Source organism: Sceloporus occidentalis, unplaced genomic scaffold, assembly GCF_023333645.1.
Source record: "Sceloporus occidentalis isolate IW3139 unplaced genomic scaffold, rSceOcc1.0.p SCAF_57, whole genome shotgun sequence".
Classification (NCBI taxonomy): domain Eukaryota; kingdom Metazoa; phylum Chordata; class Lepidosauria; order Squamata; family Phrynosomatidae; genus Sceloporus; species Sceloporus occidentalis.
This window is the reverse complement of record NW_028317037.1, coordinates 5,175,723-5,247,811: the sequence shown is the minus strand read 5'-3', so window position 1 is coordinate 5,247,811 and position 72,089 is coordinate 5,175,723. Positions and strand designations below refer to the sequence as shown.

General features: G+C 42.4%; 1 protein-coding gene across 1 annotated transcript; it reads left to right on the top strand.

Moving 5' to 3' along the window:
* The first annotated feature begins 46,711 nt into the window (after window positions 1-46,711).
* On the top strand, window positions 46,712-51,754 carry LOC149287768 (uncharacterized). The gene is made up of 3 exons (XM_089492477.1): window positions 46,712-47,027; window positions 47,850-47,970; window positions 50,440-51,754. The coding sequence occupies exons 1-3, from the start codon at window positions 46,953-46,955 to the stop codon at window positions 51,156-51,158; spliced, it is 915 nt and encodes a 304-aa protein (XP_089348603.1). The 5' UTR covers window positions 46,712-46,952; the 3' UTR covers window positions 51,159-51,754.
* The last annotated feature ends 20,335 nt before the right edge of the window (window positions 51,755-72,089 follow it).

The window sequence follows — 72,089 nt, the reverse complement described above, 5'->3', positions numbered from 1 at the left end:
TGCAGGAATATATATTCCAAGCACCATCCAGCCTATTTTTAAAGACCTCAACAGAAGAGGACTCCACCAAACTCTAAGGCAGTATATTCCACTGTCGAAGAGCTCTTACTGTCCCAAAGTTCCTCCTAATGTTTAGGTGAAACCTCTTTCCCTGTGGCTTAAATCCACTGTGGAGTCTCCTTTTTTCTGTAGTAGCAGAAAGCAAGCTTGCTCCATCCTCAATACGACGACCCTTTCCAATATTTAAACATGGATATCATATCCACTCTTAAATTTCTTTTCTCCAGGGTAAACATACCCAGCTCTCTAAGCTGCTCCTCATAGGGCTTGATGGTTTCCAGATCCTTCACCATTTTGGTTGCCCTCCTCTGGGCATGTTCCAACTGAATTGTGGAGCCCAGAACCAGACACAGGATTATTCCAAGTGAGGCCTGACCAAAGCAGAACAGAGTGGCACTATTACTTCCCTTGATCTAGAAACTATACTCGTATTGATGCAGCCTAGAATCACATTGGCCTTTAGGAGTCCTTGATCCCTTTCAAGCGCAATTTGATTGTGATAGCAGCATCCTGTAGAATATTTTAATTTGTAGTTTAGTGAGGCACTATTGGAGAGAGACCAAAGGAGAGGGGCCTTGGGGATTGGGAGGCAGCCATGAACCTGACAGATTTTAAGAACTGGTTTGAGAGAACTTCTGAGAATCAGCTCAAATCCTTGTTTGTAGATATATTTAGGGGTTCCATTAAGCAATTATGAGTAATATCTATGAAGGGAGAAAAGGGGGACACAAATCTGCTTTTCCTCTAATGTTTCTTTTCCAATGTGAGCTTGCTTAGTTCCATGGTTGATTCCAGAGGCCCTTTGTTACCCAAAATGCTGGAGTCTGGGAAGGACACTCCCAAGTGCTATGCTTTTAGGGGAATGTGGTACTTAGCTGAAAGCAGACATATAGTTTGGTTGGGGCAAAAGCAACCTTGGGAATCAGCTCAACTATACCAGGCCTGGAAGCACAGAGAACTCCAAATGCATTTGAAATAGGTTTTTATGTTTTATTTAGGGGAAAAGCAATATATACGTATATACACGTATATACAGATATAGGTGTTCTCACACACACACACACACACACACACACACACAAAAGAACTAGTAACAAAGGTGGGAGTGGTGAATAGTGTGAGGCTTTGCTAATGGTAAAACTTTACCTACGTGGATCTTGATTGCAATTGTTGAGGGTCCAGAATGGTGAGAGAAGTCAGTAACTTCCATGGCAAGTGGAGCTGGTGAGTGTAATGAGGTGTTTAGCAATGTAAACCGACAGACTGTCTGTCTGTAATTGGACTGACATCGAAGAACAGTCAGTCAGGGCAGATATTTATACTGTAATTGTTTCTTGGGGTCAGAAACCGAGTGTTCAAAAAGGTTTATATCATTTTAGAAAGATTCCTGGGGGAGAGAATGGTTTGAAACTAAATTGAATGCAATGGGTGCTTGTTGGAAATATCTCAGAAAAAAAGGATTAGCACACTGGCTCTTGGTCCTTCTTGGCTCTGAATTCCTATTGCGTTCACAAGCCAATATACAGCGCAATCTGAGGGTGACACTCCCAGATGCAGCTCAAGAATAACACAGCAGAGTATGGAAACAAATATCCAGATATTGGCAATACACTGGCCATTTTTCATTTAAAAATAAATCAGAAACAAATTCGTTTCATTTAAATCCTTCGAGATTCTCTCTCTTGATTCACAAAACAATACAAATATATGCAAGCTCTCCTCTCTGACTTCTATCAACTTCACCATCCCTTGTACACACAACTACAATCCAATGCACACCAATCCGCATGTGAGCTGTATACTGTATTGATTGTGAGTCATCTCCTGGAGCCAAACAGCATGAAGCATTCTCTGCAGTTAGCTTGCATCATGCCTTGGGCTCTGACTCAAGACTCTATGGCAGTCTCATGGGATATGATGCCAGCTGTCAATCAAAGTATATTTGCAAATGGTTAATGGAATACTTTTTCAACAGTCCTTTGACTATCTGCTTCCACTGATTCCCTCATCAAAGTTCCCTCAGTCTCTTCTTTGGTAGCTCCTAGGAGTAAGGATACAATCATTATATGAATTTGGGGGCATCCAGAACAGGGTCATGCTCAGGTCACTCACATCAACTTTATTAATTTAATCTCAAATAGGGAGGGGTGAATCTGGGGCTAAATCTTGGGGTAACATCGTCTTCTCTTAATGCTGAGATTGTCTTGTGTGTCATTTTCCTTGTTTACAGAATCACTTGTCAGTCATGAGAGAATCCACACAAGAAAGAAGTCACATAAATGTCAGCATTGTGGGAAAAAATTTGCTTACAAGTCAATCCTAGTGGTACATCAGAGAGTCCACACAGGAGAGAAGCCACACAAATGCCACCATTGTGGAAAATGTTTTGCCTACAAGTCAGTCCTTGTCATGCATCGAAAAGTCCACACCGGGGAGAAACCATACAAATGCCAGCATTGTGGGAAATGTTTTCCTCAGAAGTCAAGCCTAGTGATACATCAGAGAATCCACACAGGAGAGAAACCATACAAATGCCAGCATTGTGGGAAAGGTTTTTCTTCAAAGTCAGACCTAGTGAGACATCAGAGAGTCCACACAGGAGAGAAGCCATACAAATGCCAGCATTGTGGGAAAGGTTTTTCTTCAAAGTCACACCTAGTGATACATCAGAGAGTCCACACAGGAGAGAATCCATACAAATGCCAGCATTGTGGGAAAGGTTTTTCTCGGCAGTCACACCTAGTAACACACAAGAGAATCCACACAGGAGAGAAGCCATACAAATGCCAGCATTGTGGGAACTATTATTCTCAGAGGTCAAACCTAGTGACACACAAGAGAATCCACACTGGAGAGAAGCCATACAAATGCCAGCATTGTGGGAAAGGTTTTTCTTCAAAGTCAATCCTAGAGAGACATCAGAGAGTCCACACAGGAGAGAAACCATACAAATGCCGGCGATGTGGGAAATGTTTTTCTTCAAAGTCAAACTTAGTGAGACATCAGAGATTCCACACTGGAGAGAAGCCACACAAATCCCAGTAGTGAATTAACATTATTTTTCTCAATAATGAATACAAAAAATATATTTTCAATCCAGTGGTGCTAAGAAAAGGCCCTTGTGGTTTTGTTTGTAAGCTTTGTGTGTCGATATGTCTGTTTGTGTTTTAAAGTCGTATTTTGTTATTTTAAAGTTTTAATTGCTAATAGTATAGATAATTACTTTGGGATGTAAATTTGGCTGGAGATTGTGGGTTGTAGTATAGGTTAGGTAGTTCGAGGGCTGGGATTTGTTAAGATGTGTAGAATAGTTATGGGAATGATAACTTTTGCAATGTGTGGGATGTTGGGGGCAGGTATTGACATAAAGGGCTAGTTTGTGGGAATGGCAATGGTGGCCTTGTTACCTGTGGGGCATAGACTGTGGGAACTGGAGGTGGGGCTAGGTTTGGAAGAGGGTGATGTTTTAATTTTGGGGTTTTAATGTATTGTTTGGATTGGAGTGCGCAGTACTGTCTTAAACACTGAATTTCTATGTGTTCTCAATAAATTTCTTTGCTATTTCAACACACTGGACTCTTTGATGCACAGAAGTTCTGAATTTGCCCAAAACTGACTCTTTATTCTCTCCTCAGTCCTCAGCTCCATTCCCAGCCATAAGAACAGCAGAGGCAAACACACACACACAAACATACAAGAAACACAGAGAGAGCCTTCCTTTCCTGCCTTTCCCTCCTGAGTCCAGCTCTGCACTTTGGGCTCCATTGCAGTCTCCTCAAAGGAAGAAAAGAGGGAAGGAAGGGGAGGCCGCTGAACCCGCAGAGCATACCTTCCTTTCCCGCAAAGGCCGCCAGCGGAATAAGCAGCAGCATCTAGGCCCTGGCAATCCCTGTGAAAGCTGAGAAGAGGCATCGAGGGGGATGTTGCGGACACCCAAGACTTAAAGCCTAGGTGAATCCAGCAGCAGCTCAAAGACCGGATGTCAGCTCCGCTAGGGAGTCTGTTAAGGAACGGGGCGGATGGTAAACCAACAAAATCCCCAGACTTTTCCTAGTCTTTAAGCTGAAATAAATACATTCAATGTCGTCCATCTTACGGATATGTATCCTGGGCAAAGCAGGATTGTCTTTATGGACCAACGCGACATCCCTTTACCTGCTCTCTGACGGAGAACCCGGCTGGTAAGGCCCGATCCCAGGTGGCTGAGCTCTCATCACCCAGCAAGGTCTCCGTGAAACAAGCCAGGTCAGCCTCTTCGTCCAGAAGGAGATCCTGGACTATCTGCGTTGTATTTTTGACTGATCTGGTATAACACAAGAGCAAGGGAAGGTTCTGTGGTTGGTTGGGTATACTCTCCAGCTCTTTTGGGATAGCAGGCTGAATGGAAGGGGAGAGAAATATCTGTCAGGGTCCTAATTGCAGCCCCTCTTGCAACACAACAGGCAGTACTTTGAAAAAGGAACAGCTTTCATTGAAGGAGATATATGCAATAGAAGTGACTTTTTTGTCAGGAATGAAAGAAAGTATAGATATATTACTTTTATAACCATATGAATTAACCTCACCCCATTAACCAATAAAGCTAATTAATTGGATAGCCCTTTCCCACAGAGCATTCTCCCGCCCTTTTCTGCGCAATGTCTTCCCATCCAGGATTCTGGCAGTGTTTCTAAAGACAATTAAGTTCTCATATGCCTTGCACCACAGAACTCAGCCACACAACAGTTTAATTAACATTATGGCTTGTGTATATATATATATATATATATATATATATATATATATATATAGAAACCCCATCAATCCCAATCTAATATGATACCGTATAAAAATATAATAAGCATAAACACATAACAACATAATACAATATAAAAAAACCAATAACTTTCTATGTTCCCCCTCCTTTTACAGAGACCAGTCTTTTAAACCCAAGCCTCTGTCAGAAGGATGATTCCCACACTTTCCAATCCTAGCAAACAATCACATTCTTTAGCCATGATCTCTCTCCCTCTTTCTAGTGTCTTCTATTATAGCACATATTAAAACATATTATTTTAACCCACCATAAATCCCATCTATCTTAACTCTAACCTAAACCTATAACCTTTATGGCATGAATCCCAAATGAATAAATGCATGAATAAAGGTATTCATGACATATTGTGATTTTAGGCTGGTGCTCCTTACCTGAATGAGACTGGCCCATTGTGACTTCAGACTGATGCTCCTTGGATGAAGGACTGAGACGGTACTATTGTGACTTCAGGGTGGTGCTCTTTACCTGAAGGATTGAGACTGGCCCATTCATTGCGTGTCAGAAACAGTGTATAAGGGTTCTGTCATAAAGAGTAAAATATTAGGGTTTGGTTATTAAAGTAGGAGTTATAGTTGTAGTTCATAGTAGGTAGTGTAGAGTGATGGGTTATAGAAAGCACGTAGTGGGAAATTAGAAGGACAGACAGAGTGGCTTTTAGACGAAGGAGGGCATTTGGAGAGGGGCTGGAGTTGCAGCTGTAGATGGTTATCAAGGAGGAGTGAAGCTGGCTTGGGAACACCGCTCTTCAAGGTGAGGCTGTCTGGGAGAAGGGAAGGGGACGTATACACAACCTTGGTATCTATGCAACCTCCACTTGTGTTGCTTTAGGTTGGGAATTGGGGGCTCGATTAAAGAAGGTTGAGCAAGTTCCTTCGGACTTCAGACTTTGCAAAAAGGTGTTAATGGATGTTTCTGCCTGGATTCATCAATAAAGCTTCTTTTGTTTCAAATGAGTTTTATTTTTTGAGCGTAGGACTGACTCCAGATCTCGCAGTTTGCAAAGTCTCACAGTTTTAACTCCAATGGAGACCCAGGAACAAGAAGAGTTCTTGGGGAACCCGGTGGTTCTGAAGATCCCGGTGGTGGAGGAGCAGGTGCCTTCTTCAGAGGAACTAGGGGCCAAGCCCAATGCTGGGAAACCTCGTGACACTCACACCATCCAGGCCACCACTGGAGGAATTGGGTTTCTGGCCCCAGACTGGGGAAAGGAAGGCCGTTGGGGGGCAGAGTGACAGCCTGGGACCTGGCAGTGGGGGAGTCACTTGATAGCTGCCCCAGCAAAGAAGAACCCCAGGTAGACATTTATCGAATGGAGGAAGACATACAGGAATTAAAGGACCTTATAAAGTGGATGGTGGCCAAGTTAAAGATGTAAGACAAAAGATGTAAGACAAAGCTAAAGAACCAAGGAATGGTGTTTTAAAACAAGCTAAAGAACTAAACAAGATGGTTCCGCGCAGAGCATTGATGTGAAGGAGGGATTTGGCAACTGAGACGAGGAAAGGCTGAGGAATTTGGAAGCTGAAGCTGGGAGATGTTCAGGTGTGTCGAACTATGACTGTGAAGGTGCTTTTTCTCCTGAGTGGCAATAAAGAGGAACTGACAGGACAACGGACTAATTTGAACAGAACGACCTGCCTTTGAACATTGTGGACTGTTTGAACAGCTGTCTCCTCCCGAAAAGAAGAACTTGAGTAATGGGCTGCAATATTGCAAGATTTCAACAGCCAAAAGCCAGAAAGAATAAAAGTATAAGGATCCTTGGCTTTCACCCTAATTTTGTTGGCACCAACCGTGAGGCAACGATGTCATCCCCAGCCTTTGAGGACAAATGATCAATGTCCGGTGGAAGGAAAGTGTGTGTGAGTATTGTATGAATGTGTGAGTGAATGAAAGAGCTCTTAATAATCAATGTTTGTATTATTTTTGTGATTTAATAAATGTTGCATGTGTAGTGTTTAAACCCAAATTTGGTGTCTCACTATCTGTGTTAGTCCTGCTCTGAATAAGTCCACAGAAAGAGAAATTTTCATTACAAGTTCTCAGGCTAAACAGGTTGCCCTTACAAACTTGGGCATAACAAAGATGTGGAGGAGGAAGATGTCAGAGGCGAAGTGAGGGCAGCTGATGCTCCTTGCCTGAAGCATTGAGACTGTCCCATTGTGACTTCAGTCTGATGCTCCTTGCCTGAAGCATTGAGACTGTCCCATTGTGACTTCAGTCTGATGCGCTTTGCCTGAAGCATTGAGACTGTCCCATTGTGACTTCAGTCTGATGCTCCTTGCCTCAAGCATTGAGACTGTCCCATTGTGACTTCAGTCTGATGCTCCTTGCCTGAAGCATTGAGACTGTCCCATTGTGACTTCAGTCTGATGCTCCTTGCCTGAAGCATTGAGACTGTCCCATTGTGACTTCAGTCTGATGCGCTTTGCCTGAAGCATTGAGACTGTCCCATTGTGACTTCAGTCTGATGCTCCTTGCCTCAAGCATTGAGACTGTCCCATTGTGACTTCAGTCTGATGCTCTTTGCCTGAAGCATTGAGACTGTCCCATTGTGACTTCAGTCTGATGCTCCTTGCCTGAAGCATTGAGACTGCCCCATTGTGACTTCAGTCTGATGCTCTTTGCCTGAAGCTTTGAGACTGTCCCATTGCGGTTTCCAAATCCTTCACCATTTTAGTCACTCTCCTTTGGACGTGCACCAATTCATCAACATCCTTTTTGAATTATGACGCCCAGAACTGGACACAATATTCCAGGTGGGGCCTGACCAGAGCAGGAAAGAGTGGCACTATTACTTCCCTTGATCTAGACACTATACTTCTATTGATGTAGCCTTAAATCACATTGGCCTTTTTAGCTGACGCATCACACTGTTGACTCATGTTCAGCTTGTGTCTACTTCATTCTTAGATCCCTTTCACACGTAGTTTCATTCACCCAGGTGTCCCCCATCCTACATCTGTGCATTTCATTTTTCCACCCTTACATTTCTCCTTGTTGAAATTCAATTTGTTAGCTTTGGACCAGCTTTCTAGTCTATTCAGGTCATTTTGAATCTTGATCCTGTCCTCTGGGGTATTAGCTACTCCTCCTAATTTGGTGTTATCTGCAAATCTGATAAGTATGCCCCCAATTCTGTCATCCAAGTCATTGATAAAGATGTTGAATAGCACTGGGCCCCAGACAGAACCCCACTGGACACCCCACTGGTCACTTCTCACCAGGATGAAAAGAACCATTGTTGAGTACCCTTTCAGTTCAGCCAGTCAACCAATTACAAATCCATGTAACAGTTTCCTTGTCTAGCTTGTTTCATGTTTTTGTTTTATATACTGTTTAATTTGGTTAACTGCTATTAGTGAATTGCCCAGAGTGGCCACCAGATGGCGCTCCAGGATAGAACTTGGTGAGAAGCCCAAAGAGGCTGCAGTGCCCTGAGTATCCACAAGAGGGCGGCGCTGTATTAGGAATGTTCTTTATGGATAAAACCGAAGTCTATGGGGACTAATGTGATTTTCCATTGGCTCCCCTTTCCTGAGGGGGCGTGGCCTCCTTCCCTTTACCTGGACCTTCCTCCGCTCCCATTGGCTGCCTATTCCCCCCCCCCAGTTGCCCTGAAAGCAAATGGACCACCGGAAGGAAATGGGGGGAATGGACCGTTGCATCATGGGAAATTTGCAACCGGGGGTTTGCGGTTGTGAAACAGAGCAGAAGCAAAGCTGCGTTCCACACCAGACCAATTTGGAGTGGAATCGGAGTGAGCTGGGAAGCGATTATTGTGAATTCGCTTGTTACCAATTTCACCAAAAATTGAGGGGTCACTTTGGAATCACTGCGGAAGCCCCACGGAAGGAGCCCCATAGAAAGGAACTGCGTGAGATAACACTCACGTTGTTGCCTGAATTCACATCGTTGGACCCGCAGTGGCTTCGGATATGAGCTGCAAAGAGCTGCAAAAACCTCCGTGTGATAAACACAGTCTTTGATATTTCACAAGGCTCTGTGTTTTTGGGAACAAGAAAGTAATTACTTTGTTGTTGATAATAATAGTAATAATATCCCATTCTCCCTCATAAAGGGACACAACTGGAATTACAAGTTTAAGAAAATAAACTCTCTTTCCCTGGAGTTTGCACCCATTGCTCCGTCTCCTGGTCTCCTCCGCTGGGAGGAGGGAGAGTGTGGAATTCTGGGAAAGGCTGGCAGTTGGCTTGGAGCCTGAATAGGGTTCTAGAAGGCTGGTGGCTTTGACCGTTGGCTGCTTAGGAAGAAGAAGGGCTACTTCTGGGTTTCCTTGGCAGGAAAGGGAAGGTGGGTGCCTCGAGATGGCGATGGGGGACCCCCAAATTTGGTTCCTCTGTGAGAAGGATGGCTGAGGGGGAAGAGCCCCCATTTTGGAGCCAAGGATGGGGGTCTGGAGGGTCTTCTGAAGGGAGGCAGCTTTGGGGGCTGGAAGCAAGGAAGCCCCCCTCCTCCTCCCCTCTTCTCCGGGTGCCAGGCCTCTTCTCCTCTCTTGGGAGTCTCTGTGTGGCCATGAGATTTTGGAGAGGGATCCAAGAGAATCAAAGGGAGGCTGGGACCAAATAACCTCAGAATATGATCAAGACTGCAAGGTTCTTTCTGAGGAAGGAGAGGCAAACTAGGGCGGGATACAGACCGCCGCTTTGCGGCGGTCTCCCGCCGGCGCCATTTGCTCCGCGAGGGAGCCGCAGCAGCCAAACCGCGCGGCTCCCGCGCGGAGCAAAAAAGAAGCTCCATTTCGGAGCTTCTTTTTGCGGCGCCTTTATGACGTCGCGAGGCGCCTGGCGCGGACTCGCGACGTCATAGGCGCCGCGACACGTACGGACGCTCAGCGTCCGATACGTAAACATGGCGGCGCCCATGTGGAAGGGGCGCCGCCATGTTGTACGTATTCTATACGTACTAGGGTTAGGGGGGTGCGGAAGCACCGCACCTTCCTAACCCTAGTACGTATAGAAGACGTACTTTATGGCGGTCTGTATCCCGCCTAGGAGAGGCTGCAGCTGCTTGCTTTTGCCTGAGCCTCTGGGAAGGGCCCCTCTTCTCCTTTCTCCTTGGCTGTCTTCATGGAGGGCAGACTCCTTTTGCCCTTTGGACTCAGTTTGCAGCAATGGCAGTGAGCTCAAGAGAAGGGGAGAAATGGCAGGAGGAGGAGGAAACTGTGGCCTTTGAAGAGCAGCTGAAAAGGTGGGAGGGCAGAGGATGAACCAGGGGAGGGTCCCTGCAAACTGGGAGAGTTGAAGGGCATGCAGAAGGAGCTGGGCCTGGAAATGGAGGAGGAGAAGGGGGCTTGCAAAATAACCTCCATGGATGAGGAAGCTGGGCCAAGTCCATGACATACAATGGCCCAGTGAAACGATGTCCATGTTGTAGGAGCCAGTGTGGCCTAGTGGTTTGAGCATAGTGGAACTATGACTTTGGAGATAAGGGTTTGAATCCCAGCTACAACACAGAAAGTCTCTGGGTGACTGGGCAAGTCACACTCCCTCAGCTTTAGGAGAAGGCAATGGGAAACATTAAATACAGACATTTAAATATTGCAATTGCTATGGTTGTTGTTATTGGGTTGTTGTTGTTGTTATTGCTGTCTATCTATACATTATAATTTTATGTAGATTATTGAAATAAAAAAATTAAAAATATACCCATTAAAATCAACCAGATACATGAGTCCTAACCAGTCCTCCTCCTATTGACATCTTTGGGAGTGATGAAGGCTGGGGCCAACCTAGGACTCCAATCCTAGCCCCAGTTTCTGGAAATTACGGGGATTTACAAGCCGCTCCTTTTAACGCCAGATCAGGGCCATGTCAAATACACTGCTTTTTGCAGCTCTTTTTTGCACTATGATAAGGCTACGCCGTGGCCTTGATATGGCCTTTCCGTGGGGCAAAAAGGAGCCCCTTTCTGCGCTGCGGAAAAAGTGCCATATCTGCCAATGGTGTGGCTTTTCTGCATTCCTTTGGCACTGCGTCATCTGGATGTAGTGCCAGAGGAACGCCGTGACGTCACCTGCGATGTGGTGCAGTCTGCAGCGTCACACCAGCATGCGGGAAGAGTCAGGGAGTGCGCTGTGCAGACGCCATCTTTGCCCTCATGCTGGCTAACGATGCTGGTCTGTACGCCCCGAAAGGCCCAGTCTTAGTCTTTCAGTATTAACAAGATTCTCTCTCTGAGGGTTTGGAGGCGAGACTAATAATAATAGTAATAATAATAATAATATCATCACTAATTTATATCCTGCTTTTCAATGGATTTATTTTGTATTTTAGAGATGGTTCAGGATTGATTTGCCCTTAGTGCTGTTGAATTGTATTTTCGGTGATCTGTGAAAGATTGCATAAATGTGTGCACATAAAAACACTTTGTATTTTCTGCAGGTGTGGAAAGAACCAAGATGCTTCCAAAGGAAGGAAGAGAAGAGAAACGACCCTCAATTCCTCCTTTGTGGAAGAAACTGGAAGAAAGAAGACCTCCGGACAGGATAGTGTCCAGACCTCCTTTTTTGTGGTGGAGCCATTGGGAATTTGACTGACTAGGACGCGATGGGGGTGTTATTTACAATCCTCTGTCTTTCAGCAAAGGCTATTTTCTATTACAGATTACCTTTTGAGATGTGGCAGTGTTCTTCACAGAGGAGGAATGGCCACTCTTGAGTCCAAAGCAGGAATTTCTGTACAAAGAGGTGATGATGGAAACCTATGAAAATAAGTCCTCTGTGGGTAGAGTGGGGGCAAGTGCTCTAGAACGCTACATTGCATGCAACACTGGTTCCAATTTAATTTTTATAGCAACATCCAGTGAAATCATGGAATTTGTAGTTTCTAGAACTGCCCAGATTACACCAGTTCTTCAATCCCTCCACTGGCTGCCCATTAGTGTCTGAGCAAGATACAAGATGTTGGTTGTAACCTTTAAAGCCCTACATGGCTTGGGTCCAGACTAATTGCGGGAGTGCCTTCTTCCACACAATCCTCCCTGAACTGGAAAAAGTCTCCTAAAACCTAAGAAGACTAGATTGGCTACAACAACCCAGAGGACCTTTAATTCTGCCACTCCTAGGATTTGGAATGACCTGTCAGAAGAGATCCATCACATCACCACCTTAGAAGACTTTAAAAAGGCTGTAAAGACGGAGCTCTTTCAGCAGGCCTTTCCAGATTAGGGCTTTTCACTGTCACTGACACTGTTATTGATACTGATACCCAGGCTACCCTGCATAGATAGAAGTTCTCCCCTCAGCCTCTCCACCCTAATTTTAGCCCATTTTTCCTTTTTCTTATCGGTATTGTAATTTATCTTACTTAGAGCCCAGACAGACAGGCCAAAATAAAGCTGCTTCTGGTCACTTTGGAGGTATGCTATTTAAATGATGCATGTGGACTAAGAGGCCAGAAGCCATGCCAAAGCCATGCTCCAGTCCTAAGGACTGGAGCACAGCTTTGGTGCAGCTGTGTAGTAGTAAAGTAAATATGAAATAGACAAAGAAAGGAAAGTTATGATACATGGTAAAGTATAGAATAAATTAGAAGTGAGGAAGCTGAAATAAGATCTTTTCTCTATTCTTCTAGAAGTGAGAAAGAAAGGGAGAAAGAAGATAGAGGTGGTAAAAAGAGACTTAGGTATGTAGTTGAAGGTAGTTGTAAGTGTAGAAGGAAGATATTACAGTTGGGTAGAGTGGAATGATGAGAAAGAGAGTGGTACAGTTGTGAAGGAGAGAGAGAGAAAGGAGGAGAGAGATGGAAAGCATGAGAAAGAAGGTAGTAGGAAGGTAAGATGACATGCAGTTTAAACAACAGAGGAGGTAGGAAGGAGAAAGATGTAGATGGAAGAATAATAATGACAAAAATAAGAACAAGTGTGATGTATGTTAGAATCGTAATTTTATTGATTATATAGTTGTTTATTCTGAAAATAAAAGGAATTTGAACATTATTTCCAGTTTGACCTCAGTATCTGCTGAGGTTTGGTTTCAGGACCCCACTTAGTAACCAAAATCCCTGGATGTTCAAGTCCTATTACAAACAATGGGGTTGTAGTATGATGTGCCTTACATAAAATGGCAAAATCAAGGTTGGTTTTTTGGGGATATATTGAGATGCAGAATCTGTGGATACTGAGAGCTGACTGTGAAATGTTAAAAAGCAGTAGAAATCATCCTATTAAGAGAAATGTAACCCACGTAACTGGACTCATGGAGAAGTGGTCAGATGGAACCAAGGAGAATGTGTTTCTTTGGTTGCTTTCCCTGGAAAGAACTGAGAATCTTGGCCAAGGTGGGAGTTGAGTCAGTTGAGGCTGAGAGAAGGAGGAGAGACCTCAGGACAAGAGCATTTCTCTGGGTTAGTTTGCCTGTTTCCTATTTTATGTCAGTGTTTTGAGTACTGTCTTTCTTACAGTGGAACCTACTTCTGCTTTGTGAAGGCATCACAAGTTGGACTGGTTGATCTCACCTGAAAGCATCCTTCTTATTCATTCATTCCTATTGTACTTTCTTTGGACTGTATGGTTGTGTTATTTATTACATTTCCTCCCACTTTTCTCCCATGGGTGGGTCTCAAGGTGGCTTAGAATACAAAATAAAGAATAAACACAAACATTGTTTAAAAAAAGAACACATGCTAGTAAAATAAGGATACTGCTATTCCTTCGGTTGGAAGTTCGTTCTCCAAGATCTGCAAGGGATAATCTACAAATGTTAACTGGGAGGGAAAGAGGACATTGGAGGACAATGGCTTGGAGTTATATCACATAGAGAGTAGTGAATGGAGACTTCCATGTTAGTGGGTTGGTGAATCTGCTCTGTCTTTTAGTCTGAGCTCTCTCTGGTGCTGACTCTATTTTGGAAATGGGCTCCAGCCCCATGGATGAAAACCTGGAGGAAATTCAATGCCCCAATAATATGGAAGTCACAGTCTGTCAAAGTTTACATGAACTGTGTGAAATGTGGTTTTTGTTTTGCTGTTGTCTGTCCTGAATTTCCCATCTCCACTAAATGACCCCAAGATCAAGCAAGAAGAGAGAAGGAGAAAACTGTGTCTCCTTCCACTTTCTCAACCTCTTTTAGAAATGTATGAACCTCTTCCATGGCCACGCTTAGTCACAGTTTTGCTCCTTAAGAAACACAAGGCTTGTAATCTTTCACAGAAGACATATTATTTGGGAGGCGGTTAAGAAAAATCCTACCAGGAAGGTGCCCTCAATTTCTTTTCTAGGCATATAGGCTGATGGGCTTTTTCATCCACAGTTAAACGGTGGAGGTGGCCTATGACAAACCTCCTTTGAACACAGACAAATGAATAACTGCCTTCATCTTGACCACTAGTGAACCTGTTAAAAGTTTACATGATGAAGAGAGTTCTGCCTGATATATCCTATGATGCTTCTTCTGAGTTTCACTTAATTTGCTGAGGTTAAATTGTATTTATTTGTTAAGACTGTTCTCATACTTTAAAAAAAATCTTCTCCAGACAAAGGACTTGGAAAGAAGAAAGGTCCCTCCACAAAATTGTTTGGCCTTAAGATGAATGACAAAGGCATCATGCGAAATGAAGAAGAGACGGCGATCGTGAACCAGACAGTTCTTTCTGACCCAGAGGAAGGGAGCCAAGTGAGTCTGGGACACTTTTATGCAATAGGTTCTTGGCCTTAGGAGAAAAGCCGCAATATGGAAAAGGGCACCACCTCATCTTTCTACTGTTTGTTCAAATGGACAGGTTTTCTCTGACCTACGGAGTCAAAGCAGCCATTTGGATATTGAATGCGGATTGGAGGATGACTCACATTTGCCGCTGGGATCTTTCTGGCATGGCTACAGAAACATGGATCTCATAGAATCAGAGGACGACCTGGAACTAACTGACAAGGTACAGAAGAAGCCTATGCACTTTCCATGGGGTTTTAGAGTTGGGCAGAAGGTTCGCATCTGGCTGTCTTGCAAAGAGAGTTAGTTATTCCTCCCCACTGAGAATTTATTCTTTAAGTAATGGAGGTCAGGGCAGGGGAGAATTAAATCCACCCCAAACTTTTTACTGAACTCTCTTCCCCCCAATAAATTCAATGCCTTGGACAGTCAAATTAAAACCAACATGGATTCACTGTCCCATTAAGGTGGAAGCCACTAAGGGGCTTAGACATAAAGGGAGACAGACCTTTGTCTTTAGTGAGAGCCGTTCAATGAATTTTATGAGGCAAGTCAGGTTTATTTACATACCACCTTTCTACTGTAACAGTGAAGAGTGACTAAATTATCAATGGGGAATTTAATTAGCTCAGGGTCACAAGAGGAGGCCTGTTGCTACACCTCAGGGATCGGCCCTTCGATCTGGATACCAGGAACTAGAAATCCAGAAACGAGGCAGAGGCTCTAAGTACAATGAATGTCTCTTTTATTGGAAACAGGGGTCCAAACACACACAGGCACATACGCACATGCATTCATACAAGGCTCAGGAAATAACTTGGTAGATGTGGGATAGATAATAGGCTTTTCTCATGGTAATACTCACCTGATGTAGAGGTTCTATCTTGGGAAGTCCAATTTGTGTGAGGGTTTGTAAGTCTGCTTAATATTTAAGGCTTAGCAGACCAGGTCAGAGCGACTCTGATTTTAGTCTGACATAGATGTTGGCTGCAAAATGACCAGAGACAGGCGGTGACTGACCTGGGTGAGGGAGGCAGCTGAGAGTGGCTGGCAGCAGCACATCCCTAAATTTAGGAGACCTTTTAAGGGTTTAACAGGGTCTCTAGACAAAGGGCAATCAGTCTGAAACTGTTTGAAGTGTATTTCACATCTTAGGTCCATGTGTTGATCTCACCAAATGTTTCTGCTAGAGTAGGGACCCAAATTGCTATGCAAATGCCATTCCTTTGATTCGAATGGCTCCCCCTCAATAGCAAGAGAGAAACACTTCCTTAAGACATCTGCCTGATAGCAGCTAAGCAGCTCCTCTTCAGAGCTGGGAAAGGAAATTCATTTACATATCAAAGTCCATGGCTTCCCCTTGCTTCAGTGGGAACCTGTTATTTAGATCCCATGCTAGGGCCATACAGCTACTCAGGTCAAGATGCACTTTTGATATCAAGGTGCAGGTCAGAGCCTATCATTTAGATATATTAAAAGGTGTAGATCAATGCCTATTGCTACTGGGGGGGAAGTATATAAAGTGAATTCCTTACCAAAATAAACACACAAATAATAATAATAATAATCATTTACTTATACCCCGCTCTTCAACCAAGGCTATCAGAGTGGCTTACAAATTGTTAATTAGACATTTCCCAGATACAAGAGAATATTTGATTATACAACATTTTTGTTGGAGATTTGGGATATCTGCATTGCATATGTAAACAAAAATAGACACATCTCCCTTTAAACCTCCTGCATCTGTTTGTAGAAAGGTACACAGGTCCAAATGATTTGTCTTGCTGGGTTTTCCTATCTGGCATGATTTGGAAATCGTTGTCGAAACTCATTTGTTTGTTTATTGCATCATTACCTTTACGTGTCTGTTATTTCTCAGTGTTATGTTTATTAATACAGAATGAGAAGGAGAAAAACTGCAATCAAAGAGCATGCATTGTTGTTTTCCAATTACAAAACAACAACCAGTCATACCATGATGACCATGTGAACCAGATGTGCCACTTACAACCTGCCCCCAGAAAACAATGTTCACATCAGGTTCACAATCTCGCCTTCCAACTCTTGTTTCTCCTGCTCCGTCAGGCAATTTTAATTAAAAACTAGGTGAGATTTTCTTTTCTTTTTGTTCTTTATTTTCCCATCCAAAGGTCATGTTAGTTGAGAGATACAAAAGGCCACAGGAGAAGCAGCTCCAAGCCCAAGTTGACTACCTGCTGAATTTAGTCCAGAAATGGAGGAGAAAAAGGACTGTGTGAAAGATAAAAGTAAGGCCAGTTGTGCCAAAAACCCAGTGGAGAAGCCAAGAGGAGCTCTACCAGGTCTTTTGCCTTCGAAAGATGTTTTAGCATCAGCTTTTGCAGACTTGATCTCCTTCGGCAGATGCAAGGAGTGAGAGGGTGCTGAGGAAGGATCTAAGGTCTTTCTTGGGCACCTGTTGACTCCATGCATCTGAGGATGGAGATCAAGTCTACAGAAGTTTATGCTTCAACTTCTTTTGCTCAGTTAGTCTCACAGGTGCCACAAGATGGCAATGCAATTTAAGACAAGAGTGATTTAAGAGGGTTAATCTGTATTTTAAAATATGGCAAATTAAAAGAGAAGAACCAACAGCTTTCTAAAACAATTTGAAGTGAAACACATGCAGAAATTTGAATCAAATCCAATGGTCCCTGGAAGTAGACCTCAGGACTGGCAAAGCCTCGCGGAGAGCAGCAGAGGCGCGGGCCCATTGCTCCTCCCCACCACGGGCCCCTACTCTCCCCCAGCTGAGAGACAGCTGGAGGCAGGGGAAGGGCAGGAGGAGCAGGAGCAACAGCATGTGCCCATCACCCCCCTAATTTCCACTGGCTTCTAGCTGTCTCTTCCTGCCCTGGAAGCCCCGCCTCCGATGGTGGAAGCCCTGCCCATGGATGGCAGAAGTCCCACCCACAGAGGGCAGAAGCCCCACCCCCAGCACGCGGACCTAGAAATGTTCGCCATCACCGCAGAGGAGGCCAAGGCAATGCAAAATGCAGGATGTCATGGTGACCCCAAGTTGAGCCTATCATGGGGTTTTCTTGTAAGATTTGTTCAGAGGAAGTTTGCCATGGCTTTCCCTTGAGGCTGAGAGCGTATGACTTGCCCAAGATCACCCAGTGGGTTTACATAGCCGAACGGGGATTTGAACCCTGGTCTCCAGATCCATCGTCCACAACTGGAGGCCAGGGGAAGGGCAGGAGGAATCCACTACTCCACCCTGGCTTCCATGGTCTACCTTGCCAAGCTTTATTGTCTTTGTCTAGTGATTCAGGTCTTCTCGTGGCATGTCCAAAGTATGACAGGCTCAGCTTAGGATGGGTGACACCTTGCTTGAAAGGAGCACTTGTGAAACGGATCTTGGGGTCTTAGTAGACACCAGGCTAAACGTGTCAACAGTGTGGAGCAGCAGCCAGAAGAGCTAGTATGATTCCAATATGAATCAGCAGGACTCTAGATCATAGGAAGTAATAGTGCCACTGTATTCTACTCTGGTCAAGCCTCTGCTGAAATCCTGTGTCCAGTTCTGGGCACCAAGATTCAAGAGGATGTGGACAAGCTGGAATGATGTCTCCAGAGAAGGATGAGTAAAGATGATTAAAGATTTGGAAACCAAGACTTGTCCACAATACAAAATATATACCTTTATTGGCCTCCCAAAATGGGAAAAAAGTTGCATCGTGCAAACTTTCAAAGCTTCACTGGCTTCTTCGTCCGGCAGAGATGCTAAAATATTGAGTTATGTGACATTGGTAGCCAGAATCTTAATAGCATCGAAATGGAAAGAGAGTTCAATCCTTTTGGTGCAAGATTGGTCATTAAAACTATTGGAAATGGCTGAAATAGACAAATGGATATGTCTCATGCATTTGTTTATTTATTTATACACCGCCTTTCTCCCAAGGCGGCTCTCAAGATAAAACGCCTTTAAAACAATTTTAAAAAACCTATTCAAAATAAGACCATTAAAACAGTATAAAATTAAGGTTAAAAGCATACAGAAGTGAAAACGCATTATCTAATACATCTACCCCATATAAAAGCCATGAAACCCGAAAGCCTAGGGAAACTTGTCAGTATTTGGGAAATGGTAATGAAATATTTAAGGAACATGTTGGGAGAAATGTCAACTGTTGGTTTTCAGGATTAAGTAAGAGAAGCTGTTTTGTATAGTTATTCAGAATTTGGGATGATCCATATATTTAAGATAGATCCAAAAATCATTTGTATATAAGTAACAGCATTGATTCTACATTGTAGGTGCAGCCTTTATGATTATCTATTATCATGTGTATATAAGGAAGGAACATTACCAAAAATATGTATAAACACCAAGCATAGATCTCTTAGGAAGGAGAGAAAGAGAATGAAAGGAATTCTTATATATTTTATGTCATTTTGTATGTCATGTCATGTTTATGTTATGTTTTAGGTTACAATAAACGAATAAATAACTGTTGTTGTGTGCCTTCAAGTCATTTCTGACTTATGGCGATCCTATCAGGAGGTTTCTTGTCACATTTCTTCAGAGGGGCTTTGCCTTGATCATCCTCTGAGGCTGAGAGAGTGTAGCCTGACTACGGTCACTTAGTGGCTTTCTTGGTTGGGCTACAATTCGAACCCTGGTCTCCAGAGTCATAAACTTGTGCTCAACAACTACAGGCCTACATGCTGCCTCTGATGCTACTCAGGCCCTGTACACAACGGCCATTAAGGCCGGCATAGGGGCGGTGTCAGGGCATAGTGTCCTCACAATGCATGCCCAACTCTGCCTCCCAGGACGCCCTGATGCCATGTGCTGCTCCACATGACGCAGCCCCAAACGAGTGCTGCATAGCTGTGGCAATGCAGCTATGGTGCCCTTTTGAGGGCGCAAAAAGGAGCTGCTTTTTGTGGCTCCTTTTCTCACCCTTGAAAGGCCAGATCAGGGCCACAGGGTGAGCCTGCTGTAGCCCTGATCCATCAGAAAAAGGGGCGACTGCAGGCCGTCCCTTAGGGGTGGTCTGTAGAGCTTCTCAGTTAAGATGATAGTGAAGGATCTCAATGCAGGCAGAGGCCATTCCCCTTCTTGCTTTTATGGACAAAGGGCAATAAAAGACAGATAATAAAGGCTGCACCTACACTGTAGGATTAATGCAGATTGACAGATCCATGCTTTGGAATTCTGGGGGCTATACTGTATATACTCATGGATTCATAGAATCAAAGAGTTGGAAGAGACCACAACGGCCATCCAGTTCAACCCTATTATGCCAAAGCATCCCCGACAGATGGCCATCCAGCCTCTGTTTAAAGACCTCTGAGGAAGGAGACTCGACTGCGCTCTGAGGAAGGAGTGTGTTCCAGTGTTGTACAGCTCTTACTGTCAGTTCCTTCTTCCTAACTTTGAGGTGAAATCTCTTTTCTTGGAGCTTGTCGAAGTCTCTGGAGCATTAGAAAACAAGTTTCCTCCCTCCTCAAGATTACATCCCTTCAAGTATTTAAACAGGGCTATCATATCACCTCTTAACCGTCTCTTCTCTAGGCTGAACACCCCCAGTTCGCTAAGGTGTTCTTCATAGGGCATGGTTTCAGACCCTTCACCATTTTATTCACACTCCTTTGGACATGCTCCACTTTCTCCACATCCTTTTTAAATTATGGTGCCCAGAACTGGACACATTATTCCAGGGTCTTTCCTCTGCTCCACTTTCCAGGAGGGAGGGGGCTCCTCAAAGACCTTTGTATATTTGGATAATGATCCCCTCCATGGCCATGTCTCTCTCTAAGGGACCCCCGCCCTCTTTTCTCATAATAACCCCCTAAGTACCTGGGCCCCAAGGAGTCCTCCTCCGAGGAGGCAGGGATGGAAAGAGAGAGAGTAGGCCTGGCACCCCCGCTGCCTTTCTGTGAGGAAAAAGGGGCTTCCTTCCTTCTTGTTATCCCCAAGCCCCCCCCCCCCAGAAGATCCTCAAGCCATTGTTCTAAAGGAACGAGGGTTGTCCCCCATTTCCATCCCTCAGATTGTGAGGGCAGCAGTGGCTTCAGGTCTGAGACTGCACATGCGCACATACATCCAAAGGCCCCTTCTGATCATGTGCAGGGATCACCAGGGCCTTACTGCTGGTACTGTTTATTTCACGGGCAGCCTTTGAGGGAAGTGCGCCAAAGGTTCAGCAGCCTCCCCTCCCTCCCTCCCTCCTTTTGTTCCTTCCTTCTTTTGAGGAGATTTTGAAGAGGCTGCAATGGAGCCCAGGAAAGGCAGGAAAGGAAGGCTTTGCTTTGGAAATAGTCTCTCTGTGTATACTGTATATACACACATAGATAGATAGATAGATAGATAGATAGATAGATAGATAGGTGTTTCTCTCTGCTGTTCTTACAGCTAAGAATGGAGCTGATTGAGGAGAGAAGAAAGTGTCAGTTTTGTGCATATTCACAATTTCTGTGCATCAAAGAATCCAGTGTGTTGAAACAGCAAAGACCTTTATTGAAAACACATATCAGAAATATGTTTAAGCCAGAACTGCCAGAATATATTGAAACCTCAAAACCTAAAACTCCACCTTCTACCAAACCTAGCCCCCACCTACAATTCCCATCATCTATCCCCCACTATTAACCAGCCCCACTTTGCCATCCTTCTCACACACACAATCTCTCCCTGCCCCAGACATTTGAAGAAACTAGCTCCCTTTCTGTTACTACCGGTCCCCAACTGTCTTTGGCTAAAATCCCACAAATTCCAAATGCTATCATTGCTATTCTAGATAGCTGCAACAAATCCCAGCCCCCCTCTAACTAACCTAAACCACAGTCCATAATCCCCAGCCAAATTAATAACCCAAAACAATTGTCTATACTAGTAGCAATTAAAACCTAAACTTAACAAACCATAACTTTAAAACTTTATTTGAAATTTTGTCAATCTTCCTGATTTCTGTACTTTTTATTGTAAAATTTAATAAAGATTATTAAAAAACAAAAATAATGTTCCTTCACTGCTTGGATGTGTGTGGCTCCTCTCCTGTGTAGCCTCTCTGGTGATTGAATAGGCCTGACCTCCAAGAAAAACATTTCCCACAATGCTGGCATTTGTATGGCTTCTCTCCTATGCGGACTCTCTGGTGTGTCAGTAGGCTTGGCTGCCGAGAAAAACAGTTCCCACAATGCTGGCATTTGTATGGCTTCTCTCCTGTGTGGATTCTCTGGTGTGTCACTAGGTTTGACTGCTGAGAAAAACATTTCCCACAATGCTGGCATTTGTATGGCTTCTCTCCTGTGTGGATTCTCTGGTGTGTCATTAGGCTTGACTTACAATAAAAATATTTCCCACAATGCTGGCATTTGTATGGCTTCTCTCCTGTGTGGATTCTCTGGTGTGTCACTAGGTTTGACTTACAATAAAAATATTTCCCACAATGCTGGCATTTGGATGGCTTCTCTCCTGTGTGGATTCTCTGGTGTGTCATTAGGCTTGACTGCCGAGAAAAACATTTCCCACAATGCTGGCATTTGTATGGCTTCTCTCCTGTGTGGACTCTCTGGTGTGTCACTAGGTTTGACTTACAATAAAAATATTTCCCACAATGCTGGCATTTGGATGGCTTCTCTCCTGTGTGGATTCTCTGGTGTGTCATTAGGCTTGACTGCCGAGAAAAACATTTCCCACAATGCTGGCATTTGTATGGCTTCTCTCCTGTGTGGATGCTCTGGTGTGTCACTAGGTTTGACTGCCGAGAAAAACATTTCCCACAATGCTGGCATTTGTATGGCTTCTCTCCTGTGTGGACTCTCTGATGTCTCACTATGTTTGACTTGAAAGAAAAACATTTCGCACAATGCTGACATTTGTATGGCTTCTCTCCTGTGTGGATTCTCTGATGTTTCAATAGGTCTGACTTCCAAGAAAAACCTTTCCCACAATGCTGGCATTTGTATGGCTTCTCTCCTGTATGGACTCTCTCATGACTGACAAGTTCTTCTGTAAAGAAGGATAATGACAGATAGTACTGAATATCAAAGAGAGGAAAGTGTTAGCCCAAGATTTAGCCCTATGTTTACTCCCCCCTATTTGATATTAAATTAAGTTGGAGTCAGATCCCAATAACTCATTGCCAAAGGCAGAATAATGGGGCTGGGACCTGGACTCCAATTTTGATGAGGGTCAAGTGCCAGGGAGCAACCTTAAAACATCTATAAGACAGGCATGGAGTACTGATGGGGTTTGGAGGAGATCTCAGGGGCAACCCCCCATTGTATTGCCTGGAAGGGGGGGGGGGGGAGAAATGAAATAATATTTTGCCCCCAATATCCAACAGCATCTCTTTGGGGAAGTGGAGGCCATTTTGCCACTGTTGGGCCCTCTCTGTGCCATTGCAGGGCCAAGGGAGGTCTTTCCCCCTTAAAAGGATTGAAGAGGGGCCAAAAAAGGTAGGAAACCTGCTCAGGAATGTGCTGAGTACCATTTGGGTGTGAAATGCATTAATCTCCATGGCTTCTTTCCACAAAATCCTAGAATTGGCAGTTTAGGATCCTTAGACACTAGAGAGCTATAGTGCCTCACTGAAGTACAGATTCAAATATTCTACAGGATGTTGCTATCACAATTAAACTAGGCTTGAAAGGGATCTAGGACTCCTAGTAGACCGCAAGTTGAACATGGGCCAACAGTGTGATGCGGCAGCTAAAAAGGCCAATGTGATTCTAGGCTGCATCAATACAAGAATAGTTTCTAGATCAAGGGAAGTAATAGTGCCACTCTATTCTGCTTTGGTCAGGCCTCACTTGGAATACTCCTGGGTCCAGTTCTGGGCCCCACAATTCAAAAAGGATGTTGACAAATTGGAGCATGTGCAAAGGAGGGCAACCAAAGTGGTAAAGGGTATGGAAACCATCAAGCTCTATGAGGAGCAGCTTAGAGAGGTGGTTATGTTTAGCCTGGAGAAAAGAAGATAAAGAGTGGATATGATATCCATGTTTAAATATTTGAAAGGGTGTCATGTTGTACAAGGAGCAGCCTTGCTTTTTGTTGCTACAGAGAAAAGGAGACACCACAATGGATGCAAGCCACAGGGAGAGAGGTTCCACCTAAACATTAGGAGGAACTTCATGACAGTGAGAGCTCTTTGACAGTGGAATATACTCCCTTAGAGTTTGGTGGAGGTCTTTAAAGAGAGGCTGGGTGGCCATCTCTTGTGGGTGATTTGAATGTGTATTCCTGCATGGCAGTAGGGGTTGAATTAGATGGCCCTTGTGGTCTATTCCAACTCTATGATTCTATAATTCTAGTGGAACCATAGTGACATGATAATATAGTATGAAAGGGACCTCAGTCTTTGTAGAAAGAGCAATGGATTCAGGTTCCTTACCTACAGAAGCCACATTCTCATAATTGTCCATCATTAAATAATTGTACAAATGTTTCTGTTTCTTCGTCAACAGATTCCATTCATCCTCAGAGAAATATACTGCCACATCTGCAAAGGTCACCTGAAATAGAAAATAGTCCTCATCCAGAGAGTGACTAAACGAAAGGGGAGGAAAGCACATGATGTATCCCAAATATTATTTCATCACTTCAGAATTCAGTCCAGGAAATAAACTTTAAATTCTGTTAGCAAACAAAAAGCTACTACCTTTGAGATCAGATTGTCTTGAATACTTTCAATATAATATACAATATAATAAAAAATATAATTTAGGCCATGGCTGGGATACAGTTCTGGGGAGCACTCTGGACTTGAGGGACACTGGGCCCACCCCCAATTTAGATCCAGAGGTGGTGTCCCATATCCTCTACATTTCACAGATGGAAAAGCAAGGCACATGTGGACAAGCAACACCAGAAGGTGGTGAGTATGGCCAAGGTTGTTTAGGAGGAAGATCACACTAATAATAATAATAATAATAATAATAATAATAATAATAGTTTTTATTTATATACCGCCCAATCACTGGGAATCCGAGCGGTTTACAATAGAGGGGAAGGGCACAGCAGTTTGGTTTTGCCTCAGCCTCCTGGCAAGGGAAGACCCTGGCAACTTCTCTCCTCTCCCCCTTTTTGAGTTGATGAGGTGCAAACCCCTTGGAAGTCACTTTGCAGCAACTCAAAAGAGATGAGGAGAAGGGGTAAAGTGGGAGGAGGAGAGAGAAACCAGGACATTTTTGAAAGCCACTGAAAAAGTGGGGTGACAGAGGATTAACCAGGACTTTCTCTGCCAAAGTGGGACAAGATGTTCTCCACTTGCTTTCATGAGCTGCCCCAGCAGTGAACAAATGAAACTAATAGTCAGGATGGTGACTCACCAAAGAGTTGTACTTCGACAGCCTCTTTCTCTTGGAGCCCAACTTTCTCTGCTTGGCCTCTGTGTTGGCCATTAGGTGGAAAGGGGTCCTGGTGGTCTTGCACTTGGGTCACTTCCAGCAAAATATGGCCCAAAACTGTGTAGAAGGAGGCCAAGATGAAGTCCCTGAGAAAAGAGACTAGGGTTAGGCTTGATTTGTCAAGAAATCCTGCATCACTCATAGACACAGAGAACAGCATGCTGCTAGTGAGATACGCAGGTGACATATGCCTCCTTTGGGCGAATGCAGAGGTGGGTATCCCCTTCCTCCCTCTTCACCAAACAAAGCCCCATGGAGCTAGCATAGATTCACTGCAACTCCCTTACACAACAGATACTCCATGTTAAAATGCTTTTGATGTTGCTATATTGTGCAGCACGTGAGGCAACATGTTAACGTATGGCATCAGATTCTCCACCTTGACTGTAGTCAGTATCTTGTGAGCTGAAGAAACACCTGTCGCTTTCCCAATGAGCAAAGAGACACTGTAATCTTCTCTCAGATGAGGCTTGTATTCCTATAAGAAGTCCCACTGTGTACAACACTATATACATCGACACCCTCCACCATCCACGCCAGAAACAACCCACTCTGAGGCACACACTGTCTGACTCTTCCTCACTGACAGTTGAGAATGACAGTTGACCGTTGCATCAACATTCCAATGATGCTCTGTTTAAATGCTGACACATCTAACTGCCACTAGAGCTGTCAATGACTTCCACAACAGCTCCATCTAGTGGCCACATGCCTGTCATTTCCTCAGACCTGTTCACCATGGTCCTGACACTCCATGCCTTGTGAGAGTGGAGGGGGGTCAGGGGATGGGGAATTGGGGAGGACCCTGGCTATGTCCCTGTAGCTAGATGTGAAATGAGCGCATCATCTGCTGAAACCTCCTGACCTCCCCAGTGGCCCTCAGAGGAGAAGGCCTTCCTTTGGCTTCTGGCTAGAGAAACACAGCTGGAGGCTTCTCCAATGCCTCGCACCCAACACTCTCATCAGGCATGGAATGACCATGGAGCATGGCTTCCACAATTCCACTTTTCATTCTGTATTCCTTCTAATTTCACATCTATTTTAAACCTCTCCCTCATTTGACGATGAAGATACCAGTGACAATCTAGGCCAGATTCTTTAGGTTCTTCTTGTGTTTTGATCTCTAGTTTTCCTTGCGATTCTTTCAGTACATCCTTGTATCTTAACCATTTAGTTTTCTGGATACTTTTCCTCCCGAAAAGAGCCTCATGTGGCAAACACCATAAAGGTATTTTTGGACATATTCTACACTTGTTTTTCCTCAGATCTTCAATAGAGCTTTTCTTACAAAATGATTTGTGCTTTCTTTATGAACTTTCTCTTTTCTGTAAATCAGGTATCCATTCCACCCAAATCTTAAATGTTCACCCTCCAGACATAACAATTGTTCATTCTCTAACATAAACCATTCTCTAATCCAAACTAAACAACAAGCAGCATCATAAAGTCCTCTTGTACTTTTCTCATCACAAAGTATTTTCGTTTTTATCCTGGGTCTTTTTTTATTCCAAATAAATTTTGATGTTTCCTTTTGCCATAGATTCAAGGGTTTTTCATTCTGGATGAAGGGTATCGCTTGGAACAGAAACAGTATTTCAGGAAGGAAACTCACTTGGATCAGTGATATTTTTCCTAATAGCGATAAGTGTAATTTCCCCCATTTTTCTAGGTCTTTTCTGATTTGCTTCCATGTGTCTCATAGTTATTGTGAAGTGGATCTGAGTTTGTATTTCTTAAATTGATTCCTAGATATTTAACTTTATTTCCCACTTTAAATCCACTAATTTCTTCCAGGATTTATTCTTCCTTTTCCCCATATTTTTTGTTATTAATATTGCTTTGTCTCTCTTTACTTTTAGTCCTGAAACATATTCCAATTCCACTATTACATCCATCAATTATCTTGTGCTCTTTTCTGGGTTCTCCAGGGAATACAAATGTTGTCTGAGAAGACTCTCATTTTAAACTCAGTTGTTTTTAATTTTTATCCCATTGATCTTATTGTCTAATCCTATCCTATTATTCAGTGCTTCTAGGATCAGAATGAAGAAAAAGGGTGATAGTGGGAAAGCTTGCCATTTACCTTTAAAAATCTTAAATTCCTCTGTTTCTTTATAGTTAACAATTAGTTTGGCTCTTTGATCTTTATACATTGCCTTTATCCATCTTACATAAGAAGCTCCTATTTCCATTTTTCAAATGTCACAAATAACATATCCCATCCTATGTCATCAAAGGCTTTTTCTAAATCACCAAAGTACAAGTTTTTTTCCGTTGTGTCTTTCAAAATATTCAATTATATTTAAGATGTTTCGTATCTAATCACTGAGTTGTCTGTGAGGGAGAAATCTCGACTGGTCCTTTTGAATCCAGTCTTTAAGAACTTTTTTGAGGCCAAAATCATAGAAAATCATAGAAAATCATAGAAAAATAATTTATAATCCATATTTAATAAGGAAATTAGCCTATAGATCTTTACCTCAGTTGCATCTCTATCTTCTTTTAACAGCAAAGTTAAATTTGCTTGTTTCCATGTTTCACGATAATGGTTTTCTTTGATGGCATTTATCATTAAGTTGTCTTTTTGAGGCCTTCAAGGGAGAGAAAGAGACTGAGGGAAGAGTGGAAGGGGTCCTGGAGGGAGGGGGCCTTGGGAGATAAAGGGCCTTCCTGAGATATTCGGGGTTCGCTTCCTAACAAAGGGGTTTCTGGCCTCATAAATGATTTGGGGCAAACTGGATCTGAAAGGCAGTAGTAGCCTTTTCTCTTGCCATTGGGATTTACAGTGTATTCCCTGGACTAAAAACTAAAAAGGACTGGTCATGCTTTGATTTATTTTGTAATACTAATTATTAATTTACGATCCCAGATATCATATGGAAAGTCTACTTGAACATTAGAGGTTTAACACGTTTCGATACCTTGTAGGAATTTAAGTAAATTAAATAAAAGGGTCATCTTAGCTTAACTTGGAAGTAACTTAATAGTACATTTCTGACAGTTTTGTATATCAGGATGTTATTTATTGCATATTGTATGTGTATCATATAGGTATTTGTACTTTTTTGTTGTTGTAGCTTTAATAGTTATGCAAATGTCTTGGTATGTTTTTTTATTTTTGTTTGTAAAGGATTGTTTATAAATAAATTACAAAAGAAAAAAAAGTGGTTTCCATCCGGATTATTTCTGCAGTGCAGATACAGCCTCAGTCGGTTATAAAGGATAGAAGAACCAAATTCATACTTTTCTCCTGTTAAAAATGGTTTTGCTTTTTTAAATAAAAGCAGTTTGCTTTTCTGTCTAATCTTTATTTTTGTTGTTCTTGTTTGTTTGTATGTTTGTTTGTTTCACTCTTGGTAAAATGAGTTATTCTGGTCTGTCTCTTTCCTTCTTCCCTGAAAATCTATTAATAAGGAAACTGGGGAGACTTTTAAAACCTCCCAAAGGAACCACTTTTGGCCTTTTTGGGGGGACTAGCCTCCTCTTAGAAGCCAAAACCCAATGTTTGTGAAGAAGAAGAATAAGGCTTGTATTAAAACTATCCTCCCCATTTCTGATCCCTTTTAAAACCCATGTTCCCCAGAAGGAGCAGAGCTGTGTAATAAGAAAACCCTCTCAGAAAAGAGACACAAAAGACACAGAAAGAGACACACTTCCTTCCTTTTGGCCCAAGAAGCCTGGCCTCCTTCTCTCTTTGGAGCCTCAGGAGAGAAATAGAAGCCTCTGTTCAACTGAGGAGGCCTCAGAGAAGGTTCTGGAACATTATTCCCCACAGTCACAAGCAGCAGAACATGGTCGCTGGAACACAAAATGGCTGCCAGAATACAAAATGGCCGCCTCTCAGCCCTTGGCAGTTGGCAGTTTGAGGCCTTCATTGAACCCAAAATGGAGGATGAAAGGGCTCCAAAGTCAGAAGGGATCCCAAATAGCATTTCCAAGCCTTAACAACACCCAAAATCTTTCCTGATGTTATAATATAGAGACTCACTGAGATACTCTTTATAAATACGTCTTTCCATGTCTTTATAAATAAATAAAATTTAATAATACTAATGCTACTACTACTAATAGTAATAACAAGTTACAACCAGAGATTTTTCTCCCGGTGGCTTCTCCCCCAGAGGCCTCTGCGTATGCTCAGGAGCCCCTTCTTCTTCCCCTTCTTCTTCCTCTGCAGAATCCTCCAGAGGTCTCTGCTCCTCCTCCTCCGCCTTACGCTCTTCCTCTAAGCCTTTCTCTTCCTCCTCCTCCTCCTCAGGCCCTTCCTATAAGCCCTTCCTCTTCCTCCTCCTCCTCAGGTCCTTCTTCTAAGCCTTCCTCCTCCTCTTCCTCAGGCCCTTCCTGTAAGCCCTTCCTCTTTCTCCTCCTCCTCAGGTCCTTCTTCTAAGCCTTCCTCCTCCTCTTCCTCAGGCCCTTCCTATAAGCCCTTCCTCTTCCTCCTCTTCCTCAGGTCCTTCTTCTAAGCCTTCCTCCTCCTCTTCCTCAGGCCCTTCCTATAAGCCCTTCCTCTTTCTCCTCCTCCTCCTCCTCTTCCTCATCCTCATCCTCTTCCTCTAAGCCTTCCTCCTCCTCCAGCCCTTCCTCTAAGCCCTCCTCCTCCTCCTGTTCCTCCTCCTCCTCTTCCTCAGGCCCTTCCACTAAGCTTTCCTCCTCCTTTTCCTCCCAGACTTTGGGGGAGAATTGTGTGCCTTCAATTCCTTCCTGAGCATCCTAAGGCAAAACTGTCACAGGAGTCTCTTTGTAGGTTTAGTCGAAGGGGGTTTGCCATTGCCATCCTTTGAGGCTGAGAGAGTGTGCCTTGGGGGCTGGGGGTGTGCTGTGTGTCTTGAACTCGTGTCTAGTGACCCTATTCCCAGGGTTTCCTTGCCTTCAGGTTTGCCTTCCATTTTGCCCTTTGTCTTCCTCTGAGGCTGAGAGAGTGTCTGCTCCCCAAGGTTCCCCTGCAGTGGGTTTCATGGCCCAGAATGAATGCCATTTCCATCATGTAGGGGTGTGTGTGTGTGTGTGTGTGTGTGTGTGTGTTGTATGCCTTCTAACTAGCCATTGGTCTTCCTCTGAGGCTGAGAGAGTGTGACATACCCAAGGTCACCCATTTTATATAATGGGACTTGCGCACCCATGGATTTTGCTATCCAAACCAAATCCCAAAAGATACCAAGGGCCCATTGTTTTTCCATCTTTTTTTTGCAAACAGCAAAGCAGATCTTGCTTGCCTGATCTTTGCATGTTCAAGAACAGTGTTGGGCAAATGCTAAGAGCTGCCTTGTGAGGTTAGGAAGAGGGTCCTGGAAAACAGTCCTCTTCTTCTGGACCCACAGACTCAGAAAGACATGGGCCCCCCCATTCAATGGGACCCCTTTCTTTGATGCTGCTCTAGGTCCAGGAGGGTCTCTCAGGAGAGATTGGGAAAGTCAGCCTTTGAGGAGCTCTGGTCCTTAAAGGTTAATATCTCCAGGCTTTGCTGAGAGGGCAATATTTGGCATTTGGGCAGATCCAGGCTGCAGGGCTCTCTCAGATCTGGTTCAAAAACACTGCAGAAATTATGATGATGATAATGATGATGATGTTGAATCTTCCCTTCAAACCCACAGAGCCTTGTGGATGCTCAAATAGTAACAGAGGTCATAAACACATTGCAGAAATAACCCAGTTTGCAGAAATAAACAACTTTAACCGCCCTAGTTCAGTGCTCGGGAATCCTGGGAATTTTAGTTTATTATGGCATCTGAGTTGTCTGACAGAGAAGACTAAATATCTCACAAAACTACACTTCCCAGAATTCCCTAGCATTCAGCCAGACAGTTAAAGCAGCCCTGAACTTGGACCATTCTTAGTGGTTGGCTTGGAGCCTGAATAGGGTTCTAGAAGGCTGGTGGCTTTGGTCATTGGCTGCTTAGGAAGAAGGGCTCCTGGGTTTCCTTGCCAGGAAAGGAAAGGTGGGTGCCTCAAGATACCTTTGGGAGACCCCTAAATTTGGTTCCTTTGTAAGAATGCTGACTGAGGGAGAAGAGAAGGGAGATGGATTTGGTCCCCAGGGAGGCCCCAGGGCAGGCAGGGCAGGCCACACAACATTCGCTAACTCCCAAGTCAAATCCTGGTTTCCCTTCTTTTGCCCAGGACCTAAACCTGGACCAGAAAGGATCAGGTTTTATTTGCTTTCTTCTCCTGTAACAGGTGTTTTTCCTTGCCCTTTTTACACGTGGCAGTAAAGATACGATACAGCAGGGCCTAGCATGGAGCTTCCAGTTTTCATGCATGATCTTCAGACAGGAGATGAGGCTGCCTCTTCTCCATTTTGGAAGGAGCCCAATTCCAGGAAAGAGGAAAGGGCTCTGTGCAAACATCCAGATCAGATGTGAGAGCAGTAGCTTATTGTAATTTGCGAGGCTTAGTTCATTGGTTTCTTCAACTAGGAAAATTGCAGGGGTCTATGGATTGGTTTAGTTTCTTGCTTTCTCTCAGTTGTGGTGGTACAAGGCCTCACTACTATACTCTGCATTCGCCATCTGGCTAGAAAGAAGGAGGCTAAATTAAATGCTTTTTATCCTTAGTTGTTTGTGGATTTTTGGGGACTATGTGGCCATGTTCTAGAAGAGTTTCTTCCTGACATTTCCTCAGCATCTGTGGCTGGAATCTCTGAAGATGCCAGACACAGATGCTGGTGAAACTTCAGAAGAAACTCTTCTAGAACGTGGCCACATAGCCCAAAAAACCCACAAAAAGCTATGGAAGCCAGCCATGAAAGCCTTTGACTTCACGCTTTTTATCCTGTCTCTCCAAGCAAGTGAGAAAGAATAATTCTCTCATTTCCCCTTGATCTGGGTACAGACCTTTAAAAATTTCTCTCTTCATTTCTACACAGGAAAGTATATCGAGTAGTTTTGAATGACAAACTGTGAGCGACTGTGGTTTGTAATTTATGCATTAGGCTGAATGAAATTGCTAGAGGCCCTGCCCCAGGTCCTAGGCTTTAGCTCACAAACCTCAGGACCTGAATTCACAACCCTACAAGAGAGATGGAGGGACACCAGAAAGTAGGCAACCAAAGTCCTATGCATATTATCCAATTGTACCGGTTTGGTGCCATGTTAAGGGCTGTGGATCCACCCTAGAGAAACCTGGGAATGGGGTGCTTAGAACTGGATGCTTGGTAGAGAGCCCCAGTGCAGTCCTTCATGAGTTGCTATATAATTCTAAGTACCTGAAAGATGAAATCCCAGGATTCTGTGGGACAGAGTCCTTTAAGTTTTATGGTATCAAAGTGCTAGGTTTGGGCAATGGAGATACAACCCAGGTGCCAAAAATGACCCATAGTGTGGTGGAAATATTCCTTGTTGAAATAAAAAACTATAGAAAGATGGAGTCACCTTTGTCAGCCAGAGAGATGGTTTTTGAAATAAAGGCTTGGAGTTTAGAAAAACTAGAGCAAAGGAATAAGGAGTGCATCTTGACCTGGATGGAAGCTGGCACCAGTAAAAAGACATAACATAAACTACTGAGATAAGGACACATAGTTGACATTCAGAAGCAAGGTTAGGAGGAAAGCCACTAAATTCCTACAGGAGGGGGTAAGGAGTGATGATGCAGTTTTAATGTATGCATGTATTTCTGTTCTGATTGTAAGAATTCTGTATGTTTAAATTGTAATTAGCCAATCAGGTGTATAGAAGAAGCTTCTTTGTCTTGAATAATATAAAAAGAGCCATTTTGTCTTGTTCGGGGTCTCAGCTTTTGGAACTTGAATTCCACTGAGTTCATTATTTCCTTTGTCGACAATTGAAAATAAACTTATGGATTTTCAATTACTAGGTCCTCTTGCCAATCCTATTGCTCTGCCAATCCTAGAAATTTAAGTTTCCTGAAATTTCTGTTACATATTTGGCGAGCCAGCCAGGAGTAAAGGCAAGCAAGAATTGGCAAAGAGTGGATCTTCCTGCAGGCTCTGTGTGTTTTTGGCATTGAGCGGACCCTTGTGAGAAGGCCCTGGCGCCATCCAACATTTTGATTGGAAGGGCTGAACATAAGGATTGGCTCAGTGGTAGGAACAGAGTTTAGCCTATGTGAGACCACTTAGTAATTTGAAAATTCACTGGGGGAAAAGGAAAGGGAAAAGTAAAAATAGAAAAAGAACAAATCATCTCTTCAGGAACAGATAAAGTATAAAATATAGGGAAAAGTGCACTAAAAAGGGAGCCTCGTTGACCGGTCCAAATCTTTGGATGCGAGTGGGAGAAAGGACCCCCTCCCTGTGTTAGCTGAGCCAGTAGCAAAGGTTCTGCCCAGAGAAGCCTTCTTGCCAAAACTCAGGAACCGGGCCCCTAGGGAACATAAGCAAGGAACTGGGAACTGAAAGGAGGTAGATTGTGGTGTAAGTATTGATTGCCAAAGTGTAGGATCAGTGTGGAAGTATAAGGCACTTGCTCAGTTGTGCTGGGGTAGTTAATCTACTGATCTCCAAGTGCCAATAAATTGTTTTACCTTTTGTGTGGTGGCAAACATTTCCCTTCTGTGGTATTTTGTTTTAAATAGCTAGAAGTTAGGTGCTGGTGGAGAGTTGGAGCATTGGTCTATTGTGAGTATAAATTATGGTTGTGATATTTTGTTTCATTCTGTCTGGTTGTGGTGGAGGCTCCAGTAAAGACTGTTGAGTTCCAGTAAAGAGTAAAACGTGGGTATATAACGTGTGGAATTTGTCTGTTGAGTAGTGTCTGAGATTTGTGGGTTTTGCAATCTGTCCAGTGTGTACTATAGTGTTTGCGCCTGTTGAAATTGTGCTTGTGGTCTTTTGTTGTTTTGTGTCTAAGGATGGCTGAGGGAGGTAAAACTCCTTTGGATTACATGGTTGGTCATTTTGATGAATGTTTTAGGAAAGGCATGGGGAAACATTTGAAAAAGGAGCGATTAATCTTTTTGTGTAAAGATGTTTGGAGTCAGATTTTGCGAAATTGGCCGAGAGAGGGTAGTATAGATATTGACATTGTCTTGCAGTTGTATTCTAAAACATTGGAGCCAGAAAGAGGGCTACTCAATGATTATTTGTATATTTTCTATTGGTATAAGACTGTTGGAAAAAGCCCACCTGGGTTGAATAGTTGCAGAGAATTGGTGTTTAAAAAGGATGAGAGATTAACTAGTATTAAAGAAGCTGTGTTTAAGGTTCAGATTGATTTGGCCCAAATTGTGGAAGAGATAGAAAAGATAGAGATAGACTCTGTGGAGAGAGGTGCAAATCAGGGAAGAAGGCCCCCACATGACAAGAAAAGAGGGTTTTGAATTGCCTTTGTGTGTTAGACAGTGGCCAGGAGCAACCCAAGATAGAAACTTGTTGTTTGGGGAAATTGAAATTGTTTAAATTATAAAATTGGAAATTGCCTTTGTGTATATTGTAGATAAATTTTGGAAAATTGGTGTTTTAACTTGAGGTTTTCATGATTTTAAATGATCAGTGCCTTTGGGAAAGTTCTGCCCTAAATTTGAATGCATATCTAAATTGAATATTAAGCCTGTGCCTTCCCAGAGACATTGTAAATTCTTTTGTCAGTGAAAGTTTTAAGAAGATGGGCAGAAATAAGTGCTTTATAGTGTTGTTGTTATGGCATAGTAATAATAAAATAGTGAGTTTTAAGCTTAGCCAGTAAGCTTCAGCTGTGGCCTGATTTTGTGAACTGGACTGTGGTTGGAAGTTATCTAAGAGTGGAGAAAATTGTGAGAAAGATAAAAGAAAGTGTTTGAAGGTATGAGGATGTGAAAATGATGGTGTGTGAAAGGAGAAAGCTTATGGAGCGAGTTAGCAAGCAAAATGGTTTGGAAAATGGTTGGAAAATGTTTACAGAGGAAAGTATAAACAAGGTTTGAATTGAAATTGAAGGCTCAAGAATGTTGCAGAAGGTTTGAGTATGTTTCAGTGGCTGAGAAAGATTTAGAAATGGGTTTGGTGCAGATGGACAAGTGGTTTGAGTTCTGGCTGGAGTTAGAGAGAGAAAGGGGGGTTAGGGAAAGCCCACGGTTTGCATTTTAAAACTTTTCCTTTGGCTAAAACTAAAGCAATAGTAGAAGCTATATTGGAAAGAAAACCTGGAATGGAGTTTCGTTTTGCCAATCTGGTGACTTTCACAACAAAATGGGTACTTTTCAGAGCCTTTGGTGTGATTTTGGTGATTGGTTTTAATAGTAATTTTGAAAGTTAAGCATTTGGTGAGTTTTGGCCAAACGTTTGGGGAATTATCTTCGAGGCTTGTTGGCTACACTGTTTGTGAGAGGTTTTTTCCTGGCTGTGGCTAAAGGAGATGGAGCAGCACAGCGTTGTAAGTTGTTGTAAGTTCAAAGCTTGTTTTTAAATTTTTTCTTTCTCTTCCCCTCTGGCTGAGATTTTTGTAGACTATTTTTAAAGGCAAAGGATTTATTTTTTTCTTAAGTTCATAGAATAGATGTTGTGCTTTAGACTTAGATGAACAAATAGTAAATGTCTTGTTAAGGGTGATCTATGAAGATGCTTGTTAAAAGAGATTGCATTAAGCTGGTTTGTTTTCCTTGAGTGGGAAGTGTGTGTGTTTGTAGAGAGAGTTCATATTACATCAATAGCAGCCAGACTGGATTCTATCTGACCAGAGAATGCAAGCTTGTTTTTGATATTTTTAAATTTACAGGCAAGCAGCTTTTTGCTCAATATTTTGTTTTTATTTTCTGGCCTCAAGATGCTCTCATGGGTTTTTTAAAATGAAGTTTAAGTTGTGCCTTTGGGAATTGATATATGTTTTTTAAATGCAATTGTTTTTAGTGAAGACCAAAGTGACTTTTTGTTTTTGAATTCTCCATTGTGCTTTTTGGGTTTTAAATTATAAACCTGCAATCTTCTGATTGGCAATCCAGCTAAATTATTTTTCCAATTAAAGTTGATAAGATTAGTGTGTTAGGCCTGAATTCTTTTGAAGCCTGGGGAAAAGTTAGGATGTTTTGGTTTTGTAAGGCTACAGCTGTGCTAGGCTGAAACAGCTGTTGCAATTATGAGCATTCGCCTGAGGTCATGCAAAGTTTTGCTGCTGCCTGGTTAGAATTGGCTTATTTTTATTTTTTGAGTTTTAAGTTGTGATCCATGAGTTTCCTGGCCTATTCCTTGGCCTATTGAATTTTTGCTTTTTCTGAATATTGTGCGCTTGTTTTGAACTTATTTCAACTGCTAATTTTTGAGGCCATAGCTTTTGTATTTTTGAGCTCAAAGATGCCTGCAAAGTCTTGCCAATGTCATGTTAAATTGGCTTGTTTTAAATCATTTTTTTGTTCCTGGTTTTAATTTTTAATTTTGCTCTTGAATATTTTGATTTGTTTTGATTCCTGATTAATTGGTATTGTTTTTATTTTTTTGTTTTAAATTTCTGGCCTAAAGTTTTTGAAATGATTTCTTGTTATAACAGACGCTGAGAACTATTTTTATATTTTTAAGTTTTGAGAATGGCCCATCCAAGAGGTTTTTGTATATTGTTTTAGCTTGAATTTTTATTTTTTATAATATCTAAATGTATTTTTGAAAGCACTCGAAGTTTCTTTTTGTGATTTTTGGAACCCAGAGATCCAGAATATAATTGTTATATTCTGGTTAATTAGTGATTGTCAATTTGATTCACACTCATTGAAATTTATAATTTTTGTTATTTTGAAAAAATAACATGGCGAGCCAGTTGATCCTATGTTGAATTATTATGTGGTTCTGGAATGGAATAAGGAACGATATGAAAGTATTAAAGAGATTGGTATTCTACTATATTGTAGCAAGAGAAAATTTGGAAACACTTTACAAATTCAAATTCTGGTTTCCACTGCCAGACGTAATCAAAATTAATCAAGTTAAATTCAAGTCACTATGTGTGAAATTGTATCCTAATTCCAAGCTAGAATATATCATTTTGGCCTGAGAGGAGTGACTAAAAAAAGAGCATGAACTGATTTTTTTGAGTCTTGAGTAAAAAGTAAAGAAGTCACTCTATCATAGTTTTGCTTTTTCCTGTTCCCTGTTCTGTTTTCAAACTGTTGTGGATTCAAATGAGATAAAGCTGTGAGTACATTGGGTCAGAGTTAAAGTTTCATATTCAGTATGTACATGTAAATGCAGTCTGTAAAATTAAGGTTACATATGTATTTAAAAAAAGCATTCAAAAGCTCCAAAGACGCAGGCATAGATAAAAACCTAAAGCATAAAGAGCTCAGAATGACCCAAGAATGATCCAGGGGATCTGTTGTTAGTTAGAGTTAGCAGTGAGACATAAATTCTAGAAGAGAAATATCTTAGCAAAGCCTATAAGAGGGGAGTTAATGAAATGTGGCTAAAGTATACCTTTAATGTATTCATAACATTCTAATAACTTGTCAATTAGTATTTTTCAGTTGTTTGCTTTTCCTTTGCCTGGGAAAAGGGGGGGCACAGACAAGAGGAACGAAGTTTAAGCCCCACTTACAACCGGAAGCTGAGTGGGCTCTACTTCGCCATCAATCAAGAAAAGCTAAGCTGCACCTTTCCAGGGCTTCAGGTGCTCTACGCCAGCTCCTCTGAAAGAAAGATTTCAAATGCTCTCTATCACCCCTTTTCTCTTTTATGATTTCCTATATGTCTGTTATAAGTGATGCACAAAAATAATAATAAGAATACACATACAGGTGCATGTCCCATTTTCACACCCCGGAAGCTGAAATGGGCACCACCTTGGACTTCAATCAAGTTTGAGCTGAAGCTCCATCAAAATATTATTTTTTTCAGAGACATTGCCTCTTTTTCTTGTCTATATTCCTTGTTTGTGTTCTCTATTCATGTTTCTGTTTGTTGTCTGAGGTTTTTATAAGTGATTAATGCTAAAAGTGATAAAGTTCAATCATACATATTCTCAAATCAAATCACATCCCAAAACATAAGCCTACATATACATGCACATATGTTCCTGACATAAGCAATAACATATGATTTTCACAATAAAGTTAATAAAGCAATCCTATTGAAAAGAAGAAATAAGCTCATCAAGCTCCATGATCAAAGACATAATTGTGTTTGTCGTCAGGATTCCTATTGTTAACTGTGGAATTGGCATGAAATTCAAGTCAAGCATGGTAAGTTTTTTCTCAGGACGCTCTTTGAAAGGAGGGAGACCTTTATACATCTGGAGATAGTCTTAAAGTGTGAAGGCCAGATCTATTCTGATTAAATGGCATTACACAACAAGAGCTATTCCATAGTGATCTCCCTGAGGAAACGTGAGATGGAAGATGCCCCTGGAGTGGAGGAACATCTGAAACATGGTGGCACCCTGGGCATTCCTATTCTGTTATGAGAGTAGTCCAGAGAAGCACAGTAACAGTTGCTTGGCAAGAGTCTGTAACATCAGGCTAAAAATTATAGTTTCTCAATGAGATGTGATTCTGACAGCAGATACAATATTCTTTATAGTGGAGTTTTCCTATTGAATCATGAAACAAATATACAATACATCACTATCAGAAGATTAGCTTGGTGTCAAGAGTAAACTCCAGAGAATCAGATACAACAAAAGTGTCAAAGGGTTAAAAGCAATGAGAATATGTGTGTTTGACTAATGCTATACACTGTCTTTCTGAAATTGGACCGGCTGGAAGATGTTATTGCCTGCTGATGGTAAGAATATTAATATTTTGGTAACTGCTAGACAGGTTTGTTTTGTTCTGAGTTTAGAGTGTCATATAAACATAGTTAATAGTTGATAGTATCATGCAATATAAAATATTGATGAAGCATCAAAAGGGGGGAATGTGGTGGAAATTCCTTGTTGAAATAAAAAACTATAGAAAGATGGAGTCACCTTTGTCAGCCAGAGAGATAGTTTTTAAAATAGAGGCTTGGAGTTTAGAAAAACTAGAGCAAAGGAATAATGAGTGCATCTTGACCTGGATGGAAGCTGGCACCAGTAAAAAGACATAACATAAACTACTGAGATAAGGACACATAGTTGACATTCAGAAGAAAGGTTAGAAGGAAAACTACTGAATTACTAAAGGAGGGGGCAAGGAGTGATGATGAAGTTTTAATGTATGCATGTATTTCTGTTCTGATTATAAGAATTCTGTATGTTTACATTGTAATTAGCCTATCAGGTGTATTGAAGAAGCTTCTTTGTCTTGAATAATATAAAAAGAGCCATTTTGTCTTGTTCGGGGCCTCAGCTTTTTGGAACTTGAATTCCACTGAGTTCATTGTTTTCCTTTGTCGACAATTGGAAATAAACTTATGGATTTTCAATTACTAGGTCCTCTTGCCAATTCTTTTGCTCTGCCAATCCTAGAAATTTAAGTTTCCTGACATTTCTGTTACAAAACAAATAAACCTAAGCCTCCAATTCTGAGACTAACTTCCAAGAACCTCTCTTTAATTCTGTCTCTCGATCTCCAACCGACACAATTCCCCCAACTGTCTCTTGGTCTCTCAGGCCTTATATATCCTTCTCATGGAAGCTTCCAGAAGAACCTTTATCTTGCTCTCTGATTGGTCAAGAGAGCCTTCCTTAGCAGTGATGTCATTCTGCATTTGCATAAACCTCCCTTTTCTGCCTGAAGAAGACCTCCATTGACTGGAGCCCAGTCATTACACTTTCCCAAGGCAAGGCTTGCACCTATTTCCCAATGTTGTTCTTGGTGTCTGCCTTCCAGTTGTTTCCAGGTCTTATGGTGACCTTATGGGAGTCTCTGAAGGGGTTTTCTTGGCAGGTTCCTTCAGAGTGGGTTTCCCATGGCCATCCTCTGAGGCTGAGAAAGTGTGACTTGCCCAAGGCTTCAGTTCTTTTGGAAGCCTTTTTGCTTTATCTTCTAGAAGGCAGCTGAGGAGTTACTTCTTGAAGAATGAGAGGAACCTTCTGGCATCCAAAAGGCTAACACTCTCTGGAGTTATGTCTGATAATATGTATATATAGGATTGCAATACCTGTTCATTTATTAAAAGGTTTATAGTGCACCCCATATCATAGAATCTCATAGCAATGCCCCTTAATAGCAGTTAGCCAAATTAAACAGTATATAAAACAAAAATATGAAACAAGCTAGACAAGGCAACTGTTACATGGATTTGTAATTGGTTGACTGGCCAAACCCAAAGGATATTCAACAGTGGCTCCTTTTCATCCTGGAGAGAAGTGACCAGTGGGGTGTCCAGTGGGGCTCTGTCCAGGGCCCAGTGCTATTCAACATCTTTATCAATGCCTTGGATGACAGAATTGGGGGCATACTTATCAAATTTGCAGATGAAACCAAATTAGGAAGAGTAGCTAATACCCCAGAGGACAGGATCAAAATTCAAAATGACCTGAACAGACAAGAAAGCTGGGCCCAAGCTAACAAAATGAAATTCGACACAGAGACATTTAAGGTACTGCTTAGGGTGGAAAAATGAAATGCACAGATATAGGATGGGGGAGACCTGGCTATGTGTGAAATGGATCTAGGAGTCCAAGTAGACCACAAGTTGAACATGAGTCAACAGTGCGATGCGGCAAATAAAAAGGCCAATGCAATTTTAGGCTGCATCAATAGAAATATAGTGTCTAGATCAAGGGAAGTAACAGTGCCACTCTATTCTACTCTAGTCAGGCCCCACCTGGAATACTGTGTCCAATTCTGGGCACCACAATTTTAAAAGGATGTTGAGAAATTGGAGCATGTCCAAAGAGGACGACTAAAATAGTGAAGGGTCTGGAAACAATGCTCTATGAGGAACGCCTTAGGGAACTGGGGATGTTTAGCCTGGAGAAAAGAAGGCTAAGAGGTGACATGATATCCCTGTTTAAATACTTGAAGGGATGTCATATTGAGGAGGGAGCAAGCTTGTTTTCTGCTGCTCCAGAGAACAGGGCCCTGAACAATGGATGCAAGCTCCAGGAAAAGAGATTCTGCCTCAACATTAGGAGGATCTCACTGACAGTTCGTCGTTCGACAGTGGAACAGACTCCTTCCTCAGAGTGCAGTGGAGTCTCTTTCCTTAGAGGTCTACACAGATGCTGGATGGCCATGTGTCGGGGAAGCTTTGATTGAGAGTTCCTGCATGGCAGGGGGTGGACTGGATGGCCCCAGTGGTGTCTTCCAACTCTATGATTCTAAGATCATAGAAGTCACAATGGGCCAGTCTCATTCCTTCAGGCAAGGAGCATCACCTTGATGTTGCAATGGGCCAGTCTTAATCCTTCAGGTAAGTAGCACAAGACTTAAATCACAATAGTCCCGTCTATTGGCCAGTCTCAGTCCATAAAGCAAGGGGCCTCAGCCTGAAGTCACAATGGGCCATTCTCAATCCTTCAGGTAAAGAGTACCAGCCTCAACTCATAATAGTCCCATATCAATCTCTAAGGAAGGTACTTGAGGCTGAGATCACAATGGGCCAGTCTCAATCTTCAGGAAAGGAGCATCAGCCTGACGTCACAATAGTCTCATCTTAATCCTTCAGGTTGGGAAAATCAGAATGCAATCACAGTGGGACAGTCTCAATCTCTCAGGCAACGAGCATCAGCCTGAGGTAATGGGCCAGTCTCATTCCTTCAGGTATGGAGCACCAGTCTGAAGTGACAATAGTCCCATCTAAATCCTTCAGGAAAGGAGGATCAGCTTGAGATCACAACAATAGGCCAGTCTCAGTAATTCAGGTAAGATGCACGAACTTGAAGTCACAATGGACCAGTCTCAACCCTTCAGGCAAGAAGCATCACCCTGAGATCACAATGGGACAGTATCCATGCTTCAGCTGAAGAGCATCAGACTGAAGTCACAATGGGACAGTCTCAAAATGGCCGCTGGAACACAAAATGGCTGCCTTTGCTCAGCGCTTGGCAGTTGGCAGTTTGAGGCCTTCAGGAAACCCATAATGGAGATTGCAAAGTCCCTAAAGTCAGAGGTGACCCCAACAGGATTGTCAGGGATTTGAAGGGTTAAAACACAGCACGCAGGGAAATGCTTGATGTGTGTGTGTGACCATGAGCATTCAGCAGAGTGGCAAGGCTGATCAGCACAGCTAAAGCTCATTGGCTCAAGGATACTTCAGTGCCCAAGTGCACGTAGCCATGGCTGATGAAACCATGTGTCTGGATTGCACAGGAGACACATGACATGGTTATACACCTGAACTCACTGGGTTTGGGAGACCACATGGTCTGGAGAGTATATAAACCCAGGGGTTGCAAGGGGTAGCTTATGGGTTAGTAGAAGGAGTTGGATTGGTATGTTTTTGAGTTTTTAGAGATCTAGTTTTGTATAATAGCACTGTGAATAAAGAGCACTTTGGGAGACTTAGTTTCTCTGGTGGTTTATCAGAAGAAGCTATAGCATCGGTTTGCTGTGTGTCCCCGGAGGTTCCTGCATTGCTGCAGTTCCTGGAAGACATCCAGTTGCTGTCATCCCAACTTGGACCTTGGAGCCACGCTTCTGCTTCTGGAAATTTGCCAGCTCTGCTCCAAGGGTCTGATTTAACCCCAGAACTCGTTTGAGTTGCTGACAGTGGTTGTTGGACCCCAGCAGTTGCGCTGACAAGGATTCCCCAACATTAACAATACTGCCTAAATTCAGGAGAGCTTTTTCCCTGGCCCGGTTCAATGCTTTACCTACAGCAGTATTGGAAGGCAGGTTTAAAAGAGTGCCCTATAAATCCCGTCTTTGCCCATGTGACACGGGTGTAATTGAAACCATTGAGCACGTTTTTTTATATTGTCAATTTTACAAAGATATCCGTCTCCAGTTGATTGCCCCCTTGTTGGGAAAATACCCTGGTCACTCTGACGCTTTTTACATCAGCAATTTACTAAATAGCCAGGTACCCGAGGTGGTATTTAGGGTAGCAAAGTTCTGTTACATTGTATGTAAACTCCGACCCCAAATGGTAAATGGGAACTAACATAGGCAAGTCTGTAAATCTGTTAGGTTAAGACATTTAGGGAAGAACCTAGGAAGTAACGAAGTTCGACCTTGGACATGTCTGAGTTCAATGTTTGTCAACAAAAAATTGGGATCATAATATTTTAGAATATGATATCCGCTGTTTACCATCTAAGTTGCCGCCTTACTTTGCTTATGCCTCAAAATCTGTGCATACTATAGACATAAAGTTTTAACGCAAGGGCACTGGGAACTAACAAAGCCAATTTTGTATAGACCGTATGATCTTAGGAGAATCCTAGGAGAGTTGGCGGTTGGCACCAGATTTGCCTTAATTATTTTTTGAAATGGTAAGAGCCTTTGCTTTTATTTATGATTTTAATGCTTGTATAATTGTGTATGATGTTAATGTTCATAATCGTGTATAGAAATCTATGAATTTCTATTGTGACTTTCCATATTTATATGTTGTGATTTTGTTGGTCAATGACCGAATAAATTTTATACTATACATTCACAATACCTAAAGGTTTTCCTGATGATCTATTATAGCGACTCCCTGAGATAGTCAGTATTCGCAGGCAAAGGAGGACCAAGAGAGCCCTGGAGAGGCTTATCTTGGGGTGGCTCTGGATCTCTGGTGCTGCAAGAAACTACAAATCCCAGGATTCCTCAGGATGGAGCCAGGAGAGTTAACACAGTTTCAAACTGGAATATTTCTGCAGGGCAGATACAGCCTGAGCTGGTTGTAAAAGGGTTGAAGCACCTAAGTCTGGTTTTTACCCTCTTAATAATGGTTTTCCTTTTCAAAAAATAAGCACTTTGTTTTTCTGTCTAATCCTTATTTTTGTTTTTTGTTTCTATATTTGTTTCTTTCATTCTTGGTAATATGAGATGATCTGGTTTGTCAACTTCCTTCGTGCGTAAAAATCTCTGAGTAAGAAAACTGGGGAGACTTTTAAAACCTCCCAAAGGAGGTACTTTTCGTCTTTTTTGGGAGACAAGCCTTGTCTTAGAAGGCAAAGTGTGATGTTTGTGAAGAAGCAAAATAAGGATTGTATTAAAACTATCTTCCCTTTCTGATCACTTTTGAAACCCATGTTCCCCAGAAGTAGCAGAGCTGTGTAATAAGAAAACCCTCTCAGAAAAGAGACACAAAAGACACACAAAGAGACACACTTCCTTCCTTTTGGCCCAAGGAGCCTGGCCTCCTTCTCTCTCTGGAGCCTCAGGAGAGAAAGAGAAGCCTCTGTTCAACTGAGGCCTCAGAGAAGGTTCTGGAACATTATTCTCCACAGTCACAAATAGCACACAAAATTGCCTCCGGAACACAAAATGGCTGCTGGAAAACAAAATGGCCACTAGAACATAAAATGGCTGCCAGAGCACAAAATGGCCCCTCTGCCTGAGTGCTTGGCAGTTGTCAGTTTGAGGCCTTCAGGGGAGAGAGAGAGAGACTGAAGGGAAGAGAGGAAGGGGGTCCTGGAGGGAGGGGGCCTTGGGAGATAGAGAGCCTTCCTGAGATATTCGGGGTTCGCTTCCTAACAAAGGGGGTTCTGGCCTCATAAAGGATTTGGGGCAAAGTGGATCTGAACGGCAGTAGTAGCCTTTTCTCTTGCCAATAGGAGTTAAAGTGTATTTCCTGGACTGGATCTCCCAGCATCCACATGGCCAGAAAGAGGAGGGTCCTGCCCTGCATAGGGCTGCCATTTCATGGGTCTTAGGCTTTGGGAATGTATGCCTTTGGCCAGTGTCCGTGTGGCTGGGGCTCCAGGGTCCCTCAGTCCCTCCTGACTTCTTCCATATTAACTGCAGGAGGAGCCTGTGAGGGTGGGGCAGGGGGCGGGTCTTCCAGCTCCTTTGCCCTCATTGGCCAGAATGAAGAAGGGGAGGAGCTTCTGCCTCTCTATTTAGCTCTGTGCGCGGAAGAGAGAGTGAGGAGCAGAGAGTGAGAAAGGGACACAGAGAAACAAGAAAGGAAGGACTGAGAGAGAGAGAGAGAGAGGAGTGGAGAGTGAGAAGGGGACAGAGAGAGACAAGGAAGGAAGGAGAGGGACAAGTCCTGGAAGAGGTAGGGTTCACTGCTGTGCTGAGGCCTCCAACTGCCAAGCGCTGAGGTGGAGGTGGCCATTTTGTGTCTTGGTGGCCATTTTGTTTTGCTTGTGACTGTGGGGAATAATGTTCCGGAACCTTCTCTGAGGCCTCAGTTGAACAGAGTCCTCTCTTTCTCTCCTGAGGCTCCAGAGTCAGAAGGAGGCCAGGCTCCTTGGGCCAAAAGGAAGGAAGTGTGTCTCTTTTCTGAGAGGGTTTTCTTATTACAAAGCTCTGCTCCTTCTGAGGAACATAGGTTTTAAAATCAGAAATGGGGAGGAGAGTTTTCATACAAGCCTTATTCTTCTTCTTCACAAACATGAATCTTTGGCTTCTAAGAGGAGGCTTGCCCCCCAAACAAGGCCAAAAGTGGCTCCTTTGGGAGGTTTTAAAAGTCTCCCCAGTTTCCTTATTAAGAGATTTTCAGGGAAGAAGTAAGGAGACAGACCAGACCATTTCATATGACCAAATAAACATAGAAACAAACAAGAACAACGAAATTAAGGATTAGACAGAAAAGCAGACTGCTTATTTCTTTTAAAGGAAACCCATTATTAGGAAGGTAAAAACAAGACTTGGGTGCTTCTGCCCTTTTACAACCGACTCTGGCTCTATCTGCACTGCAGAAATAATCCAGTTCGAAACCGCTTTAACTCTCCTGGCTCCATCCTGTGGAATCCTGGGATTTGTAGTTCATTGTGGCACCAGAGCTCTCTGGCAGAGAAGGCTAAGTGTCCAAAGGCAAAATCCCAGGAGTCCATAGCACTGAGCGGTTAAAGACAAACCTATTACTTGCATTTACCATCCGCTGCTTCCAAACTACCAGACTAACTTTTATTTCTATCTCATTCATTTTTGAATTATCTGTTAATAAGTAAAAAGCAAATATATATTGTTCTACTTATCCTTATGAATCATTTATTTTCTCTTTCAATCCTCATTTAAATTGTAAAACAGTTGATACAAAATCGCTCTCATTAGATTAAACTCAACATCATTGGGTTTTTAACCTCCCAACATACTTCTGTTTTACAGCTGTCTTCTTTGAATAAATTAAAATACTTCAACTTAAATTAGTTCTGTCTCTAAAGTAGCATTTTCCCTCCATGCTTCTGGAGGTATTCAATTATATTATTCCAGTCTCCTTTATATAAATTTGACGGTTCGTTTCTAATTCCTCTTGAGAGTTTGTCCATTTCCATCATGTCCAGAAGCTTAAATATCCAATCTTCTTTTGAAGGTATTTCTTAATTTTCCATCTCTGAGCAAACACTATTCTTGCAGATGACAACATATAAAATAATATTTTACCATGTTTTTTTTTCCTATGGATTGTTCTATTATATTAAGAATTTCAGCTGAGAATTTAAAAGATATATTTAGAAATTTCTTAATTTCAAAATAAATCAACTTCCAAAGTTGTATCTCTTTCCCAAAGTCCACCACATTTGATAGATTGAGCCCTGCTCCTTTTCACATTTCCAACATGAATTACTGCAATTCTTATACATCTTTCTTTTTCTCTCTGGTGTTAAATACCATCAAAAATGTTTTATAATAACTCTCTTTGATGTTTTGGCTTCAAGTATAGTTGAATCTGTTTTTCCAAGTGTATTCCCAAGGGTCTAATTCAATTGCAAAACCAAAGTTTTGAGACCATCTGATCGTATTTTCTTTAATAACTTCGTCTTCTGTATAGATTTTTTAAGAATACAATTATAAAATCTTGCTAATAAGGCATCTTTATTCAACATTATTTCCTGTTCTAGATCAGAGTCTGATTTACCAATACCGTATTGTTTTTTATCCATTAGGAAGAGCTTTCTTAATTGTCTGTAAAAGAACCATGAAAGATCATAACCCTGATCATTAGGATCTTCTCATGTCTTATTCTATAACCAGTTCTATCTATTTGCATTGATTCTTTATAGGAGATCCAATTTGCATCCTTTTTTGAATCTCTGCTTTCTTCTCGCAGGAACTTTATCTTGGCCCCCTTGGACACAGCTTTGGGGCACCTTTTGCTGGAAGTGACCCAAGTGCAAGACCACCAGGACCCTTGCCCACCTGATGGCCGACACAGAGGCCAAGCGGAGGGAGTTGGGCTCCCAGAGAAAGAGGATGCAGAAGTACAAGAACTCTTTGGTGAGTCGAGGTTCTTGAGTATTAGTTTCATCTGTGTCACTGCTGGGCCAGTTCATGAAAGCAAGCGGAGAACATAAGCTCCCAATTTAGCAGAGACAGTCCTGGTTAATCCTCTGTCACCCCACTTTTTCAGGGGCTTCCAAACATGTCCCGGTTGCTCTCTCCTCCTCCTCCCACTTTCCCCCTTCTCAGCTCACTTCAAATCCCGAGAGCCATTCAGTTTGCATCCCATCAACTCAAAAGTGGGGAGAGGAGAGGAAAGAAGGAGGCAGGATATTGCCCTTCCCAGGAGGCTGAAGCAAAAGCAAACTGCTGTGCCCTTCCTAGCTTGTGTGATCTTCCTCATAAACAACTTTGACCATCCTCACCACCTTCTGGATTGCTTGTCCACATGTGACTTGCTTTTCCAATCTGTGAAATATTGGGGATATGGGAGAATGTCTCTGGATCTAAATTGGGGGTGGGCCCACTGGCCCTTATTAAAAATAACATTTGCCTCTGAGATTTGGCAAGAAATGGCTAAATGCCCCATAATTCTTTTGTGGCTAAATATACTATATATTTTGGGATAGTTAGTGTCCTAATCCATCCTCAATATCCCAGCCATGGCCTAAATTACATTGTTTATTATATTGTATATTATATTGAAAGAATTCGAGACAAACTGGTTCTCAAAGGCAGTAGCTTCTTTATTGCTGATAGAATTTAAAGTTTATTTCCTGGACTGAATTGTGAAGTGATGAAATAATATTTGGATGCACCATGTGCTTTCCTCCCCTTTTCCTTAGTCAGTTTCTGGATAAGGGCTATTTTCTGTTGCAGGTGACCTTTGCAGATGTGGCTGTATATTTCACTGAGGAGGAATGGAAACTGTTAACAAACAAGCAGAGACTGATGTACAGTTATGTGATGATGGAGAATTATGAAAATGTGGCCTCTGTGGGTAAGGAACTGGAATCCATTGTCTTTTCTATGAAGACTGAAGTCGCCTTTATGCTTAATTATCATGTTGCTATGATTCCACTAGAACTAGAGTTGAAATAGACCACAAGGGCCATCCTGTTCAACCCCCTTCTGCCATGCAGGAATACACATTCCAAGCCTCTGTTTAAAGACCTCCAAAGAAGAGGACTCTGCCAAACTCTAAGGGAGTATATTCCACTGTCGAAGAGCTCTTACTGTCCCAAAGTTCCTTCTAATATTTCGGTGGAACCTCTTTCCCTCTGGCTTGCATCCATTGTGGTGTCTCCTTTTTTCTGTAGCAGCAGAAAGTATGCTTGCTCCATCCTCAATACGACTCTTTCCGATATTTAAACAAGGATATCATATCCACTCTTAACTTTCTTTTCTCCAGGGTAAGCATTCCCAGCTGTCTAAGTCGCTCCACATAGGGCTTGATGGTTTCCAAATCCTTCACCACTTTGGTTGCTCTCCTCTGGACATGTTCCAATTGTCAACATCCTTTTTGAATTGTGGGGCCCAGAACTGGACACAGGATTATTCTAAGTGAGGCCTGACCAAAGCAGAATAGAGTGGCACTATTACTTCCCTTGATCTAGAAACTATACTCGTATTGATGCAGCCTAGAATCACATGGGCCTTTTTAGCTGCCGCATCACACTGTTGGCCGATGTTCAACTGGTGGTCTACTAGGAGTCCTATATCCCGTTCAAGCGTAGTTTAATTGTGATAGCAACATCCTGTAGAATATCTGAATGCAAAGTTTAGTGAGGCACTATTGGAGAGACACCAAAGGAGAGGGGTCTTGGGGATTGGGAGCCAGCCACAAACCTGACAGATTTTATGAACTGGTTTGAGAGAACCTCTGAGAATTGGTTCAAATCTTTGTTTTCAGACATATTTAGGGGTTGCATTTAGCAATTATGAGCGATACCTATGAAGGGAGGAAAGAGGGACACAAAACCTACATTTTTCTCTTAGGATTCTTTTCCTACCTGAGCTTGCTTAGTTCCATGGTTGATTCCAGAGGCCCTTTGTTACCCAGAATGCTGAAGTCTGGGGAAGACACCCGCAAGTGCTATGCTTTTAGGGAGAATTTGGTACTTAGCTGAAAGCAGACATATAATTTGGTTGGGGCAAGAGCGACCTTGGAATTCAGCCCAACTATACTAGGCCTGGAAGCACAGAGAACTTCAAAGGCATTTGAAATAGGTTTTTATGTTTTATTTAGGGGGAAAGCAAAATACCCGCATACACACGCACATACAGATATAAGTGTTCACACACACACACACACACACACATACACACCCGAACTAGGTAACAAAGGTGGGAGTGGTGAATAGTGTGAGGCTTTGCTAATGGTAAAACTTTACCTAGATGGATCTTGATTGCAATTGCTGAGGGTCCAGAAAGGGGAGAGAAGTCAGTAACTCCAAAGGCAAGTGGGGCTGGTGAGTGCATTGAGGTGTTTAGCAATGTAAACTGACAGACTGTCTGTCTGTAATTGGACTGACGTAAAAGAACAGCCAGTCTGGGTAGATATTTATACTGTGATTGTTTCTTGGGGTCAGAAACCGAGTGTTCAAAAACGTTTAAATTGCTTTAGAAAGATTCCTGGGGGAGAGAATGGTTTGAAACCAAATTGAATGTAATGGGTGCTTGATAATAATAATCTCAGACAAAAAGGATTAGCACACTGGATCTTGGTCCTTCTTGGCTCTGAATTCTGATCACATTCACAAGCCGATATACAGCACAATCTGAGGGTAATGCTCCCAGATGCAGCCAAGAATAACATAGCAGAGTATGGAAACAGATGTCCAGATATAGATATTGGCAAAGCACTGGCCACTTTTCACTTAAAAATAAGACACAAACGCAGTTGATTTCATCGAAATACTTGTAGGTTCTCTATTTTGAGTTGCAAAATAATACAAATATTTGCCAGCTCTCCTCTCTGACTTCCATCAACTTCATCATCTCTTGTACATACAACTCTGGTCCAATCTACACCAATCCGCATGTGAGCTGTATACTGTATTGGTTGGGAGTCACCTCCTGGAGCCAAACAGCATGAAGTGTCCTCTGCAGTTAGGTCGCATCATCCCTTGGGCTCTGACTCTGTACTCTATGGCAGTCTCACAGGATATGATGCCACTTTTTAATCAAAATATCTTTACATATATTTAATGGAATATGTTTCACCAGCCTAACTCTCTGATTCCAGTTATTTTCTCATGAAAGTTCCCTCAATCTCTTCTTTGCTAGCTCCTATGGGTAAGGATACAATCATTATATGGATTTGGGGGTATCCAGAACAGGGTCACTCACACCAAGTTTATTAATTTAATCTGAAATAGGGAGGGGTGAACGTGGAGCTGAATGTATGGGTAACATCTTCCTCTCTTAACGCTGAGATTGTCTTGTCTCTCATTTTCCTTGTTTACAGAAGAACTTGTCAGTCATGAAAGAGTCCACACAGGAGAGAAGCCATACAAATGCCAGCATTGTGGGAAATGTTTTTCTCTGAAGTCAGACCTAGTGAGACATCAGAGAGTCCACACAGGAGAGAAGCCATACAAATGTCAGCATTGTGGGAAATGTTTTTCTCAGAAGTCACATCTAGTGACACATCAGAGAGTCCACACAGGAGCGAAGCCATACAAATGCCAGCATTGTGAGAAATGTTTTTCTTTGAAGGCAGACTTAGTGAGACATCAGAGAGTCCACACAGGTGAGAAGCCATACAAATGCCAGCATTGTGGGAAATGTTTTTCTCGGAAGTCAAACCTAGAGACACATCAGAGAGTCCACACAGGAGCGAAGCCATACAAATGCCAGCATTGTGGGAAATGTTTTTCTCGGAAGTCAAACCTAGTGAGACATCAGAGAGTCCACACAGGAGCGAAGCCATACAAATGCCAGCATTGTTGGAAATGCTTTTCTCGTAAATCAATCCTAGTGACACATCAGAGAGGCCACACAGGAGAGAAGCCATACAAATGCCAGCATTGTGGGAAATCTTTCTCTCAGAAGTCACACCTAGTGACACATCAGAGAGTCCACACAGGAGCGAAGCCATACAAATGCCAGCATTGTTGGAAATGCTTTTCTCGTAAATCAATCCTAGTGAGACATCAGAGAGGCCATACAGGAGAGAAGCCATAGAAATGCCAGCATTGTGGGAAATGTTTTTCTCGGAAGTCAAACCTAGTGACACATCAGAGAGGCCATACAGGAGAGAAGCAACACAAATCCCAGCAGTGAACTAACATTATTTTTACCAATAAGGAATACAAAAAAATATATTTTTAATTCAGAGGTGCTACGAAAAGGCCCTTGTGATTTTGTTTGTAAGGTTTGTCTGTCCATATGTCTGTTTGTATTTTAAAGTTGTATTTCGATAAGTTTAGGTTTTATTTGCTAATAGTATAGATCGTTTCTTTGGGTTACAAATTTGGCTGGGGATTGTGGGTCATGGTATAGGTTTGCTAGTTGGGGGGCTGGGATTTGTTGCAGCTATCTAGAATAGTTATAGCAATGATAGCTTTTGCAATGTTTGGGATGTTGGCTGAAGAAAGTTGGAGGCCGGTATTAACAGAAAGGGGTCTAGTTTCTGGGAATGGCAAAGAGGGGCTTGTTACCTTTGGGGCATAGATTATGGGAATTGGAGGTGGGGGCTAGGTTTGGAAGAGGGTGGAGTTTTAGGTTTTGAAGTTTTAATGTATTTGCTTGGAATGGGCAGTTCTGGCTCAAACACTGAATTCCTAAGGGTTCTCAATAAAGTTCTTTGCTATTTCAACACACTGGACTCTTTGATGCACAGAAGGTCTGAATTTGCTCAAAATGGACACTTTCTTCTCTCTTCAGTCCTCAGCTCCATTCCCAGCCATAAGAACAGCAGAGGCAAACACATACACAGAAATAGAAGATACATAGAGAGAGCTTGATTTCCAAAGCAGAGCCTTCCTTTCCTGCCTTTCCCTCTGCACCTTGAGCTCTATTGCGGTCTCTTCAAAGGAGGAAAGGAGGGAAGGAAGAGGAGGCCGCTGAACCCCCAACGCATACCTTCTTTTCCCACAAAGGCCTTAGCTGAATAAGCAGCAGCAGTACCTAGGCCCTGGCAATCCCTGTGCATGCTGAGGAGGGGCATCGAGGAGATGTTGCGATCGCCCAAGACCAAAAGCCTAGGTGACTCCAGCAGCAGCTCAGTGACTAGTTGTCTCAGCTTGGCTAGGGAGTCTGTTAAGGAACAGGGTGGACATTAAACCAACAGAATCCCCAGACTTTCCCTAGTCTTTAAGCTGAGGCAAATACATTCGATGTGGTCCATCTTACGGATAGGGATCTTGGCCAAAGCAAGATTGTCTTCATGGACCAAAGCGACGTCCCCTTACCTGCTCATTGATGGAGAACCCGGCTGGAAGGGCCTGAGCCCAGGTGGCTGAGTTGTCATCACCCAGCCAGGTCTCCGTGAAACAAGCCAGGTCAGCCTCTTCGACCAGTAGGAAATCCTGGACTATCTGCGTTGTATTTTTTAATGACCTGGAGTTACACAAGAGCAGGGAAAGGTTCTGTGGTTGGTTTGGTATGCTCTCCAGCCCTTTTGGAATAGCAGGGTGAATGGATGGGGAGAGATATATCTGTCAGGGTCTTAATTGCAGCCCCTCTTGCAACACAAAAGGCAGTACTAATGGAAGTGAGGTTTTTTTTAGGAATGAAAGTATCAACATATCCCTTTTATAACCATATGAATCCACCGCACTCCATTCACCAATAAAGCTAATTGACTGGATAGCCCTTTCCCGCACAGCGTTCTCCCACCCTTTTCTGCGCAGTGTCCTCCCATCTGGGATTCTGGCACTTTTCTAAAAGCAATTAAGCTCTCATGTGCCTTTTCTCAACCACTGCACCTGTGGCCTTGGACCACAGAACTCAGCCACACAACGGTTTTCATTAACATTATGGCTTAACTATATAGATAGCTATCTATAATATAAAACCCTATCAATCTCCACATAATATGATACCATATGAAAATATAATAAGCACAAACCTTATACTTTGAATTATTGCATTCTGGGAGTCACTGCTGGGAGGAGTCTCAACTTTAAATTCTACAGAAGGCTGGCAGAGGCGCGCGCCGTTAGTTCTGATCTCAGCCTTAGTTTCCTTGCCTGAAGAATTGAGACGGTAATATTGTGACATCAGGGTGGTGCTCTTTACCTGAAGGATTAAGACTGGCCCATTGCAACCTCAGGCTGATGTTCCTTGCCTGAAAGAATGAGACAGGAGAATTGTCACTTCAGACTGGTGCTGTATACCTGAAGGATTAAGACTGGCCCATTGTGTGTCAGAATTAGTGTATAAGAGTTCTGTCATAAAGAGTAAAAATATTAGAGTTTGGTTATTAAAGTAGGAGTTATAGTTGTAGTTCATAGTAGGTAGTGTAGAGTGATGGGTTATAGAAAGCACATCATGGAAAATGATAGAAGGACAGATGTAGTGGCTTTTAGATGAAGGAGAGAGGGATGGGGTTGCAGCTGTAGATGGTTCTCAAGGAGGAGTGAAGCTGGCTTGGGAAGACCACTCTGCAAGATGAGGCTGTCTGGGAGAAGGGAAGGGAAGTATAGACAACCTTGGTATCTATGCAACCTCCGCTTGTGTTGCTTTAGCTTGGGAATTGGGGGCTGGCTTAGGGAGGGGTTGAGTGGGTTAAGAAGGGAGCAAGTTCCTTTGGACTTCAGACTTTGCAAAAAGGTGTTAATGGATGTTTCTGCCTGGATTCATCAATAAAGATTCTTTTGTTTCAAATGAGATTTATTTTTGAGCACAGGACTGACTCCAGATCTCACCGATTGCAAAGTATCACACTTTTAACTCCAATGGAGACCCAGGAACAAGAAGAGTCCTTGGAGAACCCGGTGGTTCTGGAGAGTCTGGTGGTGGCTTCTTCAGAGGAACTAGGGGCCAAGCCCAAGACTGGGAAACCTCCTGAAGCTCACACCATCCAGGCCACCACTGGAGGATTTGGGTTTCCGGCCCCAGACTGGGGAAAGGAAGGCCATCGGGGGCAGAGTGACAGCCTGGGACCTGGCAGTGGGGGAGTCGCTTGATAGCCGCCCTAGGACAGAAGAACCCCAGGTAGACGTTTATCGAATGGAGGAAGACATAAAGGAATTAAAGGACCTTATGAAGTGGATGGTGCCCAAGTTAAAGATACGGAGGAGGAAGATGTGAGAGGCGAACCGAGGGCAGCTGATGCTCCTTGCCTGAAGCATTGGGACTCTCCCATTGTGACTTCAGTCTGATGCTCTTTGCCTGAAGCATTGAGACTATCCCATTGTGATCTCAGGCTGACCTCCATGGATGAGGAAGCTGGGCCAAGTCCATGACATACAATGGCCCAGTGAAACGATGTCCATGTTGTAGGAGCCAATGTCACCTAGTGGTTTGAGCATAGTGGAACTATGACTTTGGAGATCAGGGTTTGAATCTCAGCTCCAACACAGAAACTCACTGGATGACTGGGTCACACTCTCTCAGCCTTAGAAGAAGGCAATGGGAAACATTAAATATAGACATTTAATATTGTGATTGCTATGGTTCTTATTGGGTTGTTGTTGTTATTGCTGTCTATCTATACAGTATGATTTTATGTAGCTTATTTTAAGAAAAAAATAAAAAATAGACCCATTAAAATCAATCAGACACATGAGCCCTACCCAGCCCTCCTCCTATTGACATCTTTGGAGTGATGAAGGCTGGGGCCAACCCTAGGACTCCAATCCTAGACCCATTTTCTGGAAATTAAGGGGATGTACAAGCTGCCCCTTTTAGCGCCAGATCAGGGCCAGGGCAAACATGCTGTTTTTTGCAACTCCTTTTTGCATTATGATAAGGCTACGCTGTGGCCCTGATGTAGCCTTTCCGTGGTGCAAAAAGGAGCCCCTTTCTGTGCCGGGGGGAAAGTGCCATATTCACCAATGGTGTGACTTTTCTGCACTCCTTTGGCACTGCGTCATCTGGATGTAGCGCCAGAGGAACACTGTGTCGTCACCTGCAATGTGGTGCAGTGTGCAGCGTCAAACCAGCATGCGGGAAGAGCCAGGGAGTGTGCTGTGCAGACGCCATCTTCGCCCTCATGCCAGCTAATGATGCTGGTCTCTACGCCCCGAAAGGCCCAGTGAACTGTCTTAGTATTTCAGCATTCACTAGATTCTCTCTCTGAGGGTTTGGAGACGAGACTAATAATAATAATAATAATAATAATAATAATAATAATAATAATAATATAATCACTAATTTATATCCTGCTTTCCAATGGATTTATTTTGAATTTTAGGGAAGGTTCAGGTTTGATTTGCCCTTAGCGCTGTTGAATTGTATTTTCAGTGGTCCGTGAAAGATTGCAATAAATATGTGCACATAAAAACACTTTGTATTTTCTGCAGGTGTGGAAAGAACCAAGATGCTTCCAAAGGAAGGGAGAGAAGATAAAGGACCCTCAATTCCTCCTTTGTGGAAGAAACTGGAGGAAAGAAGACCTCCGGAAAGGTTAGTGTCCAGACCTCCTTTTTTGTGGTGGAGCCATTGGGACTTTGACTGACTAGGAAGCAATGGGGCTGTTATTTACAATCCTCTGTCTTTCAGCGAAGGCTATTTTCTATTGCAGATCACCTTTTGAGATGAGGCAGTGTTCTTCTCAGAGGAGGAATGGCCACTCTTGAGTCCAAAGCAGGAATTTCTGTACAACGAGGTGATGATGGAAACCTATGAAAATGTGTCCTCTGTGGGTAAGGACACATCGCCCTTCCTATAGAATGGGGGCAAGTGCTCTAGAACACTACATTGCATGCAACACTGGTCCGAATTCAATTTTTATAGCTACATCCAGTGAAATCATGGAATTTGTAGTCTGTAGTTTCTAGAACTGCCCACATTACACCGGATCTTAAATCCCTCCACTGGCTTCCCATTAGTTTCCAGGCAAGATACAAGGTGTTGGTTGTAACCTTTATTTATTTGTTTTAATTATTTTTTTATTAATTTTACATAGAAAAAATACTACATAGCATATTATTACACAATAAACCATATTGAACAATATTACATTGTAGCAATACTTCAATATTACACAGTATCTATTTACTGTTTCACATCAAACAAAAAAAACCTTTTTAATAACTTCCTGTCTTTGCAAATCTTCTTTATACTACTAACATCTTTCTATATACCTTCTTGCTAATCTTATATACAACCCTTAAAGAGGTGAAAAATAAAAAGAAGCCAAACAATTTGTGTTGCATAGTCTTTTATGTATTCTCCCAACATCTTTAACTATCTGTAGCCTTGTTAAGAAAAACCAAAAGAGCTTTATATTTCCCTGGTCATAAATATTTCGTTTTCCACTTCACACACAAATATTTCTTTAATAGTGACCTACATCCATTTATATTATCCATTCGACCAGTCTTTCCTCCTAACCCCATCTTTTTTGCAAAAATAACATTAATTTTTCCCATTCCAGTTGCATTTTCTCTTTTTTATCCTCGTCAAGTCTATATGAGATCAAATCTAACTGCTTGATGTTATTTAATTTTGACAACCATTCCTCAGTTTGCAGCTCTTCGGAGTCTTTCCAATGTTTAGCTATGATTAATCTTGCTGACGTTATCATATATAAAATTATTTTCCAATATCTTCTTTCATCTTCTCTTTTCACAAAATAAGTCATATTTAGTAAATAAATCTCCGGTTTCTTTTTATAACTAATATTAAATACCTGTTGGATTATATCATGTATATTGTTCCAGAAAGGCTTTATCTTTTCACATCCCCACCACATATGCCCCATTGACCCCTTTTCCTTTTGACATCGCCAACATTTATCACTCTCTAATTTAAACATTCTTTTCAATCTTGCCGGGGTTTAATACCATCTGTGACTGATCTTAATGAAGTTCTCCTTATAATCCAAACATTTTGTGAAACCATTTGTCCTTTTCCACGCCATTTCCCATGCCTTCATGGGGATTTCTCTTCCAAAGTCCCTGGCCCAATCCACCATGTATTGATTGATCGGTTCCATCTCTAAGGCCTGTTCCAGACTGCCAAAATAAAGCTGCTTGGGGTCTCTTTGGAGGTATGCTGTTTAAATGATGCATGCATCCAAAGAATCTGGAAGCTGCATCAAAGCTGCACTCCTGTGCTTAGGAATGGAGTGTGGCTTTGGCACGACCTCTGGACTCTTAGGACCCAAGCATCATTTAAATAGCATACCTCCAAAGAGACCCCAAGCAGCTTTATTTTGGCAGTCTGGAACAGGCCTAAGTCTCTTTGCCTTAAAATATTATAATATTTAGTTATCTTTTTCCCCTCATTTTCCAAAAGAAGTTTATCTAATTCTGATAATTTTGTCTCAATTCCTATTACTTTCTTATCATTATCAAATCTCATTTTTATTTGGTAATAACTAAACCAATTTAGATTTTTCCCTTCTCCTGAAAGCACATCCCTAGTTTTGATACATATTTCCTTACCATCTTTAACATCAAGCAGGTCCTTATATGTTATCCATTCATCTTGCTTATCCCATCTGTTAGCGAAGGCTTCCTGAGTTGAAACCCATGCCGGCACATTTATATAAAACTTATTTTTGATTAGTTTCCATGTGTTCATCAGGGCCCTCCTTATCGGATTATTATAGAAGTCTCTATTAACCATACCAAAGATATCCGTGCCAGCCATACCTAAGATCCGCACCCTCCCAATTTAATATATCTTTATCTTTTAGTCTAATCCACTCCTCCAACCAGCTCAGATTCCAGGCTTGTTTATATAGTTTAAGATCAGGGAGCGCACATCCTCCATTTTCTTTCCTTTCCTTCAAACAGTTCCATTTAATTCTGGCTTTGCCCCCCTTCCAAATGAAGTTCTTTAAATCTTTATTCCATTGATCTATTGTTTTATTATTAATATTAATTGGTAAATTTGAAAAAAGATATAGAATCTTAGGTAGGACTGACATTTTGATGGCGTTAATTCTTCCCAGTAACGATAGATTTAGATACTTCCATTTATTTAATTTTCCCTTGATGTTGCTCCACATTTCTTTGTAATTATTATCGTATAGATTCATATTATTATCCGAAATATATATTCCCAAATATCTGACCTTTTTAGTCACTTCACATCCCGTTTTTTATGCAATATTTCTTTCTCAATATTAGTCATATTTTTAGTGATTATTTTAGACTTTTCTCTATTTATATTAATGCCAGATAACCTGCCAAACACATTTAATTCCTTCATCAAACTTTCCACATGCCGGAGGGGTTCCTCCACTATAACCAACAAGTCATCCGCAAACGCTTGTATTTTAAGTTCTCTTCCTTTTACTCTAATTCCCCTGCTTTCTTTATTTCTCCTAATATTATTTAACAAATATTCCAGTATTATAATAAACAGGAGGGGGGAGAGGGGGCAGCCTTGCCTTGTTCCTCTCTTAATATCAAAATCTTCTGATTGTTCCCCATTTAATATTAATCTTGCCGTTTGTTTAGAATATATTTCCTCCACATTCCTCACAAAGTTATTTCCCATGTTCATAATTTTTAGTAAGCAAAACATAAAATCCCACCTAACAGAATCGAACGCTTTGGTTGTAACCTTTAAAGCCCTTCATGGCTTGGGTCTTGACTACTTGCAGGAGTGCCTTCTTCCACACAATCCTCTCGCACTGGAAAAAGTCTCCTGAAGCCCAAGAAGGCTAGATTGGCTACAACAGGGGTAGGCAACCTGCGGCCCACGGGACGGATGCGGCCCGGCAAGGCCTTGGGACTGGCCCCCGCCCGGTTCTGCTGCCGATTGCCGCCAGAGCCTTTGGCCTCTTGCGTGAGGGCGTGGGGCCATTGGCCTATCAGGAGGAGGTGGGCAAGGAGGGGCAAGCGTCAGGCAAGGGGGGCAAGCGGTGGGCAAGGGGGGCAATTGTCTATAGAAGTCTCCAAAACATAAATGTATATTAACATTTTTTAAAAAATCAGCAATTTTTTTGGGTGTCCTCCATTTAAAAAAAGTGTCCTCCATTTGAAAATTTTGTCCTACATTTGTCCCAGTTTATTTATTCAATTAGTTTTTTAAAAATTTATTTATTTATTTATTTATTTATTTATTTGGCTTTTGCCCCCTAGTTTTCTGAGGGACAGCAACCCGGCTCCTGGCTCAAAAAGGTTGCCTACCCCTGGGATACAACAACCCAGAGGACCTTTTCTTCTGCCTCTCCTAGGCTTTGGAATGACCTGCTGGAAGATATCCATCACATCACCACCTTAGAAGCCTTTTAAAAGGCTGTTAAGATGGATCTCTTTCGGCAGGCCTTTCCAGATTAGACTTTTCTCTGTCACTGACACTGTTATTGTTAACGATACCCCGGCTGCTCTGCATAGATAGATGTTCTCCCCTCAGCCTCTCCACCCAATCTAGTCTTCACATGCGGTTTAAAGAATAAAGGAGGTAGGAAGGAGCAAGATGTAGATGGCAATAATAAGAACAAAAATAAGAACAAGTGTGATGTATGTTTGAATTGTAATTTTATTGATTGTATGGTTGTTTATTCTGAAAACTAAAAGAATTTGAACATTATTTACAGTTTGACCTCAGTATCTGCTGAGGTTTGGTTTCAGGACCCCACGAAGTAACCAAAATCCCTGGATGTTCAAGTCCTATTACAAACAATGGGTTTGTAGTATGATGTGCCTTACATAAAATGTAAAATCAAGGTTGGCTTTTGGAGGATATATTGAAATGCAGAATCTATGGATCCTGAGAGCTGACTGTGAAAGGTTAAAAAGCAATTGAAATCATCCTATTAAGAGAAATGCAACCCATGTAATTGGACTCATGGAGAAGTGGTCAGATGGAACCAAGGAGAATGTGTTTCTTTGGTTGGTTTCCCTGGAAAGAACTGAGAATCTTGGCCAAGGAGGGAGTTGAGTCAGTTGAGGCTGAGAGAAGGAGGAGAGACCTCAGGACAAGAGCATTTCTCTGGGTTACTTTGCCTGTTTCCTATTTTATGTTAGTGTTTTGAATACTGTCTTCCTTACAGTGGAACCTACTCCTGCTTTGTGAAGGCATCACAAGTTGGACTGGTTGATCTCACCTGAAAGCATCCTTCTTATTCATCCATTCCTATTGCACATTCTTTGAACTGTATGGTTGTGTTATCTATTAAATTTCATCCCACCTTTCTCCCATGGATGGGTCTCAAGGTGGCTTAGGATACAAAATAAAGAATGAACAAAAGCGTTGTTTAAAAAAAGAACACATACTAGTAAAATAAGGATACTGCTATTCCTTCGGTTGGAAGTTCGTTCTCCAAGATCTGCAAGGGATAATCTACAAATGTTAACTGGGAGGGAAAGAGGACATTGGAGGACAATGGCTTGGAGTTATATCACATAGACAGTAGTGAATGGAGACTTCCATGTTAGTGGGTTGGTGAATCTGCTCTGTCTTTTAGTCTGAGCTCTCTCTGGTGCTGACTCTATTTTGGAAATGGGCTCCAGCCCCATGGATGAAAACCTGGAGGAAATTCAATGCCCCAAAAATATGGAAGTCACAGTCTGGCAAAGTTTACATGAACTGTGTGAAATGTGGTTTTTGTTTTGCTGTTGTCTGTCCTGAATTTCCCATCTCCACTAAATGACCCCAAGATCAAGCAAGAAGAGAGAAGGAGAAAACTGTGTCTCCTTCCACTTTCTCAACCCCATTTAGAAATGTATGAACCTCTTCCATGGCCATACTTAGACACAGCTTTGCTCCTTAGAAAACACAAGGCTTGTAATCTTTCACAGAAGACGTATTATTTGGGAGGCAGATCAAGAAAAATCCTACCAGGAAGGTGCCCTCAATTTCTTTTCTAGGCATATAGGCTGGTGGGCTTTTTCATCCACAGTTTTATGGTGGAGGTGGCCTATGACAAACCTCCTTTGAACACAGACCAATGAAGAACTGCCTTCAACTTGACCACTAGTTAACCTGTTAAAGGTTTACATGATGAAGAGAGTTCTGCCTGATATATCCTATGATGCTTCTTCTGAGTTTCACTTAATTTGCTCAGGTAAAATTGTATTTATTTGTTAGACTGTTCTTATACTTTAAAAAAAATCTTCTCCAGACAAAGGACTTGGAAAGAAGAAAGGTCCCTCCACAAAATTGTCTGGCCTTAAGATGAATGAGAAAGGCATCATGCAAAATGAAGAAGAGACGGCGATCGTGAACCAGACAATTCTTTCTGACCCAGAGGAAGGGAGCCAAGTGAGTCTGGGACACTTTTATGCAATAGGTTCTTGGCCTTAGGAGACAAGCCGCAATATGGAAAAGGGGCACCACCTCATCTTTCTATTCTTTGTTCAAATGGAGAGGTTTTCTCTGACCTACGGAGTCAAAGCAGCCCATTTGGATGTTGAATGCGGATTGGAGGATGACTCACATTTGCCGCTGGGATCTTACTGGCATGGCTACAGGAACATGGATCTCATAGAATCAGACGACGACCTGGAACTAACTGACAAGGAACAGAAGAAGCCTATGCACTTTCCATGGTGTTTTAGAGTTTGGCAGCGTCTTCGCATATGGCTGTCTTGCAAAGAGAGTTAGTTTTTCCTTCCCACTGAGAATTTATCCTTAAAGTAACGGAGGTCAGGGCAGGAGAACATTAAATCCACCCCAAACTTTTTACTGAACTCTCTTCCCCCCAATTAATTCAATGCTTCAGACAGTCACGATTAAAACCAACGTTATGTCATTTAGGTATATTTTCATGTTTAAAATATTTTTTTAGTAGTTTTCCCTTAGGGCTTGGGAAGCTGTGTATTTTATCCTCCTTTTCCAACTTAACTCCCATTCTTCCATCTCAATATTGTGTCCTAGATTTCTTGGCCATTGAATCATGTTTTCTTTAACCACTTCAGATTCCATCTCATGTTTTAACAGGATTTTATACAATCTCCCCACAAGTGAACCTTTCCCGATAGAAAGCACATTTCCTAATATTTCTGTACTAATTATTTCTATTCCATATGTTTTCATATCCAACAAAAACCTCTCCCTTATTTGCTGGAAAATAAGCCAATTACATTGTTTACCTTCTTCTCTTATTTCCTCTAATGTTTTAAATTTAATCATATTGCCTTGGTTATTTATCAAATCATTGTATTATTATTGTTGTTGTTGTTGTTGTTGTGCTTCTCCAAACAGATCAAAGCAGCTAACAGTAAACACATCAGTAAAATACTGTAGCAACTTACCATTGTTGCTTCCAAAACCCTCCCAATTCCTTCCATCCAGAATAAAATACAATTAAATCTTAAGCAATTATTAAAACAATTATTAAAAATAGAGCAGGCATTTAGAGCAGTTGTTGAACAATTTATTAAATTAGTAGGAGATTGCTGTAATGTTAATCTGGAAAGCTCTGCTGGAAGATATACATCTTGATCGCCTTTTTAAAACCTTCATGACTGGTGATATATCAGATCTCTTCCGGAGGCTATTCCATAAACTGGGAGCAACAGAAGAGAAAGTCCTCTGGGTAACTGCATGGAGCCTTGTTATTGCTGGCTGCAGTAAGCTTTTACAAGAGGACCTCAGTGTGTGGGGCAGATTATATGGGAGAAGGCAATCCTGTAAATAAGCTGGACACAAGCCATGAAGGTTATAACCAAGATCTTGTACTGTCCCCAGAAATTAATGGGCAGCCAGTGAAGAGATGTTAGAATAAGTGTGATGTGGTCACCTCTAGATTTTCCAGTGACCTCTCTGCTGCCATATTTTGGATTAGTTGAAGTTTCCGGACTTGATACAAGGGTAGCCCTATGTAGAGCACATTACAGAAGTCAAGACATGAGGTTACCGGCGCATGCACCATAGTTTGTAGGTCTTCGGGTTCCAGGAAGGGACACAGTTGGCGTATCAACTGAAGCTGATAACAGGCACTCTTGGCCATCACATCTATCTGATCTGACAACTGGATAGATAGATCCAGGAGCACCCCCAAACTGCAAACACAGTCCTTTAGGGGAAGTGTGACTCCATCCAGGACCAGTTGACAGACCTCCATACCCAGATTAGGATCTCCAACAACACGCACCTCCGTCTTGTCTGGATTCAGTTTCATTCTTTTCTTTCCTTATCCAGCCCATTGCTGCCTCAAGACATTCATTCAGAGGGGAGATGCCTTCTTTAGTTGACACTGAGATATCTCTGGATGTCATGAGCATACAGATAGCACCCACCCCATGCCTCCAGATGAACTCTCTTGGCGGTTTCATGTAGATGTTGAATAGCATTGGGGATAGGATGGCGCCCTGAGGAACGCCGGATTTAAGCTCCCTTTTAGAGTAGCAACTGTCCCCAAGCATCTCCATCTGGAATCTGCTTGAGAAATAGGACCGGAACCATTGCAATGCATTGCTCCAATCCCCAATTCCCTCAGGCGTTCCAGAAGGATGCCATGGTCAATAGTATCAAAAGCCACTGAGAGGTCCAAAAGCATCAATAGGGTCACACTTCTCCTGTCGATACTCAAGCGGAGATCATCTAAAGTGAGCATAGCAATCTTGACTTCATATCCCATCCTGAAGCCAATTTGAAAAGGGTCTAGACAATCTAATTCTTTCAAGACCACTTGGACTTGAAGAGCAACTGCCCTCTCAATCACCATGTTTAGAAATGGAAGATGGGGGACCAGTCTGTAATTGTTCATGTCCAAGGGATCTAGGGAGGGCTTTTTCAGAAGTAGCCGTACCACCACTTCTTTTAAGCAAGATGGAAAATAGCCCTCCCTAAGAGAAGCATCTATGATATAGCTCAGGAGAGTCCTAAGTGCATCTCCTCCTTGGAGGACCAGCCATGAAGGGCAAGGGTCGAGGGGGCAAGTTGTCTTCTTCACACTTCCAAGGAGCTTGTCCCCATCCTCAGTGCTCACAGATTCAAATTGATCCAGTATGATCTTACTCACAAAGTCACTGGACACCTGACCTATAGCCTCTACAATTTGAATCAAATGATTTTACTGTTTTCCTGTTTTTATACTATCATTGTTTAATCCAGTTTTTGTATTGGGATCGGGGCATAGGGATTGATTTCTCTTGGATTTTATTGTAACATCGATGTATTTTATTGTTGTAACCTGTCCTGTTTCTCCATGATCGGGCGGCCTAGAAATAAATCTATCATCATCATCATCATCATCATCATCATCATCATCATCATCATCATCATCATCATCTTATGCTGGCATCGTAGAAGTTGGTTCTTCTGTGAGAGATTTTATCTGCGAAATGATCATTCAAAGCATCACAGTGAGCTGTGGTAGGCTCTAACAATGCGTTCTGGGAGGTGGGTTTCTGGATCAGGTCCCAGATGCTCCCCTCCCCACTTCAGCAGTCCCTTTATGCTTCTCTTCCCTTGGCACTTTCCCTCCTTCCCTCCTTCCTTCCTTCTCATCCTTTAACCTACATCCCTTCAAGGGGGTCCAAGGCCCTTGCAGCATTTTCCCAGAACCAGGAGGGGGGTAATCTTTCTGGGGCTCAGGGTCTTTCTGCTGGTCCTCCTTTGCAGGGTTGTTGTGAAGGAAAATCCAGATCCTGTGGGCCAATAAGCCTAGTTCTCAGGTTGCCAGGAGGGTGTCCCTCTCCCCAGAAGGGTCTTTGGGTTCCTCCGTCTGCCTTCTCTTGGCTGTGTCCTAAATTGGGGCTCTTCTCTCCCTCCCAGACAGAGCCCCCTCCCCGAGACCCCAGGGAAAACTCCTCCCACCCGAAAAATGTTGTTTCCAATGCTATCCTGTGTGATGCTCTTTATTTGGCACAAAATATTCTCCAAATGAGGCATCAGAATGGGGAGAGGCGTCTTTCCTCTGCCCCACTTTCCAGGAGGGAGAAGGCTCCCCAAAGCCCTTTTTACATTTGGATCCTGATCCCCTCCATGGCCATGTCTTTCTCCAAGGGTCCCTCCTGACGTCTTTTCTCATAATAACCCCCCAAGTACCTGGGCCCAAGGAATCCCCCGAGGAGGAGGCAGGAAAGGAAAGAGGGAGAGGAGGCCTGGCAGGCCCACTTCCTTTGAGGAAGAAGAGGGGCTTCCTTCCTTCTTATAACCCCCAGGGTCCCCAGAAGACCTTCCAGCCATTCCTCTAAACCAGTGATGGAGAACCTTTTACAGACCGAGTGCCCAAACTGCAACCCGGATCCCACTTATTTATTGCAAAGTGCCACGTCCCTCTGGCTTTCTAGTAAGAAACTCTGTCAAACTCTGTGCTAGGTCGATAGCATGTGTGCCCACAGAGAGGGCTCTGAGTGCCACCTCTGGCACACGTGCCATAGGTTCGCCATCACTGCTCTAAACGAACGAGGGTTGTCCCCCATTTCCATCCCTCAGAACAGACTGTGAGGGCAGCAATGCTTCAGGTAGGAGATTGCGCATGTGCACATACATCCAAAGGCCCCTTCTAATCATGCATACAGATCACCAGGGCTTTACTGCTGCTGTTGTTTATCCCACTGGCGGCCTTTGAGGGAAGGAAAGGAGTGCACCGGGATTTCAGCAGCCTCCCCTTCCTTCCTTCCTTCCTTCCTTCCTTCCTTCCTTCCTTCCCTCCCTCCCTCCCTCCCTCCCTCCCTCCCTCCTTCCTTCCTTCCTTCTTTTGAGGAGATTTTGAAGAGGCCACAATGGAGCCCAGGAAAGGCAGGAAAGGAAAGCTCTGCTTTGGAAATTGTCTCTCTGTGTATACTGTATATACACACATAGATAGATAGATAGATAGATAGATAGATAGATAGATAGATAGATAGAGATAGATAGATGTGTGTTTGTCTCTGCTGTTCTTATGGCTGGGAATGGAGCTGAGGACTGAGGAGCGAAGAAAGGGTCAGTTTTGTGCAAATTCACAACTTCTACGCATCAAAGAGTCCAGTGTGTTGAAATAGCAAAGAACTTTATTGAAAACACATAGTCAGAAAATCAGTATTTAAGCCAGAACTGCCCTCCCCAAGCCAAAGAATATATTGAAACCCCAAAACCTAAAACTCCACCTTCTACCAAACCTAGCCCCCACCTACAATTCCCACCATCTATCCCCACTATTACCCAGCCCCACTTTGCCATCCTTCTCACATGCACAATCTCTCCCTGCCAAAGAAATTCCAAGAAGCTAGATCCCTTTCTGTTACTACCAGTCCCCAACTTTCTTCAGCCAACATCCCACAAATTCCGAATGCGATCATTGCTATTCTAGCTAGCTGCAACAAATCCTAGCCCCCCCATCTAAACTAACCTAAACCACGACCCATAATCCCCAGCCAAATTTATAACCCAAAGCAATTATCTATATTATAGAAATTAAAACCTAAACTTAAAACATAAATTTCAAACATAAACAGACATATTGACAGAAAAACCTTACAAATAAAATCATAAGGGCCTTTTCTTAGCACCGCTGGATTGAAAAAAATATTTTTGTATTCCTTCTTTACAAAAAAAATGTTTGTTCACTGCTTAGATTTGTGTTGCTTCTCTCCTATGTTGCTTCTCTGGTGATTGAATAGGCCTGACCTCCGAGAAAAGCATTTTCCACACTGCTGGCATTTCTATGGCTTCTTTCCTGTGTGGACTCTCTGATGTCTCACTAGGTTTGACTTCAAAGAAAAACCTTTCCCACAATGCTGGCATTTGTATGGCTTCTCTCCAGTGTGGACTCTCTGATGTATCACTAGGCTTGACTGCCAAGAAAAACATTTCCCACAATGCTGGCATTTGTATGTCTTCTCTCCTGTGTGGACTCTCTGATGTATCACTAGGCTTGACTGCCGAGAAAAACCTTTCCCACAATGCTGGCATTTGTATGGCTTCTCTCCTGTGTGGACTCTCTGATGTATCACTAGGCTTGACTGCCGAGAAAAACCTTTCCCACAATGCTGGCATTTGTATGGCTTCTCTCCTGTGTGGACTCTCTGATGTCTCACTAGGTTTGACTTCAAAGAAAAACCTTTCCCACAATGCTGGCATTTGTATGTCTTCTCTCCTGTGTAGACTCTCTGATGTATCACTAGGTTTGACTTCAAAGAAAAACCTTTCCCACAATGCTGGCATTTGTATGTCTTCTCTCCTGTGTGGACTCTCTGATGTATCACTAGGCTTGACTGCCGAGAAAAACATTTCCCACAATGCTGGCATTTGTATGGCTTCTCTCCTGTGTGGAATCTCTGATGTGTCATTAGGACTGACTTCTGAGAAAAACCTTTCCCACAATGCTGGCATTTGTATGGCTTCTCTCCTGTGTGGACTCTCTGATGTATCACTAGGTATGACTTCCAAGAAAAACATTTCCCACAATGCTGGCATTTGTATGGCTTCTGTCCTGTGTGGACTCTCTGATGTGTCATTAGGACTGACTTCTGAGAAAAACCTTTCCCACAATGCTGGCATTTGTATGGCTTCTCTCCTGTGTGAACTCTCTGATGTAACACTAGGCATGACTTTGAAAAAAAGCATTTCCCACAATGCTGGCATTTGTATGGCTTCTCTCCTGTGTGGACTCTCTGATGCCTCACTTGGACTGACTTGGAAGAAAAACCTTTCCCACAATGCTGGCATTTGTACGGCTTCTCTCCTGTGTGGATCCTGTGATGTTCCAAAAGGTGTGACATCTGAGAAAAACCTTTCCCACAATGCTGGCATTTATATGGCTTCTGTCCTGTGTGAACTCTCTCTTGACTCACAAGTTCTTCTGTAAAGAAGGACAATGACAGATAAGTGAAAATCAGAGTTAAGAGAGGAGGGTGTTACCCCCAGATTTAGCCCCCATTTACCCTTCCCTATTTGACAGTAAATTAATAAAGTTGGTGTGAGTGACCCGAGCATGATCCTGTTCCAGATACCCTAAATCCATGGAACAATTGTATCCTTACTTATAGCAGCTAGCAAAGAGACTGGTTGGGGACTGCCTTGAGGGAATCAGCAAATAGTCAAAGGACTGTTGAAAAAATATTCCATTAAAAATGTGCAAAATACTTTGATTGACAGTTGGCATCATTTCCTGTGAGACTGCCATAGAGTCAGAGCCCAAGGCATGATGCAAACCAACTGCAGAGGTCACTTCATGCTGTTTGGCTCCAGATGACTCACAGCCAATACAGTATACAGTGTCAGAATCCACCTTCAGTTAAGTATTCAGGGTGTCTTCTGCCAGATAGATAGATGGATAGATAGATGGTAAATAGATGGATAGATAGATGGATAGTCGTTAGGCACTCGTGGTGTTTGGCCAGATAGATAGATGGCCAGATAGAGAGTGACATGGATAGATAAATGACGAGATAGATAGATAGATAGAGGGATAGATAGATTGATAGACAAACAGATAGATAGATAGATAGATAGATAGATAGATAGATAGATAGATAGATAGAGGGATAAATAGAGAGATGAATAGACAAACCGACAGACAGACAAGCAGACAAACAGACAGACAGATAGATGGATAGAAGAATAGACCGATGAATAGATAGATAGATAGATAGATAGATAGATAGATAGATAGATAGATAACCAAACAGGCAGCAACGTTGGAACGAGTGGGGAAGGGTTCCATGGGGAACGAGCCGGATGGTCACGTAGGACATGGCAGCAGGTAAATTATGAGGGGCTATTGGGAATCTGAGCCCAATCTGGTATACAGCCTTAGATCTCTGCGCCATAGGAAAAGCCAGGAACCAAATGGTCAAAAACCCCCTCCTTACTTTACAGATCAAAGAAAGGGTTTCTACATCAAAGGGAAAGGTGCTGGGAAACAACTCAATGGGAGGGGTTGGAGGGAATCTTAAGGTTCTGATTTCATTCTGAGTCTTCAGTTTTGGCAAAGACGTGGCAAGAATACTTTGTTCCAGTTCTATCAATAAATTTTCTGTTTCATCTGAAGTTTGTTGTGGATCTTTGGCCAGAGTATTTCCAGAGTCTCACATACAGCTCACATGCGAATCGGTGTGGATTGGATTGGTGTGTGAACAAGAGATGGTGAAGTTGATGGAAGTTGGAGAGGAGAGCTTGCAAATATTTGCATTATTAGGAGCAGGTAACTGTTGAAGTTGCCAGATATTGTGCAGCTGTGATTATTTGTCACAGAAATTTTTTGAAACTGATGCAGAAACAACCATGAAATATCGTCCAGTTAGTCTGACATCAATACCAGGAAAGATTCTAGAGCAGATCATTAAACAGAGAGTCTGAACATCTAGAAAGCAATGCCATAACCACAAAAAGTCAACATGGGTTTCAGAGAAAGAAGTCATGCCAGACAAACCTGATCTCTTTTTTTTATAAAATTAACAGCTTGTTAGATGAAGGGAATGCTGTGGATATAGTATATCTTGATTTCAGTAAGGCCTTTGACAAAGTTCCCCATGACATTCTTGCAAACAAGCTTGTGAAATGTGGGCTAGACAAGGCAACTGTCACATGGATTTGTAATTGGTTGACCGGCCGAACCCAAAGGGTGCTCAAAAATGGCTCCTTTTCATCCTGGAGAGAAGTGACCAGTGGGGTCCTACAGGGCTCTGTCTTGGGCCCAGTGCTATTCAACATCTTTATCAATGACTTGGATGACAGAATTGGGAGCATACTTATCAAATTTGCAGATGGCATCAAATTAGGAGGAGTAGCTAATACTCCAGAGGGCAGGATCAAAATTCAAGATGACCTGAATGGACTAGAAAGCTGGGCCAAAGCTAATAAAATGAAATTCAACACGGAGAAATGTAAGATACTGCACTTAGGGCGGAAAAATGAAATGCACAGATATAGGATGGGCGACACCTGGCTGAATGAAACTATGAGTTAAAGAGATCTAGGAGTCCAAGTAGACCACAACTTGAAAATGAGTCAACAGTGCGACGCAGCAGCTGAAAAGGCCAATGCAATTTTAGGCTGCATCAAGAAAAGTATAGTGTCTAGATCAAGGGAAGTAACAGTGCCACTCTATTCTGCTTTGGTCAGGACCCACTTGGAATATTGTGTCCAGTTCTGGGCACCACAGTTTAAAAAGGATGTGGAGAAACTGGAGCATGTCCAAAGGAGAGCAACTAAAATGGTGAAGGAAGCCATGCCCTACGAGGAATGACTTAGGAAGCTGGGGATGTTTAGCCTAGAGAAGAGAAGGTTGTGATATGATGGCCCTGTTTAAATATTTGAAGGGATGTCATGTTGAGGAGGGAGCAAGCTTGTTTTCTGCTGCTCCAGAGCTTAGGACCCGGAACGATGGATGCAAGCTACAGCAAAAGAGATTCCACATCACCATTAGGAAGAACCTCCTGACAGTAAGGGCTGTCCGACAGTGGAACACACTCTTTCCTCGGAGTGTAGTAGAATCTCCCTCCTTGGAGGTCTTTAAGCAGAGGCTGGATGGCCATCTGTCGGGGATACTTTGATTTGGATTTCCTGCATGGCAGGGGATTGGACTGGATGGCTCTTGCAGTCTCTTGAAATAATTATGACATAGAATCAGTCTACTGTTTTAAGTCTATATTTCTCAAAGTTATTTGGGACAATTTTTACCTGCAAGGTTTAGGATTTCATTTTATGAATTGATGTTTATCCTTATTGCTAGGATGCAGTTTACGTATTGTGATGCTTTGTGATACTTGTTTTTACTTTGTTTGTTTTTTTAAGCTGGCCATGTGCCATAATAAATTATTCATTTATTCATTTGAATTATTTTGCAACTCAAGATAAAGAACCTCCAAGGACCTGAATGAAATCTACTGTGTCTGTGACTTATTTTTAAGTGTGGAAAGTGGTCAGTGTATTGCCAATACCTATATCTAGATATTTGCTTCCATACTCTGCCATGTTATTGTTGAGCTGCATCTGGGAGCGTCACCCTCAGATTGTAGTGTACATTGGATTGTGAACGCGATCGAAATTCAGAGCCAACAAGGACCTGAGAGGCGGTGTGGTAATCCCTTTTGTCTGAGGTATGTGCATCAAACACCCACTGCATTCAATTCGTGTTCACGCCATTCTTTCCCCACCCAGGAAATATTCTAAAGAGATATAAACCTTCCTGAACCCTCAGTTTCTGCCCTAAGCACCAATTTCAGTATAAATGTCAGGCCCAACTTGCTGTTCTTCAGTGTCAGTCCAGTTACAGACAGAAACTCTGTTTGTTTTCTTGGCTAAGCACCTCAATGCACTCACCAATCCCAATTGTCGCAGGAACTACTGATCTGTCCCCATTCCAAATCCTCAACAATTGGAATAAAGCTCTAGATAGGTAATAGATTCCTTTAACATCTATTCACCACTCCCACCTTTGTTACCTAGATCTTGAACACTTATATATATAGTATGTGTGTCTGTGTATTTTCCTTTCCCCCTAAATGAAACACAAAAACCTATTTCAAATGCCTCTGACATACTGTTTGATTCAGGACCTGCTATAGCTGGGCTGGATCCAGAGGTCACTGTTGCCCCAGTAAAACTATCTCGTTCTATTGAGCTAAGTACCAAATTCCCCTAAAAGCATAGCACTTGCGGGTGTCCTCCCCAGACTATAGCATTTTGGGTAACAAAGGGCCTCTTGAATCAATCATGGAGCTAAGCAAGCTCAGGATGGAAAAGAAACATTAGACAAAAAGCAAGTTTTGTGTTCCCCCTTTCCTCCCTTCATAGATATTACTCATAACTGATCATAGAATCGTAGAGTTGGAAGAGACCACAAGGACCATTCAGTCCAACCCCCTGCCATGCAGGAACTCTCAATCAAAGCATCCCTGAAAGATGGCAATCCAGTCTCTGTTTAAAGACCTCCAAGGAGGGAGACTCCACTACACTCCGAGGAAGGATTGTGTTCCACTATCAAATAGTCCTTACTGTCAGAAAGTTGATTTGATTCTATAATTTTAAAGTGGAAACAAAGCACTCTGACAGTGAATTATGAAAGGGCCCTCAGTCTTCAAAGGAAGGTCAATGGATTCAGGTTCCTTACCCACAAAGGCCACATTATCATAATTCTCCATCATCACAGAACTGTACATAAGTTTCTGC

Coding starts and splice junctions, on each gene's coding strand:
- LOC149287768 (XM_089492477.1), top strand. CDS start 46,953: ATGGCCGACACAGAGGCCAAGCGGAGGGAGTTGGGCTCCCAGAGAAAG. Junction 47,028..47,849: donor AGAAGTACAAGAACTCTTTG/GTGAGTCGAGGT, acceptor TTTCTGTTGCAG/GTGACCTTTGCAGATGTGGC. Junction 47,971..50,439: donor TGAAAATGTGGCCTCTGTGG/GTAAGGAACTGG, acceptor CCTTGTTTACAG/AAGAACTTGTCAGTCATGAA.